Source organism: Styela clava, chromosome 7 (genome assembly GCF_964204865.1).
Source record: "Styela clava chromosome 7, kaStyClav1.hap1.2, whole genome shotgun sequence".
NCBI lineage: Eukaryota > Metazoa > Chordata > Ascidiacea > Stolidobranchia > Styelidae > Styela > Styela clava.
In genome coordinates this window covers 2,377,466-2,449,554 of record NC_135256.1, presented here as the reverse complement: position 1 = coordinate 2,449,554, position 72,089 = coordinate 2,377,466, and the positions used below count along the sequence as shown (strand labels likewise).

At 35.8% G+C, this 72,089-nt stretch overlaps 3 protein-coding genes across 4 annotated transcripts; all 3 read right to left on the bottom strand.

The window, feature by feature from the left end:
- Positions 1-17,884: 17,884 nt before the first annotated feature.
- On the bottom strand, positions 17,885-18,842 carry LOC120346683 (uncharacterized). The gene is made up of 4 exons (XM_078114357.1): positions 18,737-18,842; positions 18,498-18,554; positions 18,308-18,361; positions 17,885-18,057 (listed from the first exon to the last, which is right to left on the bottom strand). Exons 1-4 carry the CDS (start codon positions 18,807-18,809, stop codon positions 17,885-17,887), a joined length of 357 nt encoding a protein of 118 aa, XP_077970483.1. The 5' UTR covers positions 18,810-18,842.
- A 14,423-nt stretch (positions 18,843-33,265) lies between these two features.
- On the bottom strand, positions 33,266-46,264 carry LOC120328799 (NACHT, LRR and PYD domains-containing protein 9A-like). Of its 2 annotated transcripts, XM_039395340.2 has the most exons (11): positions 46,101-46,264; positions 45,540-45,626; positions 45,063-45,140; positions 41,466-42,857; positions 40,504-40,814; positions 39,678-39,830; positions 38,904-39,071; positions 37,828-37,992; positions 36,739-36,903; positions 35,813-35,977; positions 33,266-34,912 (listed from the first exon to the last, which is right to left on the bottom strand). In XM_039395340.2, exons 1-11 carry the CDS (start codon positions 46,249-46,251, stop codon positions 34,724-34,726), a joined length of 3,024 nt encoding a protein of 1,007 aa, XP_039251274.2. In that variant the 5' UTR covers positions 46,252-46,264; the 3' UTR covers positions 33,266-34,723. The 2 variants fall into 2 exon arrangements, with proteins under 2 accessions (XP_039251274.2, XP_077970669.1); XM_078114543.1 differs by lacking the exons at positions 35,813-35,977; positions 36,739-36,903.
- Positions 46,265-46,756: 492 nt separating this feature from the next.
- Positions 46,757-53,063, bottom strand: LOC120328798 (uncharacterized). Its single transcript, XM_078114356.1, has 8 exons — positions 52,978-53,063; positions 52,295-52,513; positions 51,674-51,790; positions 51,097-51,279; positions 49,341-49,523; positions 48,412-48,615; positions 47,721-47,903; positions 46,757-46,995 (listed from the first exon to the last, which is right to left on the bottom strand). Exons 2-8 carry the CDS (start codon positions 52,503-52,505, stop codon positions 46,757-46,759), a joined length of 1,320 nt encoding a protein of 439 aa, XP_077970482.1. The 5' UTR covers positions 52,506-52,513; positions 52,978-53,063.
- Between the last annotated feature and the right edge of the window lie 19,026 nt (positions 53,064-72,089).

The window sequence follows — 72,089 nt, the reverse complement described above, 5'->3', positions numbered from 1 at the left end:
TTTAGGGAACATTTGAATTTTTGCTACAATTTCTGTATTGCTGTTGTTTCTGATCTGATCTTATGAAGAAGACATACTCCTGGTACCGAATACATATATTGCAATTGTATATTTACAAATACAAAGAACAGTTCTAAGTCATGACTGATAAGTCACATAAAATCAAAGATTCACTGCAAGCCCGAGTTCGTTAATTACTTGTCCATCGTTATCCTTTTTTCTCCCAACGAATGGTCGCTTTTATGCTGGTTTTGGTATCCTTAGGGCATGACGCGTTATCGTCATCGTACCTTACAGGACGTCTAATTGTTACGTATTTTATGACTGAGAGATTGCTTCTAATTTTAAGATTAGTATGACTTTAAGTCTAAACACGTAACTTAACCAAAAGCAGCAAAATTACCCAATATCCTATACTATGCACCTACTTTAGCTGCGGAGCAGTGGCCAAGCTTGGGCGTGCAGTGAAAATATATACACAAAATGCAACAAAATTCATAAAAACATAAGAAAGTTGAAATTATGTTTATGAGACGGAATGTGTGTGTGTTATACAGTGTATGGAAAGAAAAAGATTTGGCGTTGGTTTATTTTATAATGTAGGTGACAGATTACTTCCAATACTTAGCTTTAATACACTTCGTTTCACATTAATAAATTTTGAAGCGCTGAAAAAAATAAAAAAATACGCGTGTTGCGTTTATGAGCCTTTCCGGCTATAATTGTGATGAGCCTCTTTGGGCGTTTAAAAATAAAAAACAATGAGAATTTCACTTGCGTTTATGCAAATGCATCCCGAAGCGCTGATTCGAAATACGATCGTATTTGTAATCATATTTTGAAAAAAATGTTAAAGTCAACGTAAAGTATATTTAAAGAAAGCGAATGCTAATATCTGCCAAAATCGAATAAATTACATATTTTTGAGTAAACCTCGTTGGGTTTAATACCAAATATAGAACGCCTTAAAGATTAGAAAGAAGGAAACGTGAAATACCTTCGTCTGTCCATTTTGTACACGAAATTGAAATATTTATAGTACAATATAAAATGCTACAATCGCGCGGTTTCTTGAAGTTGGTTCGCGGGCGTTTCTTTTTGAAGTTCTTTCGTTTCATATCTTTCTCATTTGTTTTTGTAGTCAAGAGTTCCGACTAGTTTTTGATTTTACGGTTTTTTTTCTGGTGTAAAACAGTTCATATAGTGTGAATATTTTACACACATATTTTTATAACAGTCCATATAATGTGAATCTCATACACCTCTTAAATCTAACAGTCTTTTTCTTTTTGTCAGAGTCTTTGGTATTTTGCTGGTAATTCCTTGATTTTTCATACTGTCTGAATCTTGGTTTGGTTGTTGTTTTTCATTTTCCTTGATCTTTTTATCCTCGGCTTGCTTGTGGAGTTGATGTCTTTTGGGGGTCACCTTTAGTTCCAACGGTTGCTTTTCAGACTCCATCTCAGAAAGGCGCTGGTTCGTCTGTCGGGATCACCATTTTTAGGGAACATTTGTATTTTTGCTATTATTTCTGTATTGCTGTTGTTTCTGATCTGATCTTATGAAGAAGACATACTCCTGGTACCGAATACATATATTGCAATTGTATATTTACAAATACAAAGAACAGTTCCAAGTCATGACTGATAAGTCACATAAAATCAAAGTTTCACTGCAAGCCCGAGTTCGTTAATTACTTGTCCATTATCCTTCTTTCTCCCAACGAATGGTCGCTTTTATGCTGGTTTTGGTATCCTTAGGGCATTACGCGTTATCGTCATCGTACCTTACAGGACGTCTAATTGTTACGTATTTTATGACTGAGAGATTGCTTCTAATTTTAAGATTAGTATGACTTTAAGTCTAAACACGTAACTTAACCAAAAGCAGCAAAATTACCCAATATCCTATAAGCTTTCGAGTAATTGATATTTGATTGCAAATTGAATCAACTGATTAGGTACTCCAGCAAAACCGGATTCTAAATAACCCGTTCGATGTAGTACGGTAGTAGGCTACTTTCAGTCTAATCAAAGATTATGCATCTATCTGCAAACCGGAAATCGGCGCACATGGTTGCATTCGCTGGGTCTCGCAAACATCCTTGGGGAATACAGGGGACAAGCAAGAATCGGGGCTCCCGAAGTATGCGAACCAAGATGGCGGACATCGGAATGTAATATGTATACTAGGTTAGGGTTAGGCCATAATTTTAGGTATAAATACTACGCGAGGCTCTTGGCTAGTCTTCGAACTGATAATAGGACAAAAATAAGGAAAATTGGAAAGAAATTATCGCCTAACCCTAACCTGTTACCCATGTTACGTTCCGATGTCCGCCATCTTGGTTCGCATACTTCGGGAGCACCCAAGAATCTTTATATGGATATATTTCTCGACTTTTATCCAGGTTTCTTTCCGAAGGCTTCTTTGGCAGCAAATAGCTTGAGCCTAGACTCTGCGATTGTGCCTTTCAGATCTTTTTTCCTACCGTATATTACATTTTTTGTCTCATCTTCGGACAAATTTAATAATAATAGGGTTCTCCAGGGATTTTGATCTTAAGCTTTTCGTCAATATTTCTACAGTTTCATGTTTTGTATTTGTTGTGATGGCATAAAACTTAGGAATTTTTGCTACACTAACAAGCATGTTACTTTGCATGGATTCTAATGAATTTTTAGTGGTTAGGTCATAAACATATTCGACGCCGATGTTGGTGGGAATAAGAGGCCATTCAGCTGTTATTTTGTAGACATCCGAGGATCCCTCCCCTGAGCAAGTAGAAATTGATTTTATTAGAATCTGCGCATGTTTTTAATCAAATTCATCTTCCATCATGGTTTTGATTTCTTGTTTAGAATTAGTGATGTTATCAAGTGACCGGTTACTTTCTGGGGATCACATCCTCGAGTCATTCAATTTTGGACTGTTTTGTTACTAATGATTTTGATATGATCAACTCATAATCAAACGCCATCGTTTGATACATGATTGTGTTTAATATTATTATTATGATTGACTGTACGAGTCATCTGGTAAATATTCTATCTGCTCTAATACCCAATTCAATGACGTTATCGTTTGTATGGGCAGCAAGAGCAATTTTCCTCGTTGCAGTTTGTAGCGTCATTTGGGTAACTGAACTGCGCAGCTTAATCAGAATTTGAGACTGTTTTAAGGTTGTGACATTCATAGTAATATATATCTCGTATGTGTCGCCCTAAATGGGACTAGGGCGGTGGGTTTATTCCGCGTACTCTCTTGTGAGTTCACGCGAACTGTGTCTTATGAAGCCATAAAAAATAAATTACTAGATTCTTTCTTGTGCCTTCGAATAACATTTTCTTCAACTTTTCCTAATGTTTTTTTGAGTGTAGGATATAAAGGTTGATTAGTAGTCTGTTCCCTCTAGCTACTTCAGAGCTTGTCAGAGAACCAACAACATCTCATAGGAGCCTCTAGTCACAGTGGTAAAAACAACTCGCCTCTTTTTTGTGCCTTCGAATAACATTTTCATACTAAAACCACATAAAAATAATGCAAATGTTTGCAATACGCATTTTCTATGCTATGTAGCTGTTTGGGCAATCAATCCCCTAACGACCGTCGCAATCATGAGAACGCAGCTTTCTACAAAATCATCACTCGGATTCTTATAGGATGATAAAACGCTGCTGTATTTGTTGTTAATAATTGTCCCGACTGACATATCAAAGAGAAAAGGAATCGGGTGATCTGTTGCAAACAAAAATGGGATGAATTGCGTGTTGATAACCTACAAATCTCCAAGGTCCAGGACCATGTTCGCGTCAACCACAAGAACGGCACTTCTATTCCAAATATATGATGAAAAATTGATATATGGATACCAACCTTCTTGAATCGCTAATCTGAAATGTGTTAGGTTTGGGAAAAGAGGGAGCAGCAAATTTTCTTGTTACGAAATTGCAAACGTGGTCTTTCAGATCGTTAACAATGTTTATTCCCAATATATGATACATCGTACAATATTAATTAGACTGATACTAGAAAATGTCGTGTCCTTGCGTCTTTGCTGCAAAAGTTACATTCTTTACATCTTTGCCCAGACTCGACCTTTTTCTGAACATTGGAAAGTATTTGTTTGGGATCGCAAACCCGAGACAGATGCTGATTCAGATCGTCGATTCCACTGAGTTTCTTCAGTCCCAGCATCCACAAGGTCGAAAACGATGTCAGTAATAGATGAAGTTTTCTACGTTTACTAAATGATACCACATAAACCGCAATACACCACATAATTCCACAAACTAACGGACAGTTCACAGTGACAGGACCGGGGTATAACATCTGATATGTAATTTTAAAGAACACTTTATGAAATGTGAAAACATGGTGTAACTAAATTAACAAAGGGCTGGTAGAAATTCCATCACTATGGACTTTTTTCTTCGCGTAAAAGTAAGGCATCCCATTTCGGTATTGTTTATAAGTGTACATTTTATTTTTATAAAGTTTAAAGTTAACGTTAAACCGACCAGCTGAATTTTTAGAGAATAGAACGTTTCACATTTTATCAAACGTTATATTCTGGTGAAACCCGCACAGATCGGTATCATGAGGCGGATGTGACAAAAGTACGCGGTGACTATAATGATGAATCCGCTCAAACATGTGAGTCGGTATTAGCATTAGATGCAAACGCTTTATGCTTAATGGCCATTGGTGAAAATCTTCCAACCGGATTTCCCGTAAGATGGAAATCTGACGGGGATAATTGTTTGAAAAATCAAAAACTGCACCTAATATTTCAAAAGCTTGTTCATGGTTAGACTAGGTTAGTTATTCACAAAACACTAAGATTCAACACGGACTCAGTGGCTCAGAAAAAAGAATTGGTATGCGGAATTTACCGGTAGATGGTTTTTCAATAACTTCAAACTTTGACACAATATACCAATTTCATGGTTGTCTGTTTCACGGTCACAATTGTCATTTTGGTATAAGTGAAACCTATCCAGGTAAAAACGCTGAAGAGTTACGACGAAACACAGACTTAAACACACGTTATTTTCAAACTCAGGGATATAAAGTTGTGATAATGCGCGAATGTGATTGGAATGAAATTACCAAAACAGAACCGGTGAAATCATTTCTCAAATCAAGGCAACCGAATTTATTTAAAGGTTATACATTTTTAACGCAACAAATGACAAACGCAATTCAAAAAGGTGAACTAATTGGTCTTATCTAGTGTGGCATTCAAGTACCCGAAGATCTTAAAGAGTATTATGCGGAAATGCCTCCTATTTTTAAAAATATTTTAGTGTTCCGAGAAGATATCGGTGAACATATTCCTTTTCGTGATGAAGTTTCCGCGGCTAGAAGGGAAGGAGATACATCACCGGAAAAAGCAATATTAGCTGATACATACAAGTTACTTGAAAACTCATAATATCACGTAATATGTTACATGTTTCACAAATGTATATGTTTAAACATATCATGAAACCGTTTTTATTTACTTTTCACAGGAAACTCCTCGTATGGAAAGACGTTGGAAAATGTCGCCAACTACGGGACCATAACATACTGTGATGGTAAACAAGCCCGAGACTTAATCAATGACCCTTCATTTGTTGGCGCGACTCAGCTCAATGACGACTTATTTGAAGTGAATTCAAGAAGAAAACAGATTTCATGGAAATTACCCAATCAAATTGGATTCGTAGTGTACCAAAACGCGAAGTTACGCATGCTAGAACTGAAATATGACTTTTTTGACAAATACTTTGATCGGTCTGATTACCAGTACCTTTGTATGGATACTGACTCAGCGTACGTAGCTATTTCCAATAAAAATTTGGAAACTTTAGTAAAACCAGAAATGAGAAAAGAATAATTACAATAATTATCATAAATGGTTCCCCTCTAAATCATGTGAAACTCATCGTAGCGAGTTCATTTTTAATAAAACCAACCTATTACCATTTGACGATACACGTGAATGTTGTGTAAAACAGTTTTAAGTTTGATAAACAAACACCGGGTTCAAAGTAGAATTTTCCGGTGAAACGTTATATTTTTGTCAAGACAATAATACCTTCAAATTCGCCGCAAAAGGTCTACAAAATATTCACCAGAATATAACGTTTGATAAAATTCGAAACGTTCTATTCTCTAAAAATTCAGTTTACATACACTTATAAACAATACCGAAATGGGATGCCTTACTTTTACGCGAAGAGAAAAGTCCATAGTGATGGAATTTCTACCAGCCATTTGTTAATTTAGTTACACCATGTTTACACATTTCATAAAGTGTTCACCCGACCGTTTCATACATATTTTCTTGAACTACTCTTTATATTTACATTTAATTATGTTATCTTTCTCATTTCATTTACGTGCTTTTATTTTATCCTAATCTCTGGTCTGTTATTTTTACAGTTCCTATTATAATCTTTTAAATCTAAAAAATCATCAAAATGAACAACCCACAAATTCCCAGTTACACAAAAGCTATACTGAAAGTAAGTTTAAATAAAATATATATAACATAATCAAAAGTTCTTTCAATTTACGCAATGTTTTTTTCTACAGCACGAGTGGACAGATGGGTTCGAGACCATGTTTGAAAAGATTTATTGTGCGGGACCATTTTGCGTCCATATCTTTTGCGGATTTAAGAAATATGGGCAGAAGTGAGAGGATTTCGGTCGTACATGCCGTACAGAAATTTTTAATGTACATTGTGACCTGCAAGCAGGAGTATTTGGACTGTGTTGTACCACCAACATGTTGGTTTGAGATGTTTATTATTCACCGGGATGAGCGCTTTTAATACTTAAAATCTACATTTTTTTAAATATAATACTGTGTCTGTAATCTTTTATATGTGTGCTTGTGCCTTTCTGTAATACTGTGTTTTCTATTATTCATATACTTCAATATAATCACTTACAAACCTGTTCAATATTTTTATATATTCGTCAGATTAATCAGCTAGATTTTTTCACTCCCTCCGTTTAGTTAGTAATAAAGCGAGCCCCCGTTTCAGTTATGTTCATTATCTTATCCCACTGAGGTCTTATCAGTTATACAAGCGATTCCACCCCGGTCCATCCCGGTCCTGTCACTGTGAACTGTCCGTTAGTTTGTGGAATAATGTGGTATATTGCGGTCTGTGGTGTCATTTGGTAAACGTAGACAACTTCATCTACTACTGATGTCTCTGCGGAAGCTGAGCAAACTAATAGATTTGGTCTGTTCGTTGTGATGGCATAAAACTTAGGAATTTTTGCTACACTAACAAGCATGTTACTTTGCATGGATTCTAATGAATTTTTAGAGGTTAGGTCATAAACATATTCGACGCCGATGTTGGTGGGAATAAGAGGCCATTCAGCTGTTATTTTGTAGACATCCGAGGATCCCTCCCCTGAGCAAGTAGAAATTGATTTTATTAGAATCTGCGCATGTTTTTAATCAAATTCATCTTCCATCATGGTTTTGATTTCTTGTTTAGAATTAGTGATGTTATCAAGTGACCGGTTACTTTCTGGGGATCACATCCTCGAGTCATTCAATTTTGGACTGTTTTGTTACTAATGATTTTGATATGATCAACTCATAATCAAACGCCATCGTTTGATACATGATTGTGTTTAATATTATTATTATGATTGACTGTACGAGTCATCTGGTAAATATTCTATCTGCTCTAATACCCAATTCAATGACGTTATCGTTTGTATGGGCAGCAAGAGCAATTTTCCTCGTTGCAGTTTGTAGCGTCATTTGGGTAACTGAACTGCGCAGCTTAATCAGAATTTGAGACTGTTTTAAGGTTGTGACATTCATAGTAATATATATCTCGTATGTGTCGCCCTAAATGGGACTAGGGCGGTGGGTTTATTCCGCGTACTCTCTTGTGAGTTCACGCGAACTGTGTCTTATGAAGCCATAAAAAATAAATTACTAGATTCTTTCTTGTGCCTTCGAATAACATTTTCTTCAACTTTTCCTAATGTTTTTTTGAGTGTAGGATATAAAGGTTGATTAGTAGTCTGTTCCCTCTAGCTACTTCAGAGCTTGTCAGAGAACCAACAACATCTCATAGGAGCCTCTAGTCACAGTGGTAAAAACAACTCGCCTCTTTTTTGTGCCTTCGAATAACATTTTCATACTAAAACCACATAAAAATAATGCAAATGTTTGCAATACGCTTTTTCTATGCTATGTAGCTGTTTGGGCAATCAATCCCCTAACGACCGTCGCAATCATGAGAACGCAGCTTTCTACAAAATCATCACTCGGATTCTTATAGGATGATAAAACGCTGCTGTATTTGTTGTTAATAATTGTCCCGACTGACATATCAAAGAGAAAAGGAATCGGGTGATCTGTTGCAAACAAAATGGGATGAATTGCGTGTTGATAACCTACAAATCTCCAAGGTCCAGGACCATGTTCGCGTCAACCACAAGAACGGCACTTCTATTCCAAATATATGATGAAAAATTGATATATGGATACCAACCTTCTTGAATCGCTAATCTGAAATGTGTTAGGTTTGGGAAAAGAGGAAGCAGCAAATTTTCTTGTTACGAAATTGCAAACCTGGTCTTTCAGATCGTTAACAATGTTTATTCCCAATATATGATACATCGTACAATATTAATTAGACTGATACTAGAAAATGTCGTGTCCTTGCGTCTTTGCTGCAAAAGTTACATTCTTTACATCTTTGCCCAGACTCGACCTTTTTCTGAACATTGGAAAGTATTTGTTTGGGATCGCAAACCCGAGACAGATGCTGATTCAGATCGTCGATTCCACTGAGTTTCTTCAGTCCCAGCATCCACAAGGTCGAAAACGATGTCAGTAATAGATGAAGTTTACTAAATGATACCACATAAACCGCAATACACCACATAATTCCACAAACTAACGGACAGTTCACAGTGACAGGACCGGGGTGGAATCGCTTGTATAATTGATAAAACCTCAGTGGGAGAAGATAATAAACATAACTGAAAAGGGTGCTCTCTTTATTACTAACTAAACTGAGGGAGTGAAAAAATCTAACTGATTAATCTGACAAATATATAAAAATATTGAACAGGTTTGTAAGTGATTATATTGAAGTATATAAATAATAGAAAACACAGTATTACAGAAAGGCACAAGCACACATATAAAAGATTACAGACACAGTATTATATTTAAAAAAAATGTAGATTTTAAGTATTAAAAGCGCTCATCCCGGAGGTTTATAAACATCTCAAACCAACATGTTGGTGGTACAACACAGTCTAAATACTCCTGCTTGCAGGTCACAATGTACATTATAAGTTTCCGTACGGCATGTACGACCGAAATCCTCTCACTTCTGCCCATATTTCTTAAATCCGCAAAAAGATATGGACGCAAAATGGTCCCGCACAAGAAATCTTTTTAAATTCGGGATGGTCTCGAACCCATCTGTCCACTTGTAAAACTCCAACGCCTGTAGAAAAAAACATTGCGCAAATTGAAAGAACTTTTAATTATGTTATATATATTTTATTTAAACTTACTTTCAGTATAGCTTCTGTGTAACTGGGAATTTGTGGGTTGTTCATTTTGATGGTTTTTTAGATTAAAGAGATTATAATATGAACTGTAAAAATAACAGACCAGAGATTAGGATAAAATAAAAGCACGTAAATGAAATGAGAAAGATAACATAATGAAATGTAAATATGAAGAGTAGTTCAAGAAAATATGTATGAAACGGTCGGGTGAAGAAAACTGGATGCAAAGTAAAATCAAAACAAAATTGAAAAATTATAACATCTGATATGTAATTTTAAAGAACACTTTATGAAATGTGAAAACATGGTGTAACTAAATTAACAAAGGGCTGGTAGAAATTCCATCACTATGGACTTTTTTCTTCGCGTAAAAGTAAGGCATCCCATTTCGGTATTGTTTATAAGTGTACATTTTATTTTTAAAAAGTTTAAAGTTAACGTTAAACCCACCAGCTGAATTTTTAGAGAATAGAACGTTTCGCATTTTATCAAACGTTATATTCTGGTGGAACCCGCACAGATCGGTATCATGAAGTGGATGTGACAAAAGTACGCGGTGACTATAATGATGAATACGCTCAAACATGTGAGTCGGTATTAGCATTAGATGCAAACGCTTTATGCTTAATGGCCATTGGTGAAAAACTTCCAACCGGATTTCCTGTAAGATGGAAATCTGACGGGGATAATTGTTTTAAAAAATCCAAAACTGCACCTAATATTTCAAAAGCTCGTTCATGGTTAGACTAGGTTAGTTATTCACAAAACACTAAGATTCAACGCGGACTCAGTGGCTCAGAAAAAAGAATTGGTATGCGGAATTTACCGGTAGATGGTTTTTCAATAACTTCAAACTTTGACACAATATACCAATTTCATGGTTGTCTGTTTCACGGTCACAATTGTCATTTGTCTGTTTCACGGTCACAATTGTCATTTTGGTATAAGTGAAACCTAGCCAGGTAGAAACGCTGAAGAGTTACGACGAAACACAGACTTAAACACACGTTATTTTCAAACTCAGGGATATAAAGTTGTGATAATGCGCGAATGTGATTGGAATGAAATTACCAAAACAGAACCGGTGAAATCATTTCTCAAATCAAGGCAACCGAATTTATTTAAAGGTTATACATTTTTAACGCAACAAATGACAAACGCAATTCAAAAAGGTGAACTAATTGGTCCTATCTAGTGTGGCATTCAAGTACCCGAAGATCTTAAAGAGTATTATGCGGAAATGCCTCCTATTTTTAAAAATATTTTAGTGTTCCGAGAAGATATCGGTGAACATATGCGACAATACGCTGTTAATATTAAAATAATGTTTCAACCGAGGCGTTCACCGGTAATAAAATTCGGTGCTCCCAAAGTATGCGAACCAATGGCGGACATCGGAGCGTAACAGGTTAGGGTTAGGCGATAATTTTATTCCAATTTTCCTTATTTTAGTTCTATTATCAGTTCGAAGACTAGCTAAGAGCCTCCCGTAGTATTTATACCTAAAATTATTGCCTAACCCTAACCTAGTACACATATTACATTCCGATGTCCGCCATCTTGGTTCGCATACTTCGGGAGCCCCTAAAATTCTTCTAGCGACTGATCTCGTTCGATGGTATATCGATCATGGAATTCAAATTACCCACATATATCAATTTATCGAGTATGAACCTAAAGCGTGTTTTGCTCCTTTTCGTGATGAAGTTTCCGCGGCTAGAAGGGAAGGAGATACATCACCGGAAAAAGCAATATTAGCTGATACATACAAGTTACTTGGTAAGTTTTATTTCATCACATTTTTATTGACACCTTTCAACTCATAATATCACGTAATATGTTACATGTTTCACAAATGTATATGTTTAAACATATCATGAAACCGTTTTTATTTACTTTTCACAGGAAACTCCTCGTATGGAAAGACGTTGGAAAATGTCGCCAACTACGGGACCATAACACATACTGTGATGGTAAACAAGCACGAGACTTAATCAATGACCCTTTATTTGTTGGCGCGACTCAGCTCAATGACGACTTATTTGAAGTGAATTCAAGAAGAAAACAGATTTCATGGAAATTACCCAATCAAATTGGATTCGTAGTGTACCAAAACGCGAAGTTACGCATGCTAGAACTGAAATATGACTTTTTTGATAAATACTTTGATCGGTCTGATTACCAGTACCTTTGTATGGATACTGACTCAGCGTACGTAGCTATTTCCAATAAAAATTTGGAAACTTTAGTAAAACCAGAAACGAGAAAAGAATAATTACAATAATTATCATAAATGGTTCCCCTCTAAATCATGTGAAACTCATCGTAGCGAGTTCATTTTTGATAAAACCAACCTATTACCATTTGACGATACACGTGAATGTTGTGTAAAATAGTTTTAAGTTTGATAAACACCGGGTTCAAAGTAGAATTTTCCGGTGAAACGTTTGTTAGACTTCGTGCCAAAAAAGCAATATTACCTTCAAATTCGCCGCAAAAGGTCTACAAAATATTCACCAGAATATAACGTTTGATAAAATTCGAAACGTTCTATTCTCTGCAAATTCAGTTTACATACACTTATAAACAATACCGAAATGGGATGCCTTACTTTTACGCGAAGAGAAAAGTCCATAGTGATGGAATTTCTACCAGCCATTTGTTAATTTAGTTACACCATGTTTACACATTTCATAAAGTGTTCACCCGACCGTTTCATACATATTTTCTTGAACTACTCTTTATATTTACATTTCATTATGTTATCTTTCTCATTTCATTTACGTGCTTTTATTTTATCCTAATCTCTGGTCTGTTATTTTTACAGTTCATATTATAATCTTTTAAATCTAAAAAATCATCAAAATGAACAACCCACAAATTCCCAGTTACACAAAAGCTATACTGAAAGTAAGTTTAAATAAAATATATATAACATAATTAAAAGTTCTTTCAATTTACGCAATGTTTTTTTCTACAGGCGTTGGAGTTTTACACGAGTGGACAGATGGGTTCGAGACCATGTTTGAAAAGATTTATTGTGCGGGACCATTTTGCGTCCATATCTTTTGCGGATTTAAGAAATATGGGCAGAAGTGAGGGGATTTCGGTCGTACATGCCGTACAGAAATTTTTAATGTACATTGTGACCTGCAAGCGGGAGTATTTGGTGTTGTACCACCAACATGTTGGTTTGAGATGTTTATTATTCACCGGGATGAGCGCTTTTAATACTTAAAATCTACATTTTTTTAAATATAATACTGTGTCTGTAATCTTTTATGTGTGCTTGTGCCTTTCTGTAATACTGTGTTTTCTATTATTCATATACTTCAATATAATCACTTACAAACCTGTTCAATATTTTTATATATTCGTCAGATTAATCAGCTAGATTTTTTCACTCCCTCAGTTTAGTTAGTAATAAAGCGAGCACCCGTTTCAGTTATGTTCATTATCTTATCCCACTGAAGTCTTATCAATTATACAAGCGATTCCACCCCGGTCCTGTCACTGAACTGTCCGTTAGTTTGTGGAATAATGTGGTATATTGCGGTTTGTGGTGTCATTTGGTAAACGTAGACAACTTCATCTACTACTGATGTCTCCGCGGAAGCTGAGCAAACCAATAGATTTGGTCTGTTCGGCCAACTGCAGATACAAAATGCAAACTCTTTGTAACACATATTTCTATCAACGAGACTTCTTCCACCATTTTCTGGACTTTCTACTGAAATCCTAGTCGTGTATTGGCAGCAAATGTCTGCTCCCCTAATGAATTTATTACACAGTCCAATCAATACTGGTTTGTCAACAGATGTTTCGCGCCCTCTCATGATTTTGTAACCGGTTCTTTGCCGCGATAATAATTGGGGATCTATGTCAAGGGTCTCTTGTCAATCCAAGTTTGGAGCAAAATCCAACATGATGATCTTCATGAAGTATCCCGTGTTGGGATCTGCCAATGTTCTAGACAGAATACTCCGCTTTATTGGCTTCTTCGGGTTGTATTGCTGAAATAAAGTTCAATCTCTATATCCTATCATTGACTCATCGGCCGAGTTGCGGACGTTGCATTTTAGATTGAGGGTTTCAGAACAGTGGCGGTTACGCCATTTTCGTAAGAATATCTCCTACATTATTGCAACGTGATAAAACCGGTAATAGTCCTAGACGCAGAATTCCACCACAAAACGATATTTAAGTTAGGGAGTATTTGGAACTGTAGAACCGAAAAGCGTTCCATGAATCACATTGATGCGTTTCGAATAAAAGTCTATTGTTGGTACAAAATGTTGTGGTAGTGTTGTGCATCTGTTCCCCATTGATGGATATCATATCCCATATTTGTCAACACTAATTACCCAATGTATTATAGTGCGATAACATTTTAAAATTGCAATTTTTGCAACGGGACAATCTATCAAAAATATTAATTTCAAAATTATTGTTAGAGTAAGTACAAGAACCAGCATTTATATTGCGATGTGACAAATCTAAATATGGACCTAATGAAACAACATTGATAAGATTATAGTGAAATTTGGATAAAGCCAAATGAGCATTATAAATTTTACCTGTAGTTGTTGTGGGCCACATATGTACATATTCCACATTATTATCTGTGGGCCAAGTATTTGCTGATGTGAACTTTTTGTATGAGTTAGGTTTATTTTGACTTCATAATCAGCATATCAGACGATAAAATGATTGTAATATAAAAAAAATAAAATTTATTACAGAATCAAGAAAATGAGCAAAACTTTTAGTAAGGTTTAACACGTACATATTTTAGATTTGAAGGTCATCCTAAAATTCGACAAGCAAATCATGAACACTTTGACGTTGTTCATTCGTTAAATATTCTGGATCGTTGACGAGCTTCTTTAAATGTTCGGGTGGTTCCCTGGTGTCCATGACATCACCAGGCACCACTTGTTCCAGAGAAGAGACAGTCAGGTTTTCTTTTGGGCATAGTAAACAGATCAGCCAAGCCGCAGGTATTTCTACCGCTTCCTTCCTGACATTGACCACCATGAGAGGCACTAGAGAGCATGAGGCGTCCACCACCCCGCGAAATAAAAATAAACCTCGATGGCCATACTCGCTTTCAAATACACATGCAGTCTCTGCCACAGCTATGACGTCACTATTGGGTGTCCACGGGCAATTCAAACGACCATAAATCACCATCTCACTCTCTCTGGGAACAGTCACACATTTACCTACAACTAGGAACCGACGAAACAGGCTTAGTCAGGGAAACAGTTTTACCATCACCCTCCATTTGACCTACAGACATATGCAAAACACAATCATGCTCTTGGAAATAATCCATACCAGGAAAACCATAGGGGGCAACAAGATCAGCAATAATCACTCTCTGAACAGAACACACAGAATCAATACAAATTTTCAAGTCAATCATACCACGAGCTTTCAGAGAAGTACCATTGGCAGTTTAAAAACAAACATCACAAGAAGACAAATTACACTCCATTCCACCAATAGAACAAAAAACTGCATAATTTATAAGCGTAGCAGCACTACCAGAATCAATAAGAAAAAGTACAGTAATGCCATTCACATCAACCATAGCATACCAGCTAGTGGCTAATCTTAAAGAAAAAATCAAATTATCAAAGTCATGGTCCATGCATAAATTCGTCATTTTCCAGTAGCAGCTGAGGACCCCCATGCTACTGATTTCTGTTTAAAGTCATATCATTATTCTTGAGAGCAGGGTGAAACTGGGGAATATTCCCGTCACGAGGAGTTTGATCATTTTGAGAATCAGAATTTGAGCTATTCCCTGGTGAAAAATTTCCTATCGAGCCATTGATCGTTTGCTGGGCCGACTACGCAGTAGAAGACTGCAAATTCTGTGGAACATAATAGGTCTGATTACATGTCCACCAAATGCGGTCTTGAGAACCGGTTCGAAACGGGATGATCAACGTCGGTCTATCAGACCGCTTAGCGATGTCTATTACATGTCCAAATGGTAAGCGGGCTCGTTGCGGTTGAGCGGGATCGTTGGGGTCGAGCGAACCCAAGAAAACGTTTGCTTCCCCGGCAAGTCTTGGCGCGAACAGTAATCACGTAATAGTATCGTACTGAAAAGAAGTCAAAGCAGATAATAAGTTGAGGAGGATATAATAACTTGAATTTCTATTTTATTAAAACTAGATGGACAATATGGCAGCTGACTTACCTGTATCTCTTTTTATTATTTATTTGACTAATATACTTGCAATATGTCAACGCTTCTTCCAACGGGAGCATCAACGAAGGATGAACCGGAGGCGTCGACATATTGCTAAATTCTCTATGCTATTTAGACCAAAAAGAAGAAATAGAAAATACTGGATGCTAAAAAGGTAATATAAACTTGGCCTAGTACGGTACCCTACTACATCGTGGCTCAATAATGGAAACAAATTGTGAGCAATGTTAACTTTATTTCGGCCAGCAAAAAATGTAGCTAGCATTCCAATATATATTGTTATACATTTCCAAAATAAATTTTCTGATTAACAGCTGTTGCTTTATCATGCAGGTGCCATTATATTTTTAGACTGGTGGCTGATCATAGATCGCCACTATTCGGATGCAGAGTGGCTAAAACACTTTCGCATGAAACGATCGACGTTTCTAAAAATAGTGGAGATCGTAGAAGAAGACATGAAGCCAGGTGAGATGGAAACTTATTATTCTAAAAAATGGTTATATTTTCAGACTATTCAATTATTCCTATTTTCAGATGAACACTGGTTGCGTCAACTCATTCCACCCCACAAACGCGTAGCCGTGGCGGTTCATCAGTTGGCGTCTTCCTGCGAATTTAGCAAAACTGCTTCAATCTTCGGTGTTTCTCAGCCATCGGTCACTGTGCGTTTGAGAAAGTAAGTGTACGATCGTTGATACGATCTCGTATAAGACTTAGAGAGTTTATATTAACAAAGAAAAATTATTCCACATAAAACAAGTCTTAGCATAATCTGAGTGAAATAGGCACACTAAGAGGAACAATATATATAATATATATTGACTAGACTTGCAGAGGTAGATTGAGAAGAAGCAGTTGTTGTTGAAAGATTTCTAAAGTTTGGCGAAAACCAAGCTTTCTATTTACTCTTATTTGCAGTTTTTCAGATCGCCTTTACAGGTTGGTGACTTGTTCAGGTCAATTCTTGTCAAACTATGAGAAGGAAAGGATGCTATGAGATCTTTTAACTAATCAGGCACACTCAGTAATGTAGCGATGCCAATGCTTTATCGGTAACTATGTACACATTTTTTTCAGATTTCGAGATATCAATATTCGAATGCCTGGTTCATGCCATGATTCATTTGTACTGGAAAATTCTGGAATATTCACACAATCTACCAGTTTGCCTCAGGTGAGAAAGAGACTTATTTAGGATAAGATTTACATATTTATCCTGGGGGAGAGAAAATCAGATAAGACGGCTTAACCATATGGCGAACCACGGTCTCTCGTCCGGTAACTATTCCGTGTCGGGTATGGGATTAGTTAGTTATTTGTTTTTGGAGACATGGACTTGATGGTGGAGGAAGGCGTAACCGACCAGCGATTATGTGAACCAACCTATGGCGACGAGGAGTCCAGCAATCCTCTCGCACATAACTATCCCCGCATAGTAATCAGAGGTGCGGTGGCAAGCGTATTCCTAACACTTAGCACGATAATCCACACACCGCCGCTAACACTTAGTAAACTTGTTATTCTTACAGGCACCCATTGATATAAATGGCACATTACTCCCCCTAGTTATACTTGGGGATGCAGCGTATCCGAATCTGCAATGGTTGATGAAACCATACACAGGTGCACTGACTCTACAACAAACTTCGTTCAACAACTACCGCAGTCGAGTCATTATCGAAAATTCATTCAGAATATTAAAAGCACGTTGGCGCATTCTAAAAAATGCAGTCCCAGTCAGCCTGGAGTTTGTTCCCCATGTTGTAGCCACATGCTGCATATTGCACAACATTTTGGAAAACGACCAGACACCCCTGATAATTGATGATTGCGAATCAGCCATGCAGGAACCAAGTTAAAATGACAGGAGGGATGCCGATCAAACAAGGGGCATGGAACAAAGACAAAATGAAAGAAGGGTTGCCGTTGCTGATCAAACAAGGGATGCGCTATGTACCAACTTATGGGAGAATTTCCCACATCTACTACAGACTAGATTCTAATATTATCAAGAATGGGACAGTAGAAATTATTAACAATGAAAATCTTAAGTTCTGACTGGACAAGTCTGAAAAGCTATGTCAACTGCAAGATTTCATAATGCTGTAAACCACTCGCGAGCCTTGCTGATCGCCTCTATAACTTTAGCAGTGTTTTGATTAATGGCAGTTATCAGCGCTTCCAAATCTTCCTTGGCTGCAGCTCTGTCTTCCTCTGCTTGTTTCTTATTGCTTTCCATCATCAGCTTCACTGCATTTTCTAGTTCCCCTGCACAAAATTAAACAAATTCCTGTTGGTCATTTATCTCTTATTCTGTTCATTTCTGCTGAACTGTATTAAAGATTGTGAATTTCTGCACTTACCTACTACATCAACTAAGAATTCTGTGTTTTACAGCAACCATTTTACTAATACACTCATATTTATTGATACTTTGAGACACAATCTAAAAAAAATTTAATCTGGAATAATCGGCTTTCTGTAGATAATCATCTATTGGTAAAACTATTTTTCTTACTTGTTCCCTTGTCTGCAACTGCCCCTTTTCTCCTAAATGATCGTTGACTTGTTCCTGTTTGAGGAATGAAACAATCCATTTACAGTTAGAGCTAATTTCACTTCTAAAATAAACAAAAAATTTAAAACGGTCTCGTCCGTATCAGTTAGTCATTTTGTTGGCCTAGACAGTATTTATTTAAGTTGCTAACCTTGAAGTAGAACATTTGAAGACGATTCCCCCGAAGAATTGAAACCGCCATTTTCACCTGAAAACAGAAACATTAAACCCAGGGAAAGAAATGCCGACAAAAGACTAATTCGCCAGTCCGAGTCGTGTCATTCAAGGTTTTAAGAATAACTTGTAGAATAAACAAAAAATGTAAAATGGTTTCGTCCATATTAGTTCGTGATTTTGCTGCTCTAGACAGTATTTATTCAAGTTGCTAACCTTGAAGTAGAACATTTGAAGACGATTCCCCCGAAGAATTGAAACCGCCATTTTCACCTGAAAACAGAGACATTAAAGACAGGGAAAGAAATGTGACCAAAGGACTAATTCGCCAGTCCGAGTCGTGTCATTCAAGGTTTTATGAATCTCGACTCTGGTGATGGTTTACACTCTGTAACAACAAACAGGCACACTTGTCTTTGGCACACACCTTCCCAAAACAAATAATTTGCCTGAAAGAACAGCAGTCAAATAAATATGTATGGCTAGTGTGGTTGATAAGTTGGTGAGGAAATTTATCATATGTACCTTGTATCTGGTTTTCTTCGACAGTTGAAGTTTCTGCTGTTTCTGAAAATTGGTTTTAAATCGGACGATAATGCTTTATTGGCATATGATCAGATTGAAACTAATGCTGACATAAAAAAAAACGGTGCTCCCAAAGTATGTGCACCAAGATGGCGCACAACCTGAACCCTAGCCTGGTACACATACTATATTTAGGTTGTGCGCCATCTTGGTTCACATACTTAAGGAGCTCCAAAATAACTTGTGTTAATTTCTGTTAAGTGTAGTTTGCCAAAAATAAAATGTTTTATTCCAGAGTTTATAACATACCTTCATCATTTGTATTGTCTGTTTCTGTTGCAAAGTCATCCTGAGGAGAGTCTGCAACTTGTATTTCACTCTGTTCTAAATAATAAAGTCACAATCCATAAATCATACGGTATCATAATTCCAAATCATTCGATTCATTACACAGTTCTACAAGTTATAATAGTTGCGAGCAAGAATGATCAAGAACGAACAAATTACTATGCTGCCAGATACAGCATTTAGAAATTATATGGGAAGTGATGATGCAAGAAGTAAAACAAAATGAAACTGATGCTGACATAAAAAAAAACGGTGCATGATAAAAATTAATTATCTGAATCTATCCCACTTTTTACTAAAATAAAGATTTTGCTATAAGTATTAATATTAAATGCTAATGATTTAAAATTGACAAGTTCTGTACTAAAATATTCCCAATTATTCCTTAAATAAAAGCTTAACTATTTCTTAATCAACTTGTAATGAATGCAATCCCTACCTTCAATTTCCACAACTTCTTGTGATTCAATCTCTGAAATATTCACATCAGTAGTCATTATTAGCCTACAATATTTTTAATATAGAAGGGGTATTGCTAAAATGCATAGTGCAATTCAATAATTGATATGGTACAATTTAGCATTACATTAAGAGCAAAAACCTTTATAAACAGCCAATTTTAAGTCTACAGAATGGGAAAATTTAAAGTGTGTCAGCAGTGGTGATTCACCACACTTTTGAATTATTTTGGTAAAACGTTCAACAACACGCAATAAGAGTAAAATCGGGCAAAATATGTCATAGCTGCAAATACCTGAAGAATCGATGCCACCTGATGTACCAGGCTGCAGAACCTAAAACAGCAAGAAAATTCATTCCACCAATATCTGTTATGAGCAGAAAATGAGACGCGCTGTTCTTACAATATTTCGTGGTCGATGTCCCAGTATTAAATTCATTTCGTCAAAGTATGGCCATGTAATTTCACCATATCCTGCTGCACCGGACTTATTTAAAGAAGCCAAAATCTTTTGATATTCCATTTTAAGTTTTTTCAACTTGCCGGCACATTGAGCACTGTAAACAGTTTTTGAATTATATTAGTAAAGTAATCGCAAAGATACTACTGAAATAAATAGTTTTAGTATTGGGATAGTCAAATTCACATATGGATTTATCTGTGAAAATAGCATCAATTAGGCTCAGTGAATATATTGTTCATCTAATTACTTTACCACAAGTGCACATTCATATAAGACCCTTTCTTATATATTTGCTTAGTCTGACAATTGAGAATTGTAACATTTTGTTAAAATGTTTAAAACTTCATTAACGTCATCTTTCAAAGGCAAATAAATTTTGTTCAAGCTTTCTTTAAACTAATTTTGTACCTTAAAACTAGATTCTAAATAATTCATTATATCAAATACAGTCAAATGTATTTTTAACAAATATCAACACAACTGTGACTTCTGAAAATAACTCATTAAAATTACTATGAGGTTAGTTACTTACACTGTGAAATGCTGTCCACTCGCCTCTATGAGACACTGGACTCGTTCAAAAATGACTCTTTTTCGAGCGCTTCTTCTGTCTATAACATTTGCCACATCCACAGCCATGACAGCTGCATGCAGTGACTTTATATCTTCATGCCGCCATACGGCTTTGACATTAAAATTTATATTTGCCATAATTTTTATTTTATTTTCCTACAATACAGCATAAAATAAAGTGGTAAATATATGATTTGGCCTCTACCAAGATATTCATACTGTTTTGAACATTTTGAAATTAAGCATGTAAGCTTATTTAATTTTCGAATTCAACTTCCTTTCACCACATATCAGTATGGCTGGGCCAACTATTAGCAATATAAACATCTGACCGCTATAACTATCCTAAATTGTTAGAAAAAGTAACCAAGATCTCCGACATAGCTTTCACAATACTGATTGACACTAGTCTATAGATTTAAAAATAGTCAGATTAATTTAATTTTGTAATTTGTCATATGACGTTATTATAAATTACATAGTAAGAAATAACAGGTTTAATCTTTTACAGTTCTTTATACCTACGGCATGGAGCACCACTTAATGTTGCACCAAGGTATATAAATTATGGTAAAATCTGTAACATAAACCATTGGCGGTTCAACCATTCTCCAGTCCTCGGTTCACTGAACAGCTGAACTACAACAATAAATAATATATATACAGAGTGTCCCAAAAGTAGGTGGTGGCCCAAAAGTAGGTATACAGGTATTAAACTATTTTATATGCTTTGAAGCTACTTGCAGTTCACTTTATGTTATAGGGAAAGATTATTAATTTGGACAAACATTTTTAAATACATAGAAAAAGGCTAATAATTAGTATTGACGAAATTCTCCAGGTAACCGTAAAGAGGATCCGTAAACTAATTCGGACGATGACAAACCTAAATCTAACATTTTTAAATACATAGAAAAAAGCTAATAATTAGTATTGACGAAATTCTATGTATTTAAAAATGTTTGTCCAAATTAATAATCTTTCCCTATAATGTTACTTGTTGAGTACCACAAATCCGCAGCACAGTTCACATACGCAGTGGTGGTTGGAGTCGAGAAACATGATCTGACTATTGGGTGAATTAGGGCCCAGACTCCAATGCACACACACCAATGCATATGCAATACCTAGACAAGATACAAAAATAGTACAATTCCAGTGCCGCCGAAAAGAGTTGACACCAGGCAATTTCTCCTGTTTGACTAGTACTGTGATCTAAATAATTTAACGTGTGTCAAAATTTCACACTCTTTTAGCATATTTTCACAGTACATAATTTCTGAGTTTTTACAGTAAGATCAGATTTTTCTTAGAATATCGGTTATAACTGAGCTGCTGATTATCCTATTAGATTTTGTAATGTGATCTAAATAGTTCAAGGTGTGTTTTAAAGATTTCACACAAGGCAATCTCTCTCGTTTAATTTTGTACTGTGATCTAAATAGTTTAACGCGTGTCAAAGATTTGAAATAAGGTAATCTTAACATATTCGAATAAAACTACATTTTGTGTTGTAAATGACGTTGTATTATAGTACAATGTTTTATATTAATTATTTACAGAAAATTTTTTTACACGTTTCTATGTTTGTCCAATCCGAAAAATGGTGAAAGTCCTATTTATATTTTTCCAAAAGTCCATCAGAAATGTATGTTTGAAACAAATCACCAGACTTACGGAGTGTTATGAAGGGTTCCACTTACAAAGCAAGTCGATGAATATTTTTCTTGATTTACTAATATACTTTAATTATATTTTTAATAAGTACTAAATCATATTGTACTTTCTGGAAATTTATAGCAGATAGTAGAATTTTTCTAACGGCGATAACAAATTCCAAGATCGCAAAACATATGTATTAAAACTAAATATAATCGGGCAATATATTCTCACACTATCATGTTCGCAAATTGTCGTGGCATATTAAAGAAGTAATGCTTTCAGCTTGTCATAAGTCGAGGCAGCCGCGAGTGATCATGAAAACAGTAAATTAAAATAGAAAGACAATTTGAATTCTCGTCGTTGTCATCGATTGAATATTGTGCAACAGAACAGGCCATTTGTACACTAACAAACGCGTAATTGCTGCGAATTTCCGATTTTGAACTTTGTTAATATTCTTTTGTGTTTGGTTTTATTAATACTTCTTCACACAGAGTACGGTTGCAATAAACGCACGTTGAGTCCCCAAAGGTTTTCGTCCGTGAAAAAATAGTCCGCGATCAGAAAAGGTTGGGAAGCGCTGCGGGATAGACTAAACTAAGTTATCAGTGCCCGTAAGCGACACGTGGTTGATTAATATTAATACAAATGACGGTTTCAAACACGTAAACCAGCTTATAAACGCCAACACATCAAAACGCTCTCAAAATAAGTATAAAATTTTTTGCAATAGTAAAGTATAGGAAGAATTTTTGCTAGGGTCAAGAGTCGAAGACACGTGCTATGGACCAGTCCAGTTTTTAGAAATTGCCTTCGCCTGCTATTGTCCACGAACAAATTGAGATGAGCATGTTTTCGTCCGTCTAGTGAATTAGGTCACAAAAGATGAAGTGCCACTTTATAAAATGCTCTCATAAATGCCATTGTTTCCCCCCGCTAAAAAGGGGCTTTTTCGGTGGTACGCGGCCGGAGTAAAAACGGTAAAGTGGTTCGCGGTCAGTACAAGGTTGAAAACCACTGCTCTAGATCATGTGGAACTCATCGTACGAGTTCATTTTTAAATAAAACCAACTTAATACCATTTGACGATACACATGAATGTTGTACAAAACAGTTTAAGTTTGAAACAAAGTTGAATTTTCCGGCGAAACGTTCGTTGTCTTTGTGCCAAAACATATTTTTGTCAAGGTGATAATACTTCTAAATTCGCCACGAAAGGTCTACAAAATATTCATCAGAATATAACGTTTGATAAAATGCGAAATGTTCTCTTCTCTAAAAATCCAACTGGTGGGTTTAATGTTAACTATAAACTATATAAAAACAAAACGTACATATATGAACAATACCGAAATGAATTGCCTTACTTTTACGTGAAGAGAAGAGTTCACAGCAATGGAATTTCTACCAGCCCTTTGTTAATTTAGTTACACCATGTTTTTACATTCAATAAAGTGTTCTTCAAAAGTGTATATCAGATGTTATAATTTTATCTATTATTTCTACTTTACATCCAAGTTTTCTTCACCTAACCTTTCCATACATATTTTCTCGAACTACACTTTATATTTACTTCCCATTATGTTATCTTTCTCTTCTCATTTACGTGCTTTTATTTTAATCCCCATTCTGTTATTTTTACAGTTCATATTATATTCTTTAATTTTATAAAATCAATTGAAAAAATGAACAAACCACAAATTCCCATCTACACAGAAGCTATACTGAAAGTATGTTTAGTTAAAATATATATATAATTTAAAAGCTATTTCAATCAATGTGGTTCACGTAATGTTTTTTTTTTCTACAGGCGTTGGAGTTTTAGGAGTGGACAGATAGCGATCCCGACTCTTAACGGGACCATTTTGCGTCCGTATCATTTACCGAGCTAGGAGGTATGAGAGGAAAGGGAAGAATGCCGGTGATACACGCTATTCGGACTGTATTGTCCCACTAACATGTTGGTTTGAAATGTATATGAATCTCTGGCATGAACGTTTTTAGTATCTACAATTTACAATTTTTTTTTAATATACCACTGTGCCTATATTCTTTTATATGTGTATTTGTGCCTGTGGGTGGTAATGTGTTTTCTACTATTCGTAAATATACTTCAATATAATCACTTACAAACCTGTTCAATATTTTTTTTTGATAATCCTCAGATTAATCAGTTAGATTTTTCTCTCCCTCGGTTCAGTTGGCAATTAAGAGAGCAAAAATACGATTGATAGCTCCTCCGTTTGAACAATATCGCGATTTTTCTTTCTCCCCAGGTCGCCGAGGTCTTATCGATTATACAAGCGATTCCACCCCCGTTTAAACAAAACACAATTCTTTCTCTCTCCCAGTTCTGTTTTAACATGTCAAGGTCTTATCGACTAGGACATAGGTTCTCAAAGTGCTCCGTACGGAGCCCCAGGGCTCCGCGAGAGAAACCCAGGGGCTCCGCGAGCTATTCGATTACATTTCAAAATAATGACTAGTTTTATAACTGTTCAAAGAAGCAATAACAGCTTTGATAAAATTTGACAACAATATAGCCTCGAAATATGGCAAAGAGGAGGAATTAAAAAATGACATTATTTATAAGCTGGAGCGCAGCCAGGATTCTCAAGAGGCGGGGATTTGAATCGGAAATTTCCGCGCAACATTCTTTGCGATTATAAAAAACGGATAAGGAGATTTCTGTTGCGTGAAATATTCAATGTGTGGCCGATGCGAGCATTTAAAGTGTCTTGTCGTAATAATTCAATTGTACTCATAGTTACTCAAGTTTCATTCGAGATTACTATTAGGATTACTAAAATGAAAGAATATTATTCTAAAATAACATAAAATACGCGATAAACTGCCAACTATAAATAAATTAGAGTGGTATTTTTGCGATCTTGGAATTTGTCAAACTTGATTTGTTCTTTTGCACTCGAGATCATTATTAAGCAAGATATCGCCGTTTAAAAAATCACAAGATCTGGGCAAAATACGATTGAAATTTATTTTAATGCATGCGGATCCGTCGGTAGTTTCAGAAAAAAAAAAAGGTAAATCGCGCACACAATTGACTGTGTTTCGATTTCGCAGTTACTATACGATGAATAACCAAAGAAAACCTAACATTACACCAAATTTTGTTATTTACAATGCCTATAAAAGCATTTTTAATCTGACGTGAGTCTGCTAAAACCAAACTTATAGTGTGATCTTTTATTTTAAGTTTTAATATTTTAGAATGCCGTTTTTCAATCAAGAAATTTGAGTTGCGGATTTACCTCTTTATTATTAATTTTTAATTTTAGCATTTCGTCGCCGATGACTATATGGTAACATGTTTTTCACATTGAACTCATAATTCCCCACGAGAACAAAAAAGCAATTATCGTCGCCATTGTGGAACAATACATGCATATGCCGAAGAAAATTTTTGATTTAGGTAGAATAAACACCGGCGTAAAGATGTTTAAAATCATGCCATGCTGACGAAAACTATCGGTGATTGTAACAAAATGCAATCGCGCACGTTATTAGCGGCCTTTTAAGTCTTCCGAAAATGTCAAAAGGGAAAAGATTCGACCCCTAGTTTATTAATATGTTTGTCAAGTGTCAAATTTACAGCTTTAGTAAGAGTAGGCCTATATATAATTTATCTTTGAAATTTTGATTTATTTATGACTTGCATTAACCCCATTAAAAAAAGGTTTAGCATTTAATTTAAGTACTTTTACCTTACTCAGGAATATTTATCGGAAAGCTACAATTTTAACATTTCTTTTGGGGCTCCGCGAATAATAGTCAACCTTTTTAGGGGCTCCGCGACACTGAGAGTTTGAGAACCCCTGGACTAGGAGATTTAAATACCCCCCTCTACGCAAATACTCTAATATCTGCTCAAAAAGCAGGACATGTGCAAGTCTCCAGTTCTGGGCAACCTGATATACTACTCCTATCCGGTATTTGCACCACGCAGTTGGAATTATAAGGCATTGCCAGACTCTCGCCATCAGGAGGCTCCGGATGGGCATGTGGTCACCCCGCTACAGTGGCAAACTAACTTGAAATAGACGCTGGAGAGAAGACTGAAGAGTCGCTGTTATCAGAAGACCTGGATTCAGTGGATTTTTTTCGTAGAGAACTTGGATTGAGTAGTCCAAATCGGGCTGGTAACCCAAGATGGAGTTTTAACATATTGGCTTGGTTAAATTACTTCACCTCGACATTCAGAGCGCTGGGTTAGAATCATATCGCGTCAACGTCAATTCAGCATCTGGCGTTAACTGTACTGCAACCGAATTATTTAAAATTCTGTACAACAAGTAGTTTTCCAATGATTTCAACATTACCAATAAGAACATTACCAATATGTATATTAGTCAGTCTAGAAAACTTGCCCTGTCGCGTTTTGTTTCATATACATGGTTAGCCTAATTGTAAACCTCTGATGCCCGGTTTTATCCATCATCCTGTCAATGCATCTGAGATGACTACGTGACAAATTAGTGTCATATTGGTAACTAGACGAGATGTTTGTAGTGGATAATAATACGTCTTTTCTACTCCAGGATAAATATGAAAATACCCGGGTACGAGTTTGCCAACGCTCTTCTAATTACCCTGCGTGAATCGCAGGTTCGAGTCACGTGGAGGATGAATGAGTGTGAGGATTGCTGGTCGTAGGCGCCTCGTTGTCGTAGGGTGGTTCACACCAGCCGCTGGTCGCGTGCGGCTTCATTGTATATAAAGTCTGTGCATAACAAAACAAATACCTGGTTAACTAATCATTAATTGGTTAAATGAATTGGTTTAAAAATTCCATATAGTTTGCAAGAATATGGCTTTCTCTTCTATAAATATTTGTCTGTCTATTCAAACAATTAGCTCTCCATAAGCTCTTTTCACAGATTTCACAGAAATATGGTTTTCCCTTTTTCTATGGATTTGTGTATGTCTTTACAAACTAATCGCTCTCAGAAATCTCTTCCCATGTGTTGTTTTTTCAATGAATTCGATTCTATATATTTTTTGGTAATCTTTGACGCTTACTATTTACTTAAAGTCGACTTAGTTTTCTACTTTTAAATTTTTAAAAACCACTCCAACAAAAATCTACTGCACTTCGGAATTGAAAAATTTGGCCTTCCCACAGAATTAGTTTATTTACGTCTTCTCAATTTACACACCATATTGAAGCTCTATCCACATGTTTCACGATATTGTGAAAATCTTTTCAGTATGAGTTTATGTTAGCCTAATTCACTATATTTGCTTTTAAAAAAGGCCTTCCCACATGTTTCACAAGCTTACGATCTTCCCCAAGTATGATTTGTTTATGCCTATTCAAATTAGACGCTTTCAAAAATCTGTAACCAAATTCACAATAATACCGCTCCCAGTATAAGTATGTTTTTTTTTTCAATACACGCTATCGCGAAGCTCTTGCTTGATGTTTCACTGCAGTACGACCTCTACCCCATATGAATTTTTGTATGCCATTTTCAAATTACATGCTATTGCCCATTTTTTCCCGCATGTTTAACAAGAATATAGTCTAACTCCGTCTGGAATTTGTATATGGCCTCTTAGACTGCTCCCTATCGAGAATCCCTTTCCACACGTTTCACAAGAATACGGACTCTTCCTTTAATTAGTTTGTTTACGTCTTTTTAAATTAGATCCTATAGAGAAGCCGTTCCTACATGTTTCTCAATATTATGGCTTCTCCAGGATAAGTTAGTTCATGCCAAGAACCTCTCCATATTGCTCTTTTCACATAGTTTCACAAGAATTTGGCTTTCCTTGTTATGTAGACTTTTTCAAATTACATGCTCGAAAAGATAATCCCGCATGTTTTTGCAAAATACGGCAACTCTCAAGTTTGATCTTTTAATTGCATAGTATAGTCATGTTTATTCCAGCTACAGCATCCTTGCAGTATATGCATACGGACCCACTAGCATAAGAGCATAGGGGGTTAGTCTCGCGCAACCTAATTCAAAGTCTCCAGTTTGAATTTAAAAAATTTTTCTAATGTTACAGGCTGTTACGAAGATTTTGTTTAATATTAAATATTGCCTTTTCACAGTTTGTGTTTGTTTTTTCATGTTACATGCTGTATAAAAGCCCATCCCACATGTTTCGTAATAATTTGGCTTTTCAAGAATATCTTCGGATTTTCTTTCTTATGATTGCGTGATTTGCGTGAAGACTTCAAATTGTACCCAAATATCTTCTCACATTGTTTTTTCCCAGTAAGAGTTTGTTTATGCTTCAGCACAGGGGTGTGCAAAGTGCAGCCCGCGTGCTAAATGCGGCCGGAAAAGAAAATTGTGCGGCTCACAGAGAAGCGCCAATTTTGAATGATGTGCGTCCAGTTTTCAATTAGGTTTAATAGGGTTCCCTTGGCGTTGCAAAGCTTATATCAAATTTATTATCTATGCATATGACTCGATGTCCTAACAGCAAAACGAACAACGCGAATCACAAAGTTGTCATTTGCTGGGCAGCGAGCAATTTCAGGAAAGTGCGGAGTAAACTAATGGATTAATAAGAACGGGCAATTGAAAATTAGGCAATTGGAAACCAGTGAAAAAAAACGAAAAAAAAAATTAAATGTTAGCAGATACTAGTAGTAAGTAGCTAACGTAGTTTGGTTTCAGCCTATAATTTGATTTTGTCTAAATCTAATTTAGAATAAGATTTGACAGAAAAATATTTGGAAATGAATCCTGGCGATTGTTACCGAAAACATCTTAACCAAGATAACATTCCACATTTGAAACAAACCGGCTGAGAGACGAAGACTTCGAAATGGATACCGAATTGCTAGGTGTTTCATTAAAGCAAATTTGGATAAAAGTAGACGGGAAAATAATCCAGCAGCACATTCTCACTGATTTCTTTAAAATTTGGTGTGTCAATGAAACCGAATAATAGTTTTCGGAATTTTATGCGTTTCAACTCATATTTCTACAAGGACCCCTAATAATGTCATAACGTCAATAGCAAGAAGACACTATTTTGTGTCTGCAACTAATAGAAAGCCTATGTTAAATGAAGGTGCGGCCCGCGGTTTTACACAGTTATTGATATCTGGCCCGCCTACAAAAAAGGTTGCACACCCCTGCTTTGGCAGATGACTAGCTTTAAAAAAACTCTTTAAAGTGCTGTCTGTATTTTCAACCTGCATGCTCTTAAAAAGTTATTTCCTTGTTTCACAAGAATACGGTCTTTTGCCAGTATAATTTTGTTTATTCCTATTTAAATTATATGTTTTTAAAAAGTTTACCAACTGTTTCACGGCTTCTCCCTAGTTTATGTATTTCATCCAAATACTCGCTATTGCAAATTTCTTCCCACCATGTTTCACAATATTATGGAGTTTTCTCAGTATGAGTTTGTGTATGAATTATCAAATTGCACAATTTCATTAATCTCTTACTACATGTTCCACAAAAATATGGCATTAAGTTTGTTAATGCTTTCTCAAATTACACGCTATAGAAGTTTTTACCACAAGTTTCACAAAAATATGGCTTCATTCCAAAACGACTTTGATCATTTATGACTTTCCAGATTAGACGCCATGTTGAAACTCGTCCCACACGTTTCACAATATTAAGGTCTCTCTCTAGGAAAACTTTGTTTAGGACATCTCAAATTACACGATATCAACGCAAAGCTAGATTTTTAAATTACAGCTATCACGAATCTCATTCCACATGTTTATAAAGAATGAAGCCCCACAGAATGAGTGTGTGTATGCTCTTTCAAATGACTCGCTCTCCTAAATGACTTTACCTGTTTATAAATTGTGTGAGCCCTAAAAAGGCATCTCGCATATTTTACAAGAATTTGGCTTTCCCCTTTTATGAATGTGTGTATAAGTATTTACACCGTCTTAAAAGGCTTTTTCAAATGTTTCACAAAAATCTTGTTGTCACCCAAGTATGAGTTTATTCATGCTTATTCAAATATTACGAGGTTTTGAAAATTTCTTCCACATGTTTCACAAGAATACGGCCCCTCCCCTGTATGAATTTTTTGTATGCTTTTTCCAAATTACACGCAATCGCGAATCTCTCCCCACATCTATATCACGAATATGACTTTCCCTTTCAAAGATTTCATGTGTGCCTTTTCAAACTATACACTCCTAAAAGCTTTTTTCAAATACTTTACGTACGACCGTTCCCCAGCATGATTCTGTTATGCCTTTTTAAAATACCCGCTCTCAAAAACTTTTCCTATATTTTACAAAAATATAGGTATCAACATCTATGATTTCGTGTGGATCTTTTCAAATTTCATGCTTTAGAAAAGCTCTTCCCACATTTTTCACAAGATTACGTCTACTTCCCAGTTTGATATGGTATGTTTTTTGATATTATATTTTGTCATGGAGCTTTCCCCACATGTTTATTAAAAACAGGGCCTTTCCCCAGCATGAGTATGCAGTATGCCCCAGTATGCATTTTCAAACCTCTTTGCGCATCTAAAAATATGACTTTTCCTTCCAGAATTCGTGCAGGTCTTTTTAAACTTTTCCTCTAAAAAGCTCTAAAAAAAGCTCTTTTCAAATATTTCACACAAAATTACGACCTTTCCCCCAGCGTGCACGTATGACTTTTCAAATTGCATGCTATAGCTAATTTTTTCCGACAGTTTAATAAGAAAACGACTTTTCTTCCCACAAGTTTTACAAAATAGTTTGTGTTTGCCTTTTTAAAATTACACGCTAACGCAAATCTCTTTCTACATGTTCACAAGAATATGGCTTTACTCTTCTACAAATTTGTACATGTCTTTTTCAAACTAATTGCTTTCAGAGAGCTCTTTCAACATGTTTCGCAAAAATACGGCCTTTTCTTGGCATGAGATTGTTTATTTTATTTCAAATTTTACGATATCGCTTAGCTCTTTCCTCGTGTTTCAATGTAATATGGTCCATCTTGAATACGAACTTTCCTTTCTTCTTCTTTGAATTCCTGTTGACCTTTTCATATTACAGGCTGTCAAAAGTTCATCCCACGTGTTTTACAAAAATTTGCCAACTCCACAGTTTGAGTTTGTATATCTTTTTAATACTGCGATAGCAACTTTCCCTACATGTTTGTCAAAATTTTTACCCGTACGAGTTTAATGGCTTTTCAAATAACATGCTTTAGCGAAACTCTTCCCACATGTTTTACAATAACATGGCAGCTCTTCACTATGAGTTTGTGTATTAGTTTTCAAATTGCATGCGATCACGAAGTTCTTGCCACATGTATCTGTAAATATCAAAGATCTTCCCATGTTCCACTAGAACAGGGGTCGGCAAAATGTTTTAGTAGAAGAGCCGCATGCAGCAAGTCAGAAATATGTGAGAGCCGCATAATTTTTGAAATTATGAATATTAAAACTTATTGAATCATTTTGTATTGTAACTGTTACATTAGTACTAATTTGGGGAATCCGCCTTTACATCAGCAATATATTTTTTTTTTCATAAAATACAGGCATAGTAGTGGTGTTTATCACGAGCATTGTGACGTAACATTTGTGGCTTGACTGATTTAAAATTCTATACCATTCTAACACTTTTCATACTAAAACATAATTTGTCTTAATCATTGATGAGAACTTCGCCTGCTGCCTAATAATCTAAAATCACTGTAACACTACTGTTCCTCTTAAGTTATATTTGAATAATAATAAATGCTAGCAAGAAGAGCCACATAAAAACTCTGGCGAGCCGCAGTTTGCCCACCATTTCACGAATATGTCGTTCCCCTTTTATAAATTTGTGTGTGCCTTTTCATAATACACGCTCACGAAAATTTCATTCGACATCAATTTTTACATAGTTAACAAGAATTTGACATTCCTTTCTACTAATTCATGTAAGTGTTTTCAAATTGCACCCAAATCTTTCCCACGTGTTTCATAGCAACAGAGCCTTTTCCCAGTTTGTATATACATTTTCAAGTTTCAAATCTCTTCTCGAATGTTTCACTAGAATATGGCTTTCCCATTCTATCTCTCTCCTAGTATAATTTTGTTGTTTTCAAAGGACTTGCTCACGACAAGAATATGACTTTCTCTGTCTGTTTCTTATGTAAAGGCTGCCTACCCCTAGCAAGGCATGCGCCCCGCGTTGTTCGAAAAACCTGGAAACTTTATTTCATTAGGTACCTTTGACTTGATGTTTTGAATTTCACAAAAAAGCTCTTGCGACTTTAGCGCACCCTATGCTCAAATAAAAGTTCGAATATAGTATAGATATTGGAGTATACTGCAATTTTAATATTGGATAGGAATTATTGACTCGAAACTTTAGTTTTATGTAAATTCTGAACTTGCTGATGTTAAGATTAGAAAAAGAGTTCGCAGTTTGCAATAAATTCGCGACAGTAAAAAGGTTAGGCAGGCATCGCTTTTTCCCGGGTTTCGTTCCTACAATATTAGAGAAAAATAAATTTCAAGGTAGTGATATTATTCGCGATCTGACGTCCGTGGTGGCGAAAGATTTTGTAAACTAGATACGAAAGTGGGTGGTGGGTACGAAAAACACCCAAAGTGCTTATTTTGTGGAACATAAAAAAGACGGCTACAATATATGATTGCGAGAGTTGTCTTAAATCTACATATCCTCATTCCGTTAAATAAACACAAACGAATTTGAATACTTTGTTCATTAATATTTGATTTAAGCACTTCTAAGAAAAAAACACAAGAAAAAAACAATTTGCACAAAATAACATAATTTTAAATACTTCTGATTTAAATTCATAAAGTCAATCGTTCGTTGCAAAAATACACATAAAATTTAATGCTTCGCATCTTGTTTTGTCGTATAGTTACAAATACAAAAGTGAGTTTTTAAATAGCAATAAAATGAAGATACTGAACCCTCATTTATTTAATATTCCTGCTATCTAGTTAATATATTTCTAATCAGAAAACCCATACAAACGCAGAAGAAAAAAAAGCTAAAATTCTTTGCTCAATGCTAATTCAAACAATTTGCATTCGCTAAATATCCAATCATAGTTTTCAATCAGCAATGTAAATAACATAATATTTCCGGACAATGAACTGGTAAGAATGTCGGCATTAAATACATCAAAATATATGAATTAAGTGTAAAAATTCATTGGAAATAGTTCTTGTCAATAAAAGTAGAATATAAACAAAACGTAAAATTATCAAATAAATAGCTTAGCTAAAATGCAAACAAACAAGCATATACATGGTCAGAAGATAACTAACGTTTTCTTAAGCTACAGATTGCGGGTTTGTATCTTACTTATCTCTCCACGCTACTGAAGAGTGAAAAAATAGGAAAGCCGTGAATGTAAACGGGAAGCTTGTCTAGAGCCCTGTTTATGTAAGGATTTCCAGTAGTACATTAGAAATATAGTTCAGTTCTACGCAAAATATTCTAGAAAAAAATTTCTCAAGTTTCAAATAATAATGTTTTGTGATCAAAATATACACAATGAAATATTTCTGTGTCTGAATAAATCAGGAAACAATATAACTGTCATATAAGCATAAAAAGGTCTTCTTCATTTACACTGCAAAAGTTGAATTACTGCCTTAATTAGAGTTTGAGATCTCAGGTTTAATTATTGGAAAGCTCAACCTACTTTTCATGTTCTCAAATATATTAGGAAAGGTATTGAAAAATCCGATTTTAACATCAGGAATCCTTGTTAGGAGCGAAAACAAATGCATTTTATGAATTTATTAAGGGCTTCATAGTCTGTATAAGACGGGTATTGATGCAAAGTGTGTTTTACAAGTTTCAGGCCAGGAATTGTGAATAGAAACACAATAAGGTTTCTGTGACAATGATGCTTTTCCGTAGTAAAAATATTTTTACATCAGAAAGTTGGGGACGAAAATTATTGGAAATATAACAAAGTCTAAACTTGTTGTCGGGAATCACGGTTGGGGCCATGGTTCGACATTGCAGTAAAAGTTTAAAGCTTTCTGTATTGTTTAATCTTATAAGTATGAATACAAGAATATAGAATCACACCAATAAACAGAAATAATCACAAACTGGATAAAAACTTTGTTTGAGTCACCATTATAATGAAATATATTTGAGTTTCCTGGTAAAATCAGATAAAAGTAATTTCTTAACAATCCAAAATTATTACAAAGAGAAAACATTGTGTTGAATTAGTTAGTATTCGAACTCAACCCCGGTATCGGCGATCATTGCTTTGAATCTTTTCAACTGATCAGAGCTGAATTCGCAAAATACCATCTTCAATGTTTGAACCTGACATTGATGAACAATTTCACTGATTGTAGATAATCCTCCATCTCCGAGTTTGCTGACTTTGTTGAAACTCAGATCCAACCAATTGATCTGAAACGAATTATGAAACTTGTTACTCAGACATAATTCATGGTTTGCAAATGCACGACTAAGGAAGGAGGATAAAATGAATTATTGTGTTGGATCATGTAAGGTTCATATAATAATCAATAATACAAAATCCGTAGAAGATTATTAGTCGTGGATTATAACTGATTGATTTCCATTCTCCGTAGTTAATACATATCAATAGTCAATCAAAAATTACAAAGGACGAACAGACTGAATTCAGGTGTTTATTGCTAGATTTTTTTACACCAACTTCTAATATCGAAGTCCAAATTTGAAAATTTTCCGGGGGAATCAAAAGTTTAATATAGTTCAAGTAACAGAGTCAACTTTCGTGGTCCAAGTCGTATTAAGGCGTTACTATAGGGCACTGCTGTTAATTAAACTATTTAGTCAATCTTTTTATGTTACGGTGTGAACAATTTCCATTATTTTTAGCTTAGGCCTTCAGTATCGATCCGCTTTATTAGTCGACCAAGTTTGGCCAGTTTCAAATTCAACACTCATTGTTTTATTAACAAATTACCTTAATCTTCAGGTTTTGTAATGCTGATTGTCTAATGGTTGTATATAAATTAAATTATCGATAAGAACTCTGGCGCAAGCCAATGCTGTTTGTTCATAAGATGTGAAAAAATAAATTCTACAGTCTATGTTCCTTTGTTGACTATATGCTTATCACATCGGAGTGATGGTTTTTAAAACAATCCGAACTGAATGAACGATATGACCCCAAATATTTTTTTACCTTCGACATAGCTCAATAAATTTTGATTTTTGTCAATAGATATAAATTACACATTATCATAGTTATATATGGTCCTATCTTGATACATTACACTAATCTTCGAATAAACAATGTTTCATTTCAAATAAGTCTACCTTTGCATCCCGAACATTTTCCTTGAATGCTTTCATTGCTTGCGCTGTCAGATTGCATTTCCCCATTCTAACTATCTCCACTTCACATTGTGACACAATAATACCTGTGACTGACACCCCGTCAACTCCAAGATTTGCATTGCTGCCGACATTGAGTTCCTTCAACTGAATGAATAACAACAGTGCCGATCATAACAGGCATGAGATATATCCATGAGCCATACTCAAGCCATAGAAATAGGGAAATACCCTGAATCATTTTTGAGTTCAGTAAGCGCAGTGGTATAGTGGTTGACTCGATAGTATTAACTTTAGTACCTAACTGTATTCGAATCATAGGTCCCGGGTTCAAGCCTATCACATGTCAGATCATCCAGGTAGTGAGAGGTTTTACAGGCTCTACACAAACCCGAAATTGATAGTTTTTCACATACTAGGGGTTGCTTGCCTGGCAATTTGCAATGTGTGAGACACTCATGAAATTTAATTGAGTGCGATACGCTTGGCCCATAGATAAGAATCATTGATATCAAACCGATATACGTGGATAGTTTCATCGTGTCTATGTTTTAAGTCCAATCAACCATGGGATGCCAGTCTTTTTTAGGTAAATTTTTGCAAGTATAAACTAATCATTTTTAACACTACATTACTCAATATTTTTATACAGCGTGTTACAACTCCCACTCCTAACAAGGCCCTGTAAAAGCAGCTACTGTTATGCAAGGTATTACTATATTTAGGAAGAACCGAAATCTATCTGGTTCGGCATTGCTTACCAAGTTATTACACCCGGGTGAGACGGGAAGCTTACGACATTGGACATGGGATTTGTCACACTCGATTTAATACTATCAGTTCCATATCGCCCTAGCTTGGTCTGTTACACTAATTTTTATTCAATGTTTTATTTTAAAATATTCTACCTTTGCATCCCGAACATTTTCCTTAAATGCTTCCATTGCTACCGCTGTCAGATTGCATTCCTGCATTCCAATCTTCTCCACTTCACATTGTGACACAATAATACCTGTGATTGCAATCCCGTCAACACCAAGATTTTCATTGCCGCTGACATAGAAATCCTTCAACTGAATGAATAACAATGACGATTATAATAGGCAGGAGATATATCCATGTGCCATACTTAGGTCATAGCAGTTGGGAAATACTCTGAATAATCAGTGACCGTAGTGGTGTAGTGATTTCTTTGTTAGTATTAATACTAACTTTCGGTAGTATCAACTTCGGGTGTGGTAACGTAGGTCACGGGTTCAAACTCTCGGGAAATACCATGAATAATATTTATTTCTAATTGTTTACCATGTTGCTTCACCATGTTACTTTTATGAAATCTCCATAATTTTTGAAAATTTCCAAAAATATATTTTACCTTGTGAAGAATTGTAAACAATAACCTTAGTTCAGACATATTGCTGGAATTACAAGACGATATTGAAGGTGATGGAAACGTATTTCATTGATATGATAAAATGGTTGAGATAAGGCTCAATATTGTAATGCTGAACATGGTACAATCTGCACGAGCATTCAATTGTTGCCATCAACTGATGTGGCATATAGAGCGGAATGTTATCTATTTCAACAAGCATTTTAGTCTGAATTTGCCGAAATTCATGGATTTTATTAGTGACGAAAAACTCAAAATGTAAATAGTGACTTGCAATCTATTTGTCATGTAATTTAAGAAAATAAACCTATTTTTTTTGGTTTTAAAGTGATTGAAAGTAATGAAGACTTTTTTCTTTTCATATTGGTTGGCCTTGTTCGAAGTGATGGAGTATTAAAACTATACGAACTGAATGAACGATATGACCGCGAATAATTTCTCATACCCTGATAATAACTCAATGCAGTTTGATTTTTGTTACTCAATATAAATTACGTATTAGCACAGTCACGCTAAATTCAATACCATCAGTTACATATGGCCCTAGCTTGATCCGTTAAACTAATCTTTAAATAACCAATGTTTTGTTTTAAAATATTTGTACCTTTGCATCCCGAACATTTTCCTTGAATGCTTTCATTGCTTCCGCTGTCAGATTGCAGTCCCGCATTCCAACCTTCTCTACTTCACATTGTGACACAATAATACCTGTGACTGACAACCCGTCAACCCCAAGATTTTCATTGTGGCCGACATCGAGCTTTTTCAACTGAATGAATAATGACACTAATGATTATAATTGGCATGAGATATATTCATGTGCCATACTTAGGCCATATTAGTAGGGAAATACCGTATATTTTCATTGAGTTCAGTAAGCGCAGTGGTGTAGTGGTTAACTCGGTTGTATTAACTGTGTTGGAACCATATGTCCCGGGTTCAACCCCTTACCTGGCACGTCATCCAGAGAGTGAGATGATTCGCAGTCTCAAAACAAACCTGGAATTATTAGTTTCTCACATCTGGGGATTACTTACCTAACAACTTGTTCGGTGCCAATGTGTGAGACACTCGTGAAATATAAGTGAGTACATTGTAATGGCCCATGGATGAGAATCATTGATATTAAAGCGGAATACGTTGATAGTTACATCATTTCTATGTATTGTGTTCAATTAACCACGAAATGCCAGTTACCTTTAGTGGTATTTTTCGTTAGTATAAAAGAGGCATTATAACATTGTATTACTAAATATTTTTTATACGGTGTATCACAACCCCCACTCCTAACAAGGCTCTGTACAAGCAGCTACTGTTATGCAAGGTATTAATTACTACATTTAGGAAGGACCGAAATATTTCTGGTTCGGCATTGCTTACCAAGTTATTACACCCGGGTGAGACGGCAAGCTTACGACATTGGACATGGGATTTGAATAGAAAGTTTTTGCACTGGGATAGTTCAGTTGCTCACTTTAGCCACTGGGCCAGTACATCAACCCAAAATATGATTAGTTAGGAATTTTAAAGAGTCAGCAAATTAGGCAACATGACGTTGCAGGTTGTAGATTCTGGTTTCAGACCCCATGCCTGATATTTGACTAATTCTTAATGCATCTTAAATCAACTTGATCAGAACTTTTCTTCTCGTTTTATATTTTTACAAAGTTATTCACTTACTTTACCATTCCCAACATGTTTCAAGAAATTACGAAGATGAATCTCTCTCAAGTCAGTATCGATCAGCCCCAGACATTCAACATTATACTTGGAACAAACGATCCCAGTTTCAATGCTAAATTGTTCTGACATCTTGATACTCGACAGATCTACCTCCTTGACAAACACCTGGATAAAGATAGATCAAGTGTATTCAGCATTCACTGTGATAATCTGAGTGAAATCAGGTTGAAAGTTCAAAACGGTTGAATCAGACACTTTTTATATTTAATTGGTGGTGTGAGTCACAGGATATCGGCTTGTAAACTTCAAACAAAATAAAAGGTTTCAAAAATTGTACTGTATACGGACCTACCTCACCGCAACATCAGCAAATATACAGATTTGAGAGCCAGTGATCGTACCTTAATAATGTTTGCGGTGCAGGTTAAATATCCCGGGTTCAAACCCCATGCTATTCACTTCATTCATATGTGATAAATTGCGTAGTAAATGCTGGGTCGGAAACCCTGTGGACATCACCGCAACATCAGCAAATATACATATTTGAGAGCTAGTGATTTTACATTGATAATGTTTGCGGTGCAGATTGGATATCTCAGGTTCAAACCCCATGCTAGTCACCTCATTCTTGTATGATAAAATGTGTAGTCAATGATGAAGTGATTTCATCTCCATCTTTATACAAGCAAGAACTGGTAGGTTTTGCCCAACAATTGTCAAAATTGTTTCAATTCTGCAAATGCCTTAAAGTATCTAGTAACTTCAACTCACTTTCTTAGAAATAACGCTTCTACTGATGATTCCAAATTCATTCTCTTCTACGCACATCTCCAACACGATTTCATCAACATAAGATTCCGTGAATTTTGTAACAGAAGCGAATAATTCAGCATTGAATCTGTTGCTCAAGATAAATTTCTTGACCTATGTATACATAATAGCAATATTCAATCCAGTGATACTGAACAAAATTTATAAAATGACTCCTCGCTACGGGTTGAAAAATCGATATCAGTTTAATATTTTCTATTTTTGAAGGTTTTGCAGTTTCAAATAAAATTATTTTCATACTTCAAAAATTGTGACAACAGGAAATTCAAATGAAACTCAGACGCCAATACCAGCAAACATTGCAGCTCTGCAAATCACAAACTGAAATAATTATCGAGCTGATATAAAAATGCATCGCTGCCATGTGATGGTTTCAAAACGAATCCAACTTATTGGCATCAGTCCCATATATGTAATTGTGTGCCAACCAGTGGTGAGTTGTCTTAGCGTCAGTATTAATTATATTATATTAATTGATGAAGTGTCTGCATAAAACTCTTTATGAAAATAGAGTGAAGGCGTGAACAATCAGAACAAACAAGCGGCGACGGGGGTTCGAGTTCAGATAAACATATTCCATTGCTATGCAACAATATACGATCAAAAGTAAATGAAACAAATGAAAAGCGTAAACTGCAAAAGTATAAGGGTATGAGTGAGCCAAACAAGGTAATTTTGCGTTAATCTGTTGACTGCCATTGATAATTGCAACAATGGAGAATAACGCAGTGTTGATAAATCATCGCGAAGTTTGAAATAAACAAACCTTGAGCTGGGAATTCTTCAGATTTGACATCATGATATCAAATATCTCTGTGGTGAGATTGCAATAGGAAAAACGCAGAAGATTTAGATTTCCACTTCGACGCATAACTGACGATATTGCCAGCATTCCACTGGGGTTGATTGTTGCTTCCTTGAAATCAATATCATGAACGTGGGATCGAATCAATTCAGCGTCATTCGACTCGTACAAAGCTCCGAACAATTCCATCAAAGCGGTTGAATCGTTTGCTTCCTTCAGTTGTTCATTCATGCTACGTCTCAATATTTCTTCTTTTGCCTTCTTATCTTTAACTATAAAACAAGTATTGAGCATAACCTGCCATTCCTTCGCTGACACAATACAACCATAAGTTTTAAATTGAGATTTATTGAAAAAAATTAATGTTGATTACGAATGCACTGTCAATAATTCAAAGGAATAATATACTTTAAACCGAATAGAAATATGTTAAATTAATAATCAGAAGTTTTTCTTCTTGGCGTTGTACAAAAATAGGGAATTTCAAATACCATTATTTAATAGTTCCAATATGTTTGAAATGCATCTTCTAATCGTACAAATCTGGATTTCGCGAAACTACTAGACCTAACGCAATACACGATCTTTATAAAGCAAATCGGCGTTTATGCTACTCAAACAGCCTTATCTCTCAGGTTCGGCATTTTGTAATTCAATTACAATTATGTTGCAAGACTTTTCTATTTCGACAACTAGGCGGCCAATAGAAACAAAAAAAAACCTAAACTAAACTTTCGAAGTTTGCGCCACTTTTTTGAGGGTGAGTATGACAAATGTTAAAACAAGCGTATTGACGAATTTGTGGTATATTATGTAAAATTTCGTCTTGCGTACAGCCTCCTTACTTCAATTTGGGATGTTAGTTTTATAGGAAACCAAATTCAGCTTTGTACTACTAAAGGTTAAATGCAGCGATATCTTACTTTGAAGCATTTGTGGAGCCCAATCAATTGCCAAATCTGGGTTGAGAAGAATTCCACACAAGAATTTGCGAACAATCGACCAATGATCTTGATGAATGAACCCTTTCACGAATTCTTCGAAATCTTCAACTCTAATTTCTGACACGAACATGGCGGCAAGGTTTTCTTCAATTACTTGGTGTGAGAAATATATTTGTTGGGTTCCTTCAAGCAGGCAATGACTCGCCCTTGTGCGGCCTGGAACTTTGATAACCAGGTCTTGAATCGAATCCGGATCTAATCCAAACTTCAGTAATTCATCTTTTGTAAAGACGACTCGTCCTTCGCTCATTGCTCGAAAAGCCATTTCTTTCAACTTGTGCAGAACCTGCTTATCTCTGACATGCTGAGATTGCAGAAGAATATCAAGGATCTCAAACATAGCTCCTGTCATGGTATCAGGTGGATTTTCCGGATTAAACTTCTGAACGATGGCGTTGTATATTAAAAATACTGGGACTGAAGACAGAGGGATAATTGCAGGAGAGGTTGAACACATCCGATCCCATTGATGTTGGCCGATTTTACCAAGGAGTGCAATGAATAATCTCTTGACATCATCTGGGCTCAAACCTACTAACGCGTAGATAAGCTGGGGTCGAAGGTCCACAGTGAGAGAAGCTATGCAATGCTCGCGAGAGGAGATGACAATTTGAACTCTGGGAAAAAGATGACTAGTGATAACGTTGTACATCACCGTTGCTGTACTGGCCTTATCCTTGTGATTTATCTTGCGATGATGTCCGCCAAGAGACCAAGTCGCCTGATCTAATCCATCAAAGAAAAATACGACCTTTTCCTGGTTTTCAATGATCCATTCATATCCATATTTTATGCTTTCCTCACTTGAATCAGTGATGACGTTTCCAAAAAGTAAATCTTTCGCATTAATTGACTCCGAATCAAGAAGATCTCGAATGTAGACAAAGTAAATGATTTCGTAGCGCCTTTCTGTTTGGTCGGGAGAAAAACGATCATCACATAGATTATTGTTTTCTGCAACATCACGAACCATCCGTTCTACAAAGGTCGTTTTACCACTTCCTGCTTGCCCAACGATTGCTATGTGACGATTCTTTTTTGAGTTGAAGCTTTGCAATATCTGTTTCAAATCCACCAAGTTTCCTTCACTGCCAAACTCTTTTGAAACACTGAATCCAACTTCCTTTTGGTATTTTTTTTTCTTCGGTGCCATCTCACCACTGAAGAAATGAGATAGTTCTCGAACGCGAGGATTTGCTTCAAACTCTGGTTCGACCAGCCTTTGGTCTCTGTACAAGTCGGTAACAGAACCCTTTGCTTTGCGGTATGCATCACGATTGACATCTCTTTTAAAAGCTGCCACATATTTTTCTGCAATTTTTTAAAAATTAGTTTACACTATTTAATCCTGCACTAAAGTTTCATATTTTTCCTAAGCTGTCTGTTTCATTATTCCAGAAAACAAAAAAAAAGTCAGGGATGGCCAACCTGTTTTCGACCGCGATAAACTAAAGTATTCAAATTAGATTGCGATTGACTGATCGGTAATAAGGTCATACACAAAAATGAATGTGTACTAAATATGCAGATAATACACACACCCATACAAAAATAATCGCAGTTGCTGATAAGCCTATATTTTTTACGTTCCATTTAATTTGTTAATTTGACTATATATATTTGATATTTCCTCAAAAAACCTTGCCAAGTATATATGTGTTATCTAAACAACAAATAATAAATATTCTCAAACCATAACTGTTACATGACCGATTCGTTTTTTGCTTGGAAAAAATTGGAAATTAGAAAAGATTGCATTCTTGATGTGACCATTGCAAAAACACTTTGCGGGCGACCATAACTTTCGCATACTGCAGAAGTCAATATACATGATATTCTGTACGTTACAAAACTCTCAGCCACAAAAAAACGCGCAGCCGTTTCTCAATATTTCTGATCAATCATATTGACGTTTCTACATCGCTTTCCAGCTCTATAAGCGCAACAAATCCCGATAGACGTACGAGATCCAAGTCTATTCATTCAGACTGACAGAGTTGACCGCAATTAGCTATAGGATGGTTAGTTTAAATGTCAACTGATGTAGTATTTCTCAACGCCTAGGATTTGATATTTTGGAAGGAAATTCTCGAATAAACATGACAATATCCAGCGTCTGTGCATGAAGCTTTTCACTCTGACGACCGTTAATATCGAATCTTGTAAATAATAGAAATGTTATTCGCTAACAGAAGATGCTGTCATTAAGAGTTCTACAAACTAGTATTAGTATCAGATTACTGTGTGCTGAAGTATAATACATGAATAACGGAAGCTATACAAACAAGATGAAAATATTATTAGCGTTCGGAATAAAGCAATATTTTTTATTTCCAATTCAAATTACAGGGAAGCATGGTACGATTGCATACAGTTTCAATACAAATAAAACTATTTTTGCATTTTGTCTGTAGTTTGTTGTAATGGCCGTTGAATTACAAGTGCATTACTGACATATATACCCGTGGGTTTATGTCCACTAAGTGTTGCAAGAGACCGTTTGACTTTGGGTTAGAACCATGTGTTCCTACTTGCGTTTTTTTATACTTTGTCACGTTGTGCTAATTGCCCGCTGAGCAGTTCTCAGTTAGTTCTGGCTCGCCTAACAGAGACTTATATTTGTAATTTATTTGTGTTTGGGTATAGCAATTATTTGTTCTTTCACTGCTTAGAAATCTGTTGCTTTGTTCATACCCGAGTGACACTAAAATTAATTATCGGCTTTTTTGTACCACACCAACTGTTTGGCGAGTGTTGTTGCTTTCGACCTGATTTTGCAATCCTTGAGCGACTGTTACAAATTTTTCAAGTCACAATGCATTTAAGTGTATACAGTCAAGTAGACTGTTGTTTATGGAGATTTGAAGAACACAGGCTGTAATATTCATTCCTGATAGTGCCATCCCGTCAAAGCATAATAGGTAAAAACGTTTAGTTTTAGTATCAACATCTGTGGCACACTGTAATCCGAATGGACACTGTTTTAGAGTTGGCATTTGGCACCACTGCATTTGCTCTTTTCCTATTCGGTCGAAGACGATCTCCGCGCAGCTGATTTATTAATGATATTTCAAACACGTAACATTCATTGTCAAAATGAAAAATATTCGAGGCCTAATAATAATAAGACTATCATGGCTTGATTTAAGAAAGGTTGTCTAAGGAAGGCAAATTGAATTTCAGTGATTGCTGCTGGTCGAATACGGCTTCCTACACCATCAAGTCCATGATTTGGAAAACAAATAACTGGCTAACTAATCCATAGCTGACATGAAATGGGGACCGGACGAGAGGCCGTGGTTTGTCATATGATTGAGCCGTCTTATCGCCTTTCTGGGATAAATACGTAAATCATAGCCTATCCTGAAAAGCAGCATTTTGCTTCCAAGTTGACAAGATTTGGTTGGAATGTAGACTGACTTCAGCATGCAGATCCTACAAGGCTAATATATGTCAATGCATTTGCTTTCTGTTGGTAGAGTTTAACTAATAATAATAGGAAATAATAACTCTCACCCTTAGCCGTTGGTGAGACGCCCACAAGTGCCGGTATATTTTCATACGTCATCGGGTGCTTGTTTGCTCCCGTTCCCACTGTGTAAACAATGAACTTTGAGTTTTGACCAAAAACGTTTGCAAAATGTACGGAACCTGATGCACGTTAATGGTGATAGATCGCCAATAAACGGCGAGAAAACATGACTCCTAACAGTTGTTGTTTCCTCATGTTAGTAAGAGCCGTCATCAAATTCTCTCGGAGTTCAAGGGCTCAATTCAGTGGAACTCAAGAACCGTTTTTGAGCAAAGCGATGTATTTCTTGGTTGACGATCCAAGTCGCTCCTAAAATCATGGAAATTGTCCACCGCTGTTGTCAACTACATGTTACGGTTTGAAATATCAAATAGCTTGGTGTTATATTGATAACTTGGTGATGATTTTTTGAAAAACAAGTCTATTTACAGTAAGCAAACAATTCAAATATTCTAACATACCGTAAGTGGCAGGCATCAAATACACTGTTTTAATCTGAATATTCGTTGCTTTTATTTCCCCAACAGTAGCATCAGTTATTTTGGTTTCTAAAAAACAGTTTTATTTTCAATGTTTTTGCTGAATCTTACAAATAATTTAGTAAGTATGTTTTCACACTGTGTATCCATTTCATACACGAGGGTCTGCGTATTGATAAGTGTTATATCATATTTTTGGCAACTGAGAATATATCGCTAGATAACTGAGCACCTTAGTGTGATATCATCAGTCATGGTCAGACAAGCCATGACCTGACAGCTGCGAACAACATGTGGGATATGTTTGCAGTGAGTTTGGCTCGAAGTAGAGAAAATAGTTCCAATGATTTGGTCTGAATTACATACTATGTTAAATTGAAAATGAAATTACATACGTAACATATTAGCACGCCATAGCTTGTTCATGCAAATATGCTAAGCAACCATAAACAAATTTTCGCTGAATCTACATGGATCGTTATATATCAATGACAGTTCGACCTTTAAGTTCAAAATATTTGGAATGCTTTTAAACAATCATACCAGTTATGTTGGTCTGTTGCAAAGTCTCTGCAGAGATGTGAGCTTCGTTTGCAGACAGATTTGCCTCTACTGTTTGGACAGTTGCCTTTTGCGACGTTATTTCTGTATGTTCAGAGATCACCAAAACATCTTTCGCACTTTCTATGCTCATATCTTGAACAGCAGCCCCGGTAATGCTGGTTTCTGGAAATAAAATAAAAAAACAGATTGCTTTAATAAAAGTTATAAAATCAGTTTTTGCAATCCGACCTTTTTCAATTTTTTTATGGTTCTATTACTTTGGGTATGTATAATGCGTGTCCAAGCATGCTGGAGAAATAAACTACTAATTACTGAATAAGGTTCGGTTGAAACGTTCATTTCAACCAAACCATGACTCCGAAACTACAGCTTTGATTGTTGCTCTAATTTATAACTCGTACATTTTATATGTAAAATTCAAAAAATTCAGGGAATAAAAATCTATTTGCGACTAATTGTTGTTAGACAAGAAACCTCATACGGGATAAGATTACTTTGGTTAATTTTCCAGAAATAGATAAAGTTCTGAGTCACTTGAGAAAACTAGTTTAAACATGAGTGTACAAAATTTTAGACCAGTGTTTCCTAACCGAGGAGTTTCTTTCCAAATAGGAGAAACCAAATTTCGCGCAATTTCACCAATATTGTTTTATTGCTATAACAATCATACCAGTTATGTTGGTTTGTTGCAAAGTCTTTGCAGAAATATGAGCTTCTGCTGCAGAAATATGAGCTTCTGCTGCAGAGACAGTTGCCTCTACTGTTTGGACAGTTGTTTTTTGCGGCGCTATTTCTGTATGTTCCGAAATCACCGAAACATCTTTCGCGTTTTCTATGCTCATATCTTGAACAGCAGCCCCGGTAATGCTGGTTTCTGGAATGAATAGAACAGATTTAGTTAATAAAAGTTACAAAATCACTTTTTACAATCCAACGCGTTTCAATTTTTTTTCATGGTGCTATTACTTTGTGTGTGCCCACTGCGTAGCCAAGCATGCTGGAGAAATAAAATACTGATTACTAAGGCTTGATAGAAACGTCCATTCCAACCAAACCATGAATCTGAAACCACAGCCCTCATTGTTGCTATAATCTATTTATAGTACATTTCATATTTAAAACCCAAGTAAATCAACGAATTAAAATTTATTTGCCAACTAATCAATAATTAGATAGAAAACTTCTACGGGATAAGATCACTTTGATTCATTTTTCAGAAATAGAAGAAGTTCTGAGTCACTCAATAAATCTAGTTTAAACATGAGTGTACAATATTTTGGACCAGTGTTTCCTAAACGAGGAGTTTCTTCGCAAATAGGAGAAACCAAAATTTAGTGCAATTTTACCAATATTGTTTCATTTCTATGGTTATTGCAATACATACATATTTATTCATCAAATTCCAACTATTCAAACCTCGCGATATCCAAAGTGCGAGCTGCATTACCTAAATATTCGTTAAAAATTTATCAAATGTGGGAGTTTCCATGAATAGGAAGAGGGAATAGACAAGTGAAGGAATAGATCAAAAAAGTTGGCAAATCACTGGTTTAAAACCCTTTTTTGTTGAAGATGTAGAAAACTTTTAAACAATCATACCAGTTATGTTGGTTTGTTGCAAAGTCTCTGCAGAAATATGAGCTTCTGCTGCAGAGAGAGTTGCCTCCACTGTTTGGACAGTTGCCTTTTGCGACGTTATTTCTGTATGTTCAGAGATCACCAAAACATCTTTCGCACTTTCTATGCTCATATCTTGAACAGCAGCCCCGGTAATGCTGGTTTCTGGAAATAAAATAAAAAAACAGATTGCTTTAATAAAAGTTATAAAATCAGTTTTTGCAATCCGACCTTTTTCAATTTTTTTATGGTTCTATTACTTTGGGTATGTATAATGCGTGTCCAAGCATGCTGGAGAAATAAACTACTAATTACTGAATAAGGTTCGGTTGAAACGTTCATTTCAACCAAACCATGACTCCGAAACTACAGCTTTGATTGTTGCTCTAATTTATAACTCGTACATTTTATATGTAAAATTCAAAAAATTCAGGGAATAAAAATCTATTTGCGACTAATTGTTGTTAGACAAGAAACCTCATACGGGATAAGATTACTTTGGGTAATTTTCCAGAAATAGATAAAGTTCTGAGTCACTTGAGAAAACTAGTTTAAACATGAGTGTACAATATTTTAGACCAGTGTTTCCTAACCGAGGAGTTTCTTTCCAAATAGGAGAAACCAAATTTCGCGCAATTTCACCAATATTGTTTTATTGCTATAACAATCATACCAGTTATGTTGGTTTGTTGCAAAGTCTTTGCAGAAATATGAGCTTCTGCTGCAGAAATATGAGCTTCTGCTGCAGAGACAGTTGCCTCTACTGTTTGGACAGTTGTTTTTTGCGACGCTATTTCTGTATGTTCCGAAATCATCGAAACATCTTTCGCGTTTTCTATGCTCATATCTTGAACAGCAGCCCCGGTAATGCTGGTTTCTGGAATGAATAGAACAGATTTAGTTAATAAAAGTTACAAAATCACTTTTTACAATCCAACGTGTTTCAATTTTTTTTCATGGTGCTATTACTTTGTGTGTGCCCACTGCGTAGCCAAGCATGCTGGAGAAATAAAATACTGATTACTAAGGCTTGATAGAAACGTCCATTCCAACCAAACCATGAATCTGAAACCACAGCCCTCATTGTTGCTATAATCTATTTATAGTACATTTCATATTTAAAACCCAAGTAAATCAACGAATTAAAATTTATTTGCCAACTAATCAATAATTAGATAGAAAACTTCTACGGGATAAGATCACTTTGATTCATTTTTCAGAAATAGAAGAAGTTCTGAGTCACTCAATAAATCTAGTTTAAACATGAGTGTACAATATTTTGGACCAGTGTTTCCTAAACGAGGAGTTTCTTCGCAAATAGGAGAAACCAAAATTTAGTGCAATTTTACCAATATTGTTTCATTTCTATGGTTATTGCAATACATACATATTTATTCATCAAATTCCAACTATTCAAACCTCGCGATATCCAAAGTGCGAGCTGCATTACCTAAATATTCGTTAAAAATTTATCAAATGTGGGAGTTTCCATGAATAGGAAGAGGGAATAGACAAGTGAAGGAATAGATCAAAAAAGTTGGCAAATCACTGGTTTAGAACCCTTTTTTGTTGAAGATGTAGAAAACTTTTAAACAATCATACCAGTTATGTTGGTTTGTTGCAAAGTCTCTGCAGAAATATGAGCTTCTGCTGCAGAGAGAGTTGCCTCCACTGTTTGGACAGTTGCCTTTTGCGACGCTATTTCTGTGTGTTCAGAGATCACCGAAACATCTTTCGCACTTTCTATGCTCATATCTTGAACAGCAGCACCGGCGATGCTGGTTTCTGGAAATGAAACGAATAGATTTCTTTAAATGGCTTAGAACCATGATCTCGAATCCACAACCAAAGCCCTGATCTTTGCTATTAACTAATGGCTAATGCCATTTATTTTCTGTATTTCTATTGAATTTAAACTTACCTACTAATAAACGATCAGAAAGCTTCTATGGGATCGGATTACTCTAGTTCAGGATGGTCCAAACTGCGGCCCGCGGGCCGCATGTGGCCCGCAGAACAATTTCAGCGTACACTACTAAACAATTGGCAGATATTTGTATTTATTAGCAAAACAATTTTGATTTATTTTCAAACTATTCCCACTGGGAAAAGTCCTTTTCCTAATCCCGATGTTGGGATTGTTGTTTGTTAATATCACGAAATTTCATTGTTGTACATATAAACGTCAAGACGGTGCCTGTATGGAAATGACGTCCTATGATAGGTAAACGGAGCATGAATTGTCTTGTGTAGACAAGACTAAGCCAATGAGATGAGCTCGCGTCAAGTAACTCCTCGTTTGAAGAGGCATTTCGTGCCTTTATTTTTGCCAAAACACTCCTCTATTTTCAAGCGTTGGTCATGTGACGGCATTGACGAACCGCAGAGCTGACAGAGCTCCGTGTGATCCAGCTTGTTTTTTTTATTATCTGGGTCCGAGGTCCCAACTTATACGGACGGTTGTTTTTTGACGGTGGCACTGGGACTGCTCGCGCTACAAGTAATAAATTTTTTTTAAATATAACTATTCGTCATACTATGAATGTAGAAAAAATATAAATTGTAGAACAAAGGTGATCGCGATAAACTGAGAGGAGACGCATTTTCTTAGACACGACAACGTTAAACCACAGTGTCTGGTGTGTTTCAAAGTAATATCTGTCCCGGAAGAATATAAATTTAAGCGACTTTACAAAATCAAACGCGAAAAAAGATACCGAAAATACCACAATATTTCTCGGGAAGCAATTTTAAAATAACTAAATAACTTCATATAGTTTCCTTGAAAAACTGATTAAAACGATAAACTCTCATTTTTAAATATATTTAAAGTGAGTAAACTCGCGATGTTTTGATCACTTTTGGGCTTTCTCCGACTGCGGCCCGCGAGACCTCCTCAAAAGTTTTTGCGGGCCTTCAACCTCGCAACCTTGACCACCAGGGGACCACCCTGTTCTAGTTAGTTTTACTAAAAAGGAGAAGTTCTGATCTGATCATAAAAACTTCTTAAAATATAAAAGCACGATAGATTAGATCAGTGTTTCTTAACCAAGGCGGACTTTTTTCACAAAGAGGAGTTTTGTTTCAGATAAAAATAAAAAATTGCTGCAATTTTACTAATATCAATTAGTTTTCTAGTATTATTGCAAAATATATTTATACACAATTTTTCAACTATTCGAACCGTGTAAAATCCAACGTTGCATTAGATGAATATCTGTTAAAAATTTATTGAATGTGGAGTTTTCATGGAAATGGAAGAAGTAATAGGCAAGAGGAAATGTATCAAAAAGGTGGCAAATCACTGGTTTAGAACTTTTTTCTGTAAAATAAGTCGAAAACTTACAAACAATCATACCAGTTATGTTGGTTTGTTGCAAAGTGTCTGCAGAGATATGAGCTTCTGCTGCCGAAACATTTGCCTCCACTGTTTGGACAGTTGCCTTTTGCGACGCTATTTCTGTATGTTCAGAGATCACCGAAACATCTTTCGCACTTTCTATGCTCATATCTTGAACAGCAGCCCCGGAAATGCTGGTTTCTGGAAATGAAATAAATGACCTTTTCAATTATAATAGTGATCGTATTTGACAGCCATAAAATTAACTAAAGCAACACTAAGGTATTCCTGATTAGTTGCAGAGCCCATTTCGAATCTAATTTGTGAATCAACAGTAGCATAGATTGGCTCCAACGAATGCAATATTATTGATGCAAATAAGCGGTAGAAATATACTTGGCAGTCACCGAGGGTGAGTGAATGCGTCATGAGTTTGAAATAAAAGAAAGTCAATTTAATGCATATAACTCTTCTATAACATAACATTTCTTCCAACAAACATCGCCAGAACTCAAATTTTAAAATCTTCACACAAGAATGTGACTTGTTGGCCACATTGAAAGTAAGTTTGACAAGAGGTATAAAAATATTTTACCATCAATGTTGGTTTGTTGAAGTACAGTTGCAGTGATAATTGCCTCCCCTGCTCTAGTGTTTGCTTGCTCAGTGGAAACGGAAACTTCTTGAGCTTTCACACTTGTCTCGTTGCTCGCTGTAATATAATACCATATAACAGTCACATATACCAAATAAATTGGATTAAGTAATAATTAGAAGCACTTTCCTGTGCCCTAAAAACCGTAAACTTATTTTTTTTTAAATTAATCAACATCTGATGCCATTGCCTACTGATTTAATATTGCATATACTTATCAGTTTGCTTGCTTATCAGCTATACATTGTTCGGTGTAAACTAAAACCTACATCATTAGTACTTTGTAATTTTACATAATTCTGATTTCATCATTTCAATCAGAATTTGCGAAATTTGGGAAAATTTCAAATACAGTTTTGCCTGCTATTTCTCTTTAAATCAGCGATTTCCAATGGGCGAAAATGAACCAAATTGAAATATCATCGAGTGAAATTTTTTTTGTCTTTCATATTTCAAACTTGAGTGCCCTGACCGCACTTCTAGATGTCAAGAGAAACAACGGCAATTCGGCGTTGCCAGAAACACTGGGTTTAAACAATATTCCAAAAATAATTATCTTACCGATGTGGCATTGTTCCGCAGTAATGACGACATCTCTAGCTGGTACATTCGCTTGTTCTGCTATCACAGATGCTTCGTCTACATATGCGATTTCTGAACGTTCTGCTGTCACGGAGACTTCTTCAGCGTTGTTCACGCTCAAGTCTTGCAGAACGGAATCGGTTATGTGTGTCCCTGACACCGACATAGCTGGCCCGATCTCCTGCTCCATTTTCAAATCTATAAAACATCAGATTCGGTGTTGCTAGATAGATTATACAAAAGAAAAAGAAATATGTAGAATAATTCGCTGGGGATATTAATAGACTATAGCCAAAAACTGGTAATCAGGGCATTGGAAAGAAACTTTTTCTAGAAAATGGAAATCAACGCAAAACCGGTCAGGACAAGAATATGATATGGTTTTATATGGATTTCTATATTCTATCCAGCTTTCTATATTTGTCTGTAGAAAGAAAAGATGATATGACGATTCAAGCATAAAATAGGATTTCAATATTTTCACAGGGAGAAGATAGTGATAATAAAGATTAATTATATGGCACCACGTACCAAAATTAATCTGTGTTATCGACTTTGTTCTCTTCGGGATAAATATTGAACTTCCTATTCTAAAATTTTCAGGAATATTTTACAAAAGTAATGCCCATTGACTAAACAAGTTCATAATGTAGTAAACTCACCATCAATTGCGATGAAATGAAACTTCAACACTTCAAGTGTTTTATATGATTCACTTCAGGTTGACTCTTATGTTTATGGTTTAAACTGAGAATGACAAAGTAAAATTTGGCCAGTGTTGGATTTTTGTAATCTTAAGTTTTATCAAATATCCTAGGTATTCGTGTCGTTATAAATTCGTAAAATCTGCCTTGGTTTTCCTCGACAAAAAGCTTTATTTATAAGAGTTCCACTGTTTAGTTGTATTATAGATATGAAATGTCAAATATTTCCGCTTTCACTATCGAATTTCTCAACATTATAGTAAAATAATCGATCAACATATCCCAAAGTACATTATATATGGCTTTCATTAGTTGAAGCTTAAACCGATGAAAAATGGCGAGAATTCAATAACTGAAAATAAATCTGCAAAATCTGTTTTAAAACCCCAAAATTCATTTCGGTTCGTTTGGAACATTGCAGTAGTCAAGTGCTTGTGATAATATTGTGACAACATATACCAAATTCAACCAGGCCTTTTAGATTGGTTATAGATCGTTTTGACATATATGCAGTCACAATGACTCTTTAAGTGTCATGACATAACGAAAATCGAGTATATAAAAAACAATCCAAAAATAAAACTAAAATTTAATTGTTTTTCGTGTGCGCACTTTAGCAATGCATTTGGACATTTTCATGTATAGAATATGCGGAAACATATCTCTAGCAATCATATCGTCTGCCAAATACTGGTATATTTGGATCTCCGCTATAGGGGACCTTTATTATCGGTCGTTCTGTTTGTCTGTATGGCTGAGTCTTAGCGTCTTAACGGCTGGACCAATCTAGATGAAATTCCATGCATGTGTTACCCTAGTAATGTGCGTTTTATAGGAAGTACGGAATGAAGTTTCGTTTCTATATCAACAATAAAAAACGCGCCGGTTGTTATGAAAGCCCCAGATTTTTTACAATTCATTGCTGCTTCATCTTCAAACAAGTCGATAAAGAAAATTAAAATCCATCAATCATCATTTTATTCGTCAGCACAAAACAAACGTATCATAAGAAAAAACATTTCAAACACAACAGGAATATAACTTAAGTTGTGTGACAGGAGTCGCGAGGGACCTAATAAGGTCTTAAAAACTCTACCTTCCGCACAGAAAAATACTCTTTTCAACAAATCGTTTTTCGTCCCGATACTCCATAAATTGGGTAAGCCTTGGTGATTTTAGTGAACATCATTTTAATTTTTAGCTACAGTTTATCACTAACGCAAGAACGTCTACGAAACGCGCATCGTTTGAAATGAACTGACAGTTTCGGTCCACTTGATCACGCTGACGTTATACAATCGCAAGTTTCTGTGGTGGGTAACCGGTTGTTTGAATGTGGGCCTCAATTAGCGGGGATCCTCGGCACTTACCGGCTTGTTTAGAGTATTATTGCTGATTCTGCGTAAAAATATTAAGTACAAAACCCTTGAGCAAATATACAGTAATCAGTGGATGGTAATTTGTGAATGAACCTCGCTGCGCTGCTAATAGAATAATTTCCGCTGTTGGCATCGAATTTCACAGCATCATAGTAAACACAGCAGTAGAGTCAAACATTAGAGTTAAAGGAGTATCTTTTGTACAACGTTATATTTAATGACGTTTATCTTAACTCAAACTGGAAGGACACACTAATCTGATTTAGATGGCACATTTCCTACGCGGACCAGCTAACGGCTTTTTACACACGTTGAAGATTCTGAAAGATTATATAAAATATTACTCGCCTAATTAAACTCTAAAATTTGGTTTAATAATCAGTTGCGGCATTGTCTATTAAAAACTTAAATTTCAGTCAGATACGCGTCGGTTGTTATGAAAGCCCCAGATTTTTTACAATTCATTGCTGCTTTATCTTCAAACAAGTCGATAAAGAAAATTAAAATCCATCAATCATCATTTTATTCGTCAGCACAAAACAAACGTATCATAAGAAAAAACATTTCAAACACAACAGGAATATAACTTAAGTTGTGTGACAGGAGTCGCGAGGGACCTAATAAGGTCTTAAAAACTCTACCTTCCGCACAGAAAAATACTCTTTTCAACAAATCGTTTTTCGTCCCGATACTCCATAAATTGGGTAAGCCTTGGTGATTTTAGTGAACATCATTTTAATTTTTAGCTACAGTTTATCACTAACGCAAGAACGTCTACGAAACGCGCATCGTTTGAAATGAACTGACAGTTTCGGTCCACTTGATCAAGCTGACGTTATACAATCGCAAGTTTCTGTGGAGGGTAACCGGTTGTTTGAATGTGGGCCTCAATTAGCGGGGATCCTCGGCACTTACCGGCTTGTTTAGAGCAGGGGTCACCAAACTTTTTTGACCGCGGGCCGGGTATGACTCAAACTGGGTTGAAACGGGCCGGATGAATATTTTTGTCAATGCAATAAAATAAATTCACAAAAGTTGGGAAATTCATCCAATCAATTTAACAGAATATATTCTACATTTCTGAAGACTTGAATATTTAATTCTATCTATATCGCAGAATATGGATCAAAAACATCATAGGAAAACAAATATACAAGATTTCTATATCTAGACAACTATCCTGAGTTTAGCTGTTATCAAAACGTTGCTGTCATGAATTAGGAATGTTACAAAATCGACTATTTCGCGCCAAAATAATGTACGCTTCACGTCTGCTAAGTACTGTTACGCCGTGTTGGAATACTGCTACTGCTAAAAACGACTACGGAATGCCTGCTGTAGCTTGGAATTCCATGAAATTTGGACATAATTTAGATAAAATCAACAACATATCTGGTATTTGATTTTTTTCATTAGCGCATACATTTCTCAGCTTTCGACGCTTTTAAAAATTCCGCCTCCCCCCTTTTATACGTAGTGCAAATTAAACTATCATGCACAACTCCAGCGTTTATTTGCGACGATTTTTCGGCGGTGTCAATGACCGTTGCCAGAATAAAATCCCGAAATAGTCTCAATATTAGTGATTGACATGTGTTATTTTTTCATATTTATTACAGTTCTTATCAAAAAAGTAATACAATCCTTATGAAAATAATTGCCCTGTCGGGCGGTACTAAAATTCCGATATCTCGGTTATTTCTTGACCGTTTTTATAAACTTGGTACTGTTTTCTATTTTTACTCAGATCTATCCACTGGCGCAGTTTTTATTCAAATCGGATGAACTTTAATTTTTTTTTGTAACATACTACATGAATATCCGCATTTGAGCAGTACAAAAGTTAGTGTGTCTTATGAAATTGGAGCAGTACGCGAAGGATTATAGTACTGTTAGCGCAAAATGCACATTCAACATTTATTTTAGCACAAGAAACGTAAACAGTTTCGTCGAAAGCACGCGCCACGAGTATACAAGTGCATCTTTCGCAGAAAACGTTGCTTACCGGTAGAGAATTTTAGCCTATTTTTTCACAGCTATTTCTAGACTAATTTTTTATTACTACTATTAAAACTACAACTCCTAAGGATGCAAATGATAGTTGACTTATTTGATTCATACTTAAATTTCCGCAACACAATCAAAAACTAACGAATAGCATTCAAAGTCGCAAAAACAAAGTATTGTTTACAACCACGACTGGAAATCTGTCAGGATGACAAAAGTTATCAGAGCTGAGATGCGAAGAGGCTTTTTATTACGTCACGTTTTTTTGCATCTTGCTGATTGGTCAATGTTACGAAATAAACAAGGAAGACGATGCTCGGGGTAATCTTCCTTGGAAAAAAATTAAGCCATTTTTACGTGTTATTGCGGGCCGGATAAAATGACGCCGCGGGCCGGATCCGGCCCGCGGGCCGTAGTTTGGTGACCCCTGGTTTAGAGTATTATTGCTGATTCTGCGTAAAAATATTAAGTACAAATACCTTGAGCAAATATACAGTAATCAGTGGATGGTAATTTGTGAATGAACCTCGCTGCGCTGCTAATAGAATAATTTCCGCTGTTGGCATCGAATTTCACAGCATCATAGTAAACACAGCAGTAGAGTCAAACATTAGAGTTAAAGGAGTATCTTTTGTACAACGTTATATTTAATGACGTTTATCTTAACTCAAACTGGAAGGACACACTAATCTGATTTAGATGGCACATTTCCTACGCGGACCAGCTAACGGCTTTTTACACACGCTGAAGATTCTGAAAGATTATATAAAATATTACTCGCCTAATTAAACTCTAAAATTTGGTTTAATAATCAGTTGCGGCATTGTCTATTAAAAACTTAAATTTCAGTCAGATACGCGTCGGTTGTTATGAAAGCCCCAGATTTTTTACAATTCATTGCTGCTTTATCTTCAAACAAGTCGATAAAGAAAATTAAAATCCATCAATCATCATTTTATTCGTCAGCACAAAACAAACGTATCATAAGAAAAAACATTTCAAACACAACAGGAATATAACTTAAGTTGTGTGACAGGAGTCGCGAGGGACCTAATAAGGTCTTAAAAACTCTACCTTCCGCACAGAAAAATACTCTTTTCAACAAATCGTTTTTCGTCCCGATACTCCATAAATTGGGTAAGCCTTGGTGATTTTAGTGAACATCATTTTAATTTTTAGCTACAGTTTATCACTAACGCAAGAACGTCTACGAAACGCGCATCGTTTGAAATGAACTGACAGTTTCGGTCCACTTGATCACGCTGACGTTATACAATCGCAAGTTTCTGTGGAGGGTAACCGGTTGTTTGAATGTGGGCCTCAATTAGCGGGGATCCTCGGCACTTACCGGCTTGTTTAGAGTATTATTGCTGATTCTGCGTAAAAATATTAAGTACAAAACCCTTGAGCAAATATACAGTAATCAGTGGATGGTAATTTGTGAATGAACCTCGCTGCGCTGCTAATAGAATAATTTCCGCTGTTGGCATCGAATTTCACAGCATCATAGTAAACACAGCAGTAGAGTCAAACATTAGAGTTAAAGGATTATCTTTTGTACAACGTTATATTTAATGACGTTTATCTTAACTCAAACTGGAAGGACACACTAATCTGATTTAGATGGCACATTTCCTACGCGGACCAGCTAACGGTTTTTTACACACATTGAAAATGCTGAAAGATTATATAAAACATTACTCGCTTAACTAAACTCTAAAATTTGGTTTAATAATCCGTTGCGGCATTGTCTATTAAAAACTTAGATTTCAGTCAGATACAACGATCTCTGCAAAAGGCATCGAAAACAATCCGCCCAAACATTTGCATCGGGAACACGCTGACAGCACTCGAAATTGCAATACAATACTATTACATAAGTCCGATTTACAATTTAGTTCATACTTTCGAAAATATACCTCATTCGAATAAATAACACAATTTCCGGTATGAGCGGTTCATTGCCAAATCAGCTGCTGAATAAACCAGAATACACGTGTGATGACCCTTGTTTTATCTGTTAAATGATGTCATGTGATATTATTGCTATATTTTGTATTTTCAACACTGAGGGCGCTGTGACACTGTCGATCTGCCCTGTGGTATCCTGTTGGCGTGTGCTGTGGTGTGATATAGTTGGTACCGGTACAGTGTGGTTGGTTTTTGGTTGGATTCTGGTCATGAGTGTTTGTGGGAGTGCCTCTGGTCTCCGGTGGGTTATCAGGGATGTTTGTTTTCTGGTTTTTGGGACTGCGAGATGCGGATTTGTTGGATGTTTTTATGCTAGACAGTAGGCTGATATTATTGTTTCAGTACAGTGCCATTGCAGTATTTTAGCGTTGTATTTTTGGTTGTTGTCAGGGAATTAGCTATCATCAGTACTGTACAAAGTGTTTTTATTGTGTATATTCTGTTTTCTTGCATTGTGCTAACTGATACTTGTCGCTTTATTGTATGCTTGTCATTTTGATTGAAGTATTTGGTTGTATTGAGCTGTTTAGATTGATAATTAATGAATAGAATAACTTGAAGTGAATATTGAGAAGAAACTTGACGTCATTGGCCATGCCGACCATACTGGAAGGTATTCTGAACTTGGATAAATAATTCATAGACTGCCGGTACGCTAAACACGAAAAGAAGCAATTTGAACTTGTGAGCAAAAACAATCAAAATATATTCAGTGTAATTTCTTAGTTAATCAAAAATTCATAAAGTGCGAAAAAATTGAATAACCAAGTTGAAAAAGGACCGCCGATAACTGGAGAGAAATCCCGTGATTGCCAACTACAAAAGAAAATAAAAGAAACGCGGCCCGAACAAATCGAATCAAAGTCTGGCAATCTGCAGCTGCCGTGCCATATATTACTATTTTAGAGCAGGGTCATCCAACCCGTGGCCCGCGGAAGCATTTCGTGTGGCCCGCGCTTTATTTTTCGGAATTGAATAAAAAAAATATGGAGTATACCTATTATTCGAGTGATGTAGTATGCAAAGATGTGATACAAACGATTTGTTCATTTTCCTGAAATGCGCTCTGCCAGTCCTTTCAAACGAGCCATGGAGTGTCATTCTATTCTATCTTCAAAACTGCACATGTCCATAGAAAAATATTGCTAGAAAATCCCAAAAATTGCAAATTTCTGCTCTGGTGATCACATTTCCCATAAGAGCTAATGTTAAATTTTTTTTCAACGTCACTTTTATTTTTGCGCGTAGAATGGGTTTTGAATGACTAGGGTCAATTCAGAATTATAATAAAAAAAACATTTAAAACCGTTATACGTTTTGGGTATTGCCACTTATATTCCAAGTATCGTATTCGCATCGCTTATTTTGCACAACTTTAAACAAATGGAGCAAATTATTACGAAATTTATAAGCAAAGAAAAAAACTGCCAGTTTCAATCAGTAAAGAGTAGAACATATGTATCCTGTGTTTCGGGGGAGACGGAAGTGTTTAATAATTCTTCTGACTGTTTCAAACCCTTGCCGCTGAAATAATCCGTCTGCGTTTCAACTAAAACGAACCGAATATTCATTTCATTTTTAAATTATCGACAGATCCTACCAGTTTGAAGATTACGGTCAAGATGTTTGTTGGCTATCTAGAAGTATTCTATCACAGTGGTCCCGACCTATTCTTTAATCGGTCCAAAATTTTCACAACATAAATTTCATGAAATTACGCGTACGCGTAAAAAACTAAGCGGCAGTACATTTATGGTCGCATAATAAACTGAATAATATGAAAATTCATTTTTTCATTGTTTAATTCAACGTGAGAAAGTTTTCAAAATCGAGGCGTGTCTTTACTTAAGTAAAATAGTTAAGTTAAGTTTTTACCTATAGTTACTTAAGTTTTATGCAGTTATACTTCTTACATGAAAAATTACAATCTACACTCCAATACAAATATAAAATGAAAAATTTAATTTACTATAAATTCAGTAACTTTTAGTTTTTTGTTCAAATATCAAGCGACCCAAAAAAATTTCAGGCGACCCATAGCATAGTGCTCTATAATATTGGGGATCGCGATTCTCAAATTGGATATCAGAAACCTCCAGAATATGGTATTATGTCATGAAAAGTTGTATAAACGCAATTCAAATAAGACAAAACAAGGAGTAAAACAAAAACTCGAGGTTACAAAACCAAGTTGTTCGATTTGCAAGATATAAAGTTGAATTCTGATTCGGCACAGACAACGAGAAAATTTTCCAAATATATAAAAATACCTGATTGAATAGATCACAAAATCGAATAAAGGAGGGGAGTATTTCGAGTTCTCGATTAAAATCCAAAAGCGTGGATGAGAGGGAAGCAATTACTTTCAATCTATAAATTTCCCTATGCAACTGAGATGTCATTAGTTTTAAAAACAAAACTCGAAGTAAATTAAAACGGAGTCTTCTAGATTGTGTGAATGAGGATATTATGCGAAGGAAAAAAATCAGACAAACTAATATCATCTGAGCAAATCAACAATTCATCGATGATAGAGCTCGAGACTACAATTCATATTTCAATATGGGTTTTAAATGGTAACCAGTCATTCCACTTCAATGCATCAACTTATGCAAAAATTCTAATTGGATAAGAGAAAGTCAAGTCGGAATCAACTAAAATTGACTTGAAAACAGGGGTTTCAATGTCGAAACTATATGTTTTAGAATCAGAGTTCAATATTCTTTTTTAACTTTGGCCGGAGTCGGTCGGTTAGTTATCAGATGATTCTTTTCTTTTATCGACTTCACGATCCGAAAATACAGAATGAAACAATCAAGAAAATCTTGCTTTCTAAGCTGCACGACAAAAATTGCTGTTAAGGTTTACTCTAATCACATGAAATCCATGAGGTCTGATGTTGAAAATTGTTTGACACTTCATGTTTTTCAGCTGAGCGTGGGTATTAAATACCCATTGTATATTAGCATTATATTCAATGCTGATTTTCTTGTAAATTCATCCTGATTTATATCAACTAGCGTTTTATTATTTATTAACGGAAATGAATTTTAAAATAGCGAAAAGATTGTTTCCAATCCGGTTTCAGTTTCCTGAATAACACAACACTTTCTAGATTAGATAAATTTCATTCAAGAATAAATTCTCATCATTCCACACTATAAAAGTAATTTCAGACTCATTGACTCGAATAATTTCCGCTATTGGTGTCGTGTTCCACAACAATACAGTAAACAGTTAGATCATGGTTGTACTCGAAATATAATTCCCACACAGCTACCTCGCAACTTATGAGTGCTGCTGAATTATGTCATCGTTTCGCTTGTCTTGAATTTTAGGAAAGCGGCTTTACCACGCATTTTTGTGTACACAGATTATCATGATAATTTCTGTGCAATAGTGCTTTTATTTCGTCAACACAACCGCAAAAAATTAAAATGATCATAATTAAATTAATAATAAAGCAAGGCGATGATTATGTATTTTTGACTTACTAATATACTTTATGTATATTTTAATAAGTACTAAATCAAGTTGTACAGTACTTTCTAGAAATTTATAGCAGATAGTAGGATTTTCCTACCGGCGATAACAAATTCGCAAGATCGCAAAAATATGTATCAAAACTAAATATAATCGGGCAATTATATTCTCACATTAGTATGTTCGCAGACTGCCGTGGCATTTCAAAGAAGTAATGCTTTCATATTGTCGTAAGTCGCCGCAACCGCGAGTTACCATGAACACAATTTAAATTAAAATAGAAAGAAATTTTTAATTCTCGCCGGCTCTATTGAGGCGAATTTCCAATTTTGAAATTCATTAAAATTCTGTTGTGTTTGGTTTTATTGCTTCTTCCCACAGAGATTCCATTAACACAATGTATTGCATCAGAATTTTATACTTCAATGGCTTTTCAGGGTTTTAGTTCGATCAATCTAGATAGATCGCTAATGCCAAATTTTCGAAAATTTAAATTATGATTAAAAGCGATTTGAAAGACTTTAATAGCATTTTTGTATTCTGAAATAACCCTAATAAATAAAACGTATGCTTCCAAATTAAAGTGTAAAAGAGATAAAAAAAAAACTTTTATGCATCAAAACCAATGATCAAATTTTTTCTGTGAAATTACAATGCCAAGGAATTCCAACACGAATCTTGTACAAAGCCTCCTCAAAAATCCCCCCACCACCTCTAAGATCAAATAAAATGAGAATTATCTATTTAGAATAAGAAGGAATGCAGATTGCGCTAGAAATTCTAACTTTCATAACATTCCTAACCCGAACCCTAACTAGAAAACACAAATTTGATACTTTAAAACAGGGTAGTCCAACCTTTTTGGACGAAGGGCCACATTCGGTTTACGAATGATTGTGCGGGCCACTTGAAATAGTTGTTATGTTCTAGTTTTCACTACACCGACTACAGATCAATGTAAAAACAAACAAAGCACGTAAATTATAAGAACAATGGAAATACGAAGATGCAGTATAACGTCTAAAGTTTTAACCACACATAGATATTTCAATGGGAAGTATAGCACTGCGTTTATCAGACAAGTTTGCCAATAGTGGGCGCAATGAACTATGTAGCAGCAATGCGGAACGGATTTTTCACGTGGCTGTCAGAAATTAGTATCTCACACGTGATTTTACATGGTTCATCCGTGAAAAAACATTGATCGTAGAAGTGAATGCTGTCAAATATTGAGGTCATAAAACTGCCTCTCCTAGCTTCACAAAAAAAAAGACAGGAAAACAGACTGAAATACTTGACAGACTATAAAAATAAAGCATGTTTCACAAGCGATAACGACCACAAATGGACATAAAAAAGCTTTCGATAGCTAAGTGGTACTTCTCGCGCGATTGAACGACAATTTTTTATTAGAGCTTTCAATAGTGGCTCAGATTTGTGAAAGACATTGAGATTCGATAAATACCACGCGGGCCACTCGGAAACCTTCGACGGGCCACATGTAGCCCGTGGGCCACGGGTTGGACGACCCTGCTTTAAAACGTTGCGGGGATGTTTTTTCTCAAATCTCTCGTGTTTGCATAATTACGAACCGAGACATCTATACTGTATGACATTTAACAGTTAAATCAACGAAAACATTAGTAAAAAAAGAGTGAGCTATAACTCTGACAACATTTCAAGGTTCAATATCGGTATTATTTGGTAACAAGTTATACCATTTCGACATTCGCGGCAAAAAACTTATTTTAAACTAGATGAAGCAATCTAGAAATGACTACATCAAAATTATATATTCCGGAATTCAAAGGTTATTATGGTTTCAACTTGCACAGGAGCTTATTGTCGTCTTGTGGGAAATGTGGTAACCTGGGCACAAAATATAATATTTGTAACTTTCTCTATCGTGAACATGGGTTATATTTATTAATAAGAAACTATTTTGTCATTTTACAATATACTCAACATAATAAACAGGGTTAAGTGCTTTGATCATCGTTTATTAATATTATATGCATCGTGGTGTTTCCGATTGAGTCACTTTTTCACTAAATCAGCGGAGAGCAACTTTTTGCGGTTTGCGTGCCGAGACGACTAAATTCAAAGACAAAAAGCTTCCGCGTGCAAACTGAAATTTGTTGAGAACATACTACTGATATTTTTAAAGGTATTTGTAAAGAACCAAACAGTAAAAATACAATGAAAAAAAATAAAAGCAGATGGCCAGGCAAATACATAATACATTTTATAGTTTTATCACTCACTGCAAAATATTTACCCCCAATTTTAGGAAGAACTCCCCTAAAATGGAAAGCTGGGGAGCATAGTGTTACGCCTGTCTCGAGAGAATTGTTCGAAGTTCGAGAGTTTAGCTGGTTGTTGCGGTATAACTGATTTGTAGCCATATGTCACGAAAGAACAAAGACAGTTTTAATAATTTCATCAGATAATACTACCTTTACGTAACTTTTTTTTATCTGAAAAAGGGAAGGATCACGTTTCCGAGGCTTGCGTGCCGGGGCTGGCACATCCTATTAGAGAATGTCATTCTGTCAACGCGCTGTCGCCTGTGGAAATTGAAGTGGCTAAATAACGTCAGCATGCCTTCAGACAAAGGTTACTCGCTGTATTAGTGGGAAACGAGTAAATCTATTAAACAAGTGAGAATAAAATGGTACAGACTGTACCGCCAGATAGATTATATACTGAAGTAGCTTCTTCTGTTCAATACTTAAATATATCACAGTACTTGAGGCACAGGTACAGCGCATTGGCAGAATGTTTTGTTGTAGGGCAGGACTTGCCAAACCAAGGGTCGCGACTACGAATGAGGTTTGAGAGATAATAAGCTGGGGTCGCAAATAATTAATAGGGTCTGTGAGGTGTCGAAAAAGATGGCTCTGTGCAAAACAATTTTGTCTGGTTGATATAGTTTGGGAATTATTGCTGAATCCTTGTGAAACAATTTATTCAGTACAAAATTCTCGGGCAATAAACACTACTTAAAAAACTTAGTGAATGAACGTTGCTACAGCTGACACTGCTCGCAGCTGGAATAATTTTGCTGTTGGTATGGAGTTTTGCAGTTGAAGGTAAAGGATCGAGTATTGTACGTTCTGCCATGAGAGTTACATTCAATAGCTGATATTACCAGATAACATTCAGTCTCTGTCAGGATGTAACCACCAACACACTTATTATTGTACCGCTAAATCTTTGCTGATATAATTGCACTGATGCACTGATACCCATACTTTAAATTTCAGTTACACTGATATCAATATTGCTATATTATATTATTACCGCGGACATATAAATACAATGTTCTGGACTGAACGAAAGGGAAATAAATATCAGAGTATTGAGCATATTTGCAAAAAGAAGAACAGACCTATCAAATCGTCAGAAAGAGCTTTTTCGAATAGATATCTTTGACTCAGATGCATGAACAATGTGTCACTATTAAGGACTTGTTCTCAAATTCATTTATTCTCAAAGTTAATAAAGACCACAATTTGCAACAATGCAAATCAAAACTATTATTTTTTATCCTCAACACAACAAAAATCCCAAAAGTATTTTATCAACAGTTGAGGTTTCAACACGTGAAAATTCGGCAGGAGGTTGGGAACCTAATTATCTGTTATTCTGTAGCCGTGTTCAACATTGATCAGCATGTGGTCATCGACTACATACAATAGTAGATAACTTAATTCAGATCTATATATTCTCTCTATATATCCAACATTTACGGTAATTATAAAGTCGCTAGACTTTGACCCTCACGTCCTGCCATTTTAATCAACAAAATGAACATGCGATTGTCCTGTGTCCTATCTGGCAATTTAACATTGTAACAAAAGTATGAATAAATGAAAATTAGAAGTTGAAAAAAAGGTAGCTAACAACTGAACATTATGTAAATAAAAGCGGGAAGGCCTAACATAAAGGTAAAAGTTAACGAGGCCCGATGGAAAAGAATTGACGATTGGCCGAACTCTAACTTAATGCTTTGATTCTAACATTTCTAAGTTATTATTGATGCGACGTACACGCAAAACTATTGCGACTACATTAAAGATCAGTGTTCCTCAACCTGTAGTACGCTTACCACTAGTGGTACGCGGGATCTTTTCAACTGGTGCGCGGGCGGCAATGAATTAATAACAACAATTAACATTTGAGTAGGCCAAAATATGGTGCTAGCACATTCTCTTTACCTTCCATACTGTATGTATTTGCTGAACAGGTTTATAGCACTACCAGTCCTTGTTTTACTTAAGAGATCGCTCTCGCCCCCGCTACTTCCCACCTAAAACAAAACGAGGCGGGCATGTTTTCGCCGGTTACCTATACTTTTACATATGCAATGCATCTGCATTGAAAAATCGCGGCAACGGAGGTGGCCTAATTGTGTGAAGATATACTAATGGTGCCTTCATACACCATATAAATGTTGCTATTGCTACCTTGTGTATGTGTTGATTGATCGACATAATCTTAAGTTTTAAGGCTAATTAATTTGGAAACTTCGGTTTGCGTTTGCGATCAAAGTGTATTCGTTCGAGTTTTGCGATAACTAAACGATGGCGATGATTATAGCCCCACAGCTTTGACGGCAAACGACGCAAGTTCGCTTGCGACCTTGCAGCCGAATAATACAGTACATTGTAACCGAGCATAGATATTACGTTGAAACTTTACACGAATGTCTAAAAATGGATGCAGCGCCATATTATAAAATACTACCATAGCGCGTTTCTTGTAGCATTGTCTGTGGTATGCTGCCAGACTAAAAACACTGAAGTGGTACGCCGTCAGTAATATGTTAAGAACCACTAGAATACATGGAATAACATTGCACAACATCAATACTTTCATATAAACACTCAAATTAGCCTACTTTGCCTAAGATGTGTTTCCTATGACTCACAAAATCAACGCCTTTCCTAAGAAGCGACAAAATATAGCACATCCAGTTTACCAAATATTGGTATAATTTTTCGAAGTATACTTGGTGTATATGTATAATCCGGCATTTCCATAAATTCTTTGAATTTGTGATAGTTTTAGTATTTACACCCACGAGATGCCACCAATTGTTTTGATTTAAGTATTGTTGAAAGTGAAAACAAAATTGAAGCGCTAAAAGTCTAGAATGCCAACACCGTCAATCTTTCAAAACCAAGATATACCCGGTGTTGACTTTTGACAGAGTTTAGGACATTCTCGGCGATTTGTATCGTAGATAGCAAAAACGTTACGAGCCTCTTTTTCTAAGTAAGACTGGAGGTATCACCCAAATAATTTGCAATAACACAATCATTGAAAACGTCAGTATATCTCCACCTGACGCTGAAAATAAATTAAGATTTTTACTCTGGATAATTCTGATTTAACCTCTCTTTACTCATTTTGTTGGTTAAACTTTTGGCAACATTCATTTTTGCCAAAGCCTTTGTTAACAAATTTATCCCAGCCCCGCCTGACTTGGATATTCAAACACTTCGCACTAACAAATATAATGAATACTAAATTACTGTATGCTTGAATAATTAGCCGCTATACATACAGTGATTCAACGTAAACGCAACGCATTTCCTTATGTGTCAGGTTTCGCTCTAACGCGTCGAAGCTATAGGTGGGAATATATGAGACAGGAAATTGAGTCAATTCTCGTATAAGACTAAGCTAGTTGGACACGTAGTGAACATAACGATCGTTTTCATATCATGTTGTTGTTTTTCGTCATGATTATCAATAGAAAGTCGTTTATCTCTTCGAATACTGGACCAATTGCTTTGAAATTTTCAGTGGTTGAAGATTGATTTTTTTTGCCAGAATGCTATTACTTTTATTCATTCCCAATTTTTCTGTGAATTCTATGAGATATGATAATTCATTCAAAGTTTCGCTGTTCCAAAATTTACTCATGGAAACATAGTTTTAAAACTTATTTCAAGCGGTTGCGTGATCAAGCCTGCAGGTACGGTACTGCTAAGTTACAGTACCGCAGAGAAATTGACTTTTTCCTTACGCGTTATTAATATTGCAGTAATGTAGGTTATCTAGCAAATCTTGGCTACCGTATTTGTTAATTTTGATATGAGCAAATTGAATTGAGTTTTTATATGCCAGAAAAGAACCGTTCCACAATCGAATAGCAGGCCTACAGGTACCGGTACTGACCACTTCCCAGAGAACTGGCGGGCCGATCCGGACGAAATTTGGTGTGATCCCTGGAAGTGTTACCAGACTGACACAGAAAAGACATTTTCAGAACGATCGGGCAAAGGGAAGTAGGAAACAGATTTTACGTGGCCCGGAATATGCCACCTGTCAATCAAACCATCGGTCAAGTCACGCTAGAGTGATTCTGGCGTTTAGAGGCCGTTAAATTTCGTCTCGTGAGCGATTCCGACTTCAGAGGCGGCTAAAATGTTTGATAGTTCTCTCAGTATTTGAAGTCCAACCGCTTCCCCTATTTTAATCTGTCTGCGTCTCAACAAACTGAATTTTGAAATATTTATATTCATTTTTAAATCACCAACAGATCCTACCAGCCGTGATGATCACGGGTAAGGTGTTGGGTATCTTGAAGTACTCTATCATTACTGAAATGGCGATTCGCAGGTTGGTGGATATCTAAAAAACATCCAAATTGTGCCACGCAAATATCAAACCAGAAATTCTAAACTTTTAAAAGACTTCTAAACACTAGATTGAATACAGGAGATAGTAATTCCGTCGTTTACTTTAATCAAGAAAGCGTGGAAGAAAGAAAAGCAATCACTTTTTCGTAGCATTAGGATTTGGCGGTATCTGTATACATATAGAATTCAGAATTGCGAGGATTTAGCCTTATCTGCATACATATAGAATTCAGAATTGCGAGGATTTGGCGTTATCTGTATACATATAGAATTCAGAATTGCGAGGATTTGGCGTTATCTGCATACATATAGAATTCAGAATTGACAGGATTTGGCGTTATCTGCGAACATATAGAACTCAGTATAGCGAGAATTTGGTGTTATTTGCATACATATAGAATTCAGAATTGCGAGGATTTGGCGTTATCTGCACACATATAGAATTCAGAATTACAAGGATTTAACCTTATCTGCATACATATGGAATTCAGTATTGCGAGGATTTAGCCTTATCTGCATACATATAGAATTCATAATTGCGAGGATTTGGCGTTATCTGCATATATATAGCATTCAGAATTGCGAGGATTTGGCGTTATCTGCATACATATAGAATTCAGAATTGCAAGGATTTGACGGTATCTGCATTCTGCATACATATATAATTCAGAACTGCGAGGATTTGGCGGTATCTGCATACATAGAGAATTTAGAATTGCGAGGATTTAGCCTTATCTGCATACATATGGAATTCAGTATTGCGAAGATTTAGCCCTATCTGCATACATATAGCATTCAGTATTGCGAGGATTTAGCCTTATCTGCATACATATGGAACTCAGAATTGCCAGGATTTGGCGTTATCTGCATACATATGGAACTCAGAATTGCCAGGATTTGGCGTTATCTGCAAACATATAGAATTCAGAATTGCTAGGATTTAGCCCTATCTGCATACATATGGAATTCAGTATTGCGAGGATTCAGCCTTATCTGCATACATATAGAATTCATAATTGCAAGGATTTGGCGTTATCTGCATATATATATAGCATTCAGAATTGCGAGGATTTGGCGTTATCTGCATACATATAGAATTCAGAATTGCAAGGATTTGGCGGTATCTGCATTCTGCATACATATAGAATTCAGAACTGCGAGGATTTGGCGGTATCTGCATACATAGAGAATTTAGAATTGCGAGGATTTAGCCTTATCTGCATACATATAGAATTCAGAATTGCCAGGATTTGGCGCTATCTGCATACATATAGAACTCAGAATAGCGAGAATTTGGCGTTATCTGCATACATATAGAAATCAGTATTGCGAGGATTTGGCCTTATGTGCATACATATGGAATTCAGAATTGCGGGGATTTGACGTTATTTGCATACATATAGAATTCAGAATTGCGGGGATGTAGCGTTATCTGCATACATATAGAATTCAGGATTGCGAGAATTTGGCGTTATTTGCAAACATATAGAACTCAGAATTGCCAGAATTTGGCGTTATCTGCATACATATAGAATTCAGAATTGCAAGGATTCGGCGGTATCTGCATTCTGCATACATATAGAATTCAGAATTGCAAGGATTTGGCGGTATCTGCAAACATATAGAATTTAGAATTGCGAGGATTTGGCCTTATCTGCATACATATGGAATTCAGTATTGCAAAGATTTAGCCTTATCTGCATACATATAGCATTCAGTATTGCGAGGATTTAGCCTTATCTGCATACATATGGAACTCAAAATTGCCAGGATTTGGCGTTATCTGCATACATATGGAACTCAGAATTGCCAGGATTTGGCGTTATCTGCATACATATAGAATTCATAATTGCTAGGATTTAGCCCTATCTGCATATATATAGAATTCAGAATTGCGAGGATTCGGCGTTATCTGCATACATATGGAATTCAGAATTGCGGGGATTTGGCGTTATTTGCATACATATAGAATTCAAAATTGCGGGGATTTGGCCTTATCTGCATACATATGGAATTCAGAATTGCGGGGATTTGGCCTTATCTGCATACATATGGAATTCAGAATTGCGGGGATTTGGCCTTATCTCCATACATATAGAGTTCAGAATTGCGAGGATTTGGCCTTATCTGCATACATATGGAATTCAGAATTGCGGGGATTTGGCGTTATTTGCATACATATATAATTCAGAATTGCGGGGATGTGGCGTTATCTGCATACATATAGAATTCAGGATTGCGAGAATTTGGCGTTATCTGCAAACATATCGAACTCAGAATTGCCAGGATTTGGCGTTATCTGCATACATATAGAACTCAGAATAGCGAGAATTTGGCGTTATCTGTATACGTATGGAACAACACTTTTATTTCTATAAAATCATTTCCTTAAAATAACCCAGTTTGACATCTCCAAAACCTATAGAATTTATTCATTCGAACATTAATTGTTAACAAAATGTTCAAATGGAGTTTTGGTTCAAAAGGTTGATATACCTACAACACCGAAAAGCCATTGAAAGATATAATTCTGCTGCAATACATTGTGTTGTTGGAATTCCCAGTTTATAAATAGCTCAGTAATCTTATACAAGGATTGACTCAATTTCCTGTCCCATATATTCCCATCTATAGCTTCAACGCGTTTGAGCGAAACCTGACACATAAGGAAATGCGTTGCAGTTAACGTCCAAGCTATCTATGTATAGCGGACAACTATTTCAAACATACAGTAATTTATTTTTCCATATATTTGTGAGTGCGAAGTGTTTCAATATCTAGGTCAAGTGGGGCTGGCATAGGTTTGTTTAAAAGGGTCAGGTTAAAATGAATGTTGCCAAAGCTTGATCAACAAAATGAGGAAAAAGTGTTAAAATAAAAATTATCTAAAGTAAAAAATTTAATCTATTTTAGCATTAGACGGAGATGTACAGACATTTCTACTGAAAGTGTTATCGCGTATTATTTGGGTGGAGCCTCTAAACTTAATATTGAAAGAGACACGTCACTATTTTGCTTTTTACAATATGAATAGCCCAAAATGTCGTTAAACCTGGCAGAGGCCAAAACCGGATATATCTTGGTTTTGAAAGATTGACGATGTTGGCATCCCAGATTTATGTTAATGCCGGATCATTCTTATACATATTTTGAATAATGATACCAAACTTAGGTAAATTGGATGCGCTACATTTTTTCGCTGGTCAGGAAAAGCGTACCTTCTGTGAGACTAAATAAACACATATGGCTATTTTGTTTTATATGGGCAATGATTTTGATTTAATATTTCTGAGTGGTATGTGGTGTCTCACTTAGTTCATCTATTATCTAAACATAGAAATATATGGCACAGCAGCAGAGTTCGACAGGCGTTGATCCTATTTGATCGGGCGAGTTTTCGATTCACCAAGATTTTACACTGAATTTATTTCGAATATTTTTATTCGAAATTATGTTTGAGTGTCAACTCCGAGTTCAAAGTGATTTTTTTTGTGTATTCGGGGTTAATGCAGCTGCTGATTTGGTAACGGACGGCTCAGACCGGAGTTTGTCTGGATACACGACTGAAATCTAAGTT

Bases quoted from the DNA above. Each gene is read 5' to 3' on its own strand.
- LOC120346683 (XM_078114357.1), bottom strand. From the start codon at position 18,809: ATGTCTCTGTTTTCAGGTGAAAATGGCGGTTTCAATTCTTCGGGGGAA. The intron at 18,555-18,736 runs GTTAGCAACTTG...TTCTGTTTTCAG, and splicing joins TTCAAATGTTCTACTTCAAG to GTGAAAATGGCGGTTTCAAT. The intron at 18,058-18,307 runs GTAAGAAAAATA...AATTTTGTGCAG, and splicing joins AGTTGCAGACAAGGGAACAA to GGGAACTAGAAAATGCAGTG.
- LOC120328799 (XM_039395340.2), bottom strand. From the start codon at position 46,251: ATGAGCATAGAAAGTGCGAAAGATGTTTTGGTGATCTCTGAACATACA. The intron at 45,627-46,100 runs GTATGATTGTTT...ACTGTTTTTTAG, and splicing joins GCAACAGACCAACATAACTG to AAACCAAAATAACTGATGCT. The intron at 35,978-36,738 runs GTAGAATATTTT...TTATTCATTCAG, and splicing joins AAAATGTTCGGGATGCAAAG to TTGAAGGAACTCAATGTCGG.
- LOC120328798 (XM_078114356.1), bottom strand. From the start codon at position 52,505: ATGGAGCAGGAGATCGGGCCAGCTATGTCGGTGTCAGGGACACACATA. The intron at 51,791-52,294 runs GTAAGATAATTA...ATTATATTACAG, and splicing joins TGCGGAACAATGCCACATCG to CGAGCAACGAGACAAGTGTG. The intron at 46,996-47,720 runs GTATGATTGTTT...TATTCATTCCAG, and splicing joins GCAACAAACCAACATAACTG to AAACCAGCATTACCGGGGCT.